Source organism: Colossoma macropomum, unplaced genomic scaffold, assembly GCF_904425465.1.
Source record: "Colossoma macropomum unplaced genomic scaffold, Colossoma_macropomum, whole genome shotgun sequence".
NCBI lineage: Eukaryota > Metazoa > Chordata > Actinopteri > Characiformes > Serrasalmidae > Colossoma > Colossoma macropomum.
Window position 1 is genome coordinate 14061567 of NW_023494795.1, and position 71154 is coordinate 14132720.

The 71154-nt window shown below is 42.5% G+C and overlaps 4 protein-coding genes across 8 annotated transcripts in view; 2 read left to right on the forward strand and 2 right to left on the reverse strand.

Moving 5' to 3' along the window:
* Positions 1-4290: 4290 nt before the first annotated feature.
* On the forward strand, positions 4291-20534 carry si:dkey-239i20.2. 2 transcript variants are annotated; one of them, XM_036581552.1, is made up of 9 exons: positions 4291-4452; positions 5706-5838; positions 6259-6447; positions 6810-6975; positions 9063-9205; positions 11448-11644; positions 14762-15117; positions 15874-15946; positions 19096-19550. In XM_036581552.1, exons 2-9 carry the CDS (start codon positions 5707-5709, stop codon positions 19523-19525), a joined length of 1686 nt encoding a protein of 561 aa, XP_036437445.1. In that variant the 5' UTR covers positions 4291-4452; position 5706; the 3' UTR covers positions 19526-19550. The 2 variants fall into 2 exon arrangements, with proteins under 2 accessions (XP_036437445.1, XP_036437444.1); XM_036581551.1 differs by lacking the exon at positions 4291-4452 and adding an exon at positions 5079-5167 and having other exon boundaries at positions 19096-20534.
* Positions 20535-21590: 1056 nt separating this feature from the next.
* prrc2c (proline-rich coiled-coil 2C) lies at positions 21591-48005 on the forward strand. 2 transcript variants are annotated; one of them, XM_036581553.1, is made up of 34 exons: positions 21594-22048; positions 25439-25609; positions 26155-26332; positions 27433-27545; positions 27770-27895; positions 28027-28310; positions 28752-28831; positions 29489-29628; positions 29738-29825; positions 30114-30297; positions 30512-31082; positions 31317-31489; positions 34308-34578; positions 34714-34927; positions 35284-37716; positions 38386-38546; positions 38686-38840; positions 39106-39493; positions 40180-40265; positions 40478-40672; positions 40860-41108; positions 41339-41431; positions 41625-41726; positions 41969-42155; positions 42292-42498; positions 42764-42885; positions 43398-43540; positions 43741-43975; positions 44167-44274; positions 44546-44749; positions 44909-45012; positions 45184-45310; positions 45446-45670; positions 45870-48005. In XM_036581553.1, exons 2-34 carry the CDS (start codon positions 25495-25497, stop codon positions 46128-46130), a joined length of 8322 nt encoding a protein of 2773 aa, XP_036437446.1. In that variant the 5' UTR covers positions 21594-22048; positions 25439-25494; the 3' UTR covers positions 46131-48005. The 2 variants fall into 2 exon arrangements, with proteins under 2 accessions (XP_036437447.1, XP_036437446.1); XM_036581554.1 differs by lacking the exon at positions 41625-41726 and having other exon boundaries at positions 21591-22048.
* Positions 48006-48109: 104 nt separating this feature from the next.
* myoc (myocilin) lies at positions 48110-54968 on the reverse strand. Its single transcript, XM_036581555.1, is given in 6 exon segments — positions 48110-48719; positions 48803-49768; positions 50582-50680; positions 50995-51060; positions 54171-54370; positions 54372-54968. Coding segments are annotated over 5 exon segments (1416 nt in total). The 5' UTR covers positions 54635-54968; the 3' UTR covers positions 48110-48719; positions 48803-48980.
* A 9814-nt stretch (positions 54969-64782) lies between these two features.
* The window catches only part of vamp4 (vesicle-associated membrane protein 4), an 18342-nt gene continuing 11970 nt past the window's right edge, over positions 64783-71154 (reverse strand). For all 3 annotated transcript variants that reach the window (XM_036581559.1, XM_036581558.1, XM_036581557.1), the window contains 3 exons: positions 68587-68666; positions 67025-67076; positions 64783-65110 (listed from right to left, as the gene is read on the reverse strand). In XM_036581559.1, coding sequence (XP_036437452.1) covers positions 65085-65110; positions 67025-67076; positions 68587-68666 — 158 coding nt within the window. In that variant the 3' untranslated portion in view covers positions 64783-65084. The remainder of the gene's footprint in view (positions 65111-67024; positions 67077-68586; positions 68667-71154) is intronic.

A 71154-nucleotide genomic window follows, 5' to 3' on the forward strand; every position in this document is an offset into this window, starting at 1 on the left:
TTAGGTAAAAAAAAAAATAATCCTACTTTGCAGTAAAATAAAGCTCTGCTGATCGTTATAACAGTTTTAACAATAAATGATTTTAAACATTGGAGTTAACGTGTAACTCCTAGCTCACCCTTTGACCCTAAGGGTTGGCGCGTTGACGACAGTTGGTCATCATAGCAACTCAGATACCAGTCTAGCCCAGAGCCGTATAAGGAGAGATTGCGTCAGCTCCGTTCACTCCAATGGACCATTTTTTTACAGCAATGGCAGATCGTGGAGCCTCTCAATAGTTCTCGGAAGTTAGCAGCAAATACTAGCAGCACGGCCGAGTTGCAGCAGAATAGACCGGTTGTGATGCATTTTAAAAGGGTAAGACAATTAAAGAATCAGTTTGTATATAATAAGCACATCTGAATCAAATTAACATGTATATTAAAGTATGTCAGTGGATTATCCCCGATTAAATTAGTAGATTTAAGGAACATTAACAGATAACAGATTAGGCTGGGGTACTGAGTAAAGTTATCAGCACATAATGTTAACCATAAACAGCCTAGTAATTGTAAAACCACTGCTCTTAATGTCATTTTAACCACTGTTGTTCAATCTTAGAAAAGGCTTCTAAACATGATTTTTCAGGGGGTGGGTGGGAGTTAAGTATTAGCTCAATATAACACTGGGGCAGAGCTTGTAGAGTGGAGGTGGTGGAGGAGATAAAATGAGAATATCGTTATCCATTTTGGAGCACGAGCTAATGTAAGTTACACAATAAAAAGAAAGAGCTGTTTTCGTGATACGTCACTATTGATGTGGATTTAGAGCGCATATTGGAGACTTTAGAGAGTAAACAAATATAAGACTTATGGATTGAGTGTTTGCAGGCTTTGTGATTCTGTTGACTGTTATCTGTACATTATGTTGCAGTTTAGTTGATTTTGGATTAATGGCAAGAACCACAGGGGGGTTCAGCTCAGCCACAGACTCCCTTCAAAAAGACAGCACCCCCACCCTGCACCCTGAGTCTCAACTCCCTGGGTTTTGCAATTCTTTACCTGTTCCTTATTTTTAATAAATAAAACATTAAGCTTCCCAGTGGTGTGGCTTTTCTTTGTGAAATGTATGCAGTCTCACGTTGTTGTTGTAATCTTTAGTGATGGTAAGTAATTCAGTAATTGCTCCTGCTGACTTGAGCCAGCAGTTTTTTCTTCTCTCTGTGTCGGTGGAGAAACCAAACATTTCACTCCTTTCTCCGAGTGACTGAAGCATCTCCATGCAGCAGAGCAAACCATGGTGGGGACTATATGCAAGGACAACATGGAGAAAAGGGCACAGACAAACTGCCGCCAGGCTATTCATGTTTGAGTTCATTATAGCTTTATTTAATGAATCCATCGCAGTAAATACGTGCATAGTAAAAAGACAAGATATATAAAATATGTGTACAAACAAATATAAATAGATGTGTTCATTATGTCCTGTCCTGTCTGGATGTGATGTGTTTTAATGTACGCTTTTTAACACAGATTTTTTAATATGCAAGCCAAACAAATTTCTTTAGCTCCTTCTCCTTCTGTCCTTTCAGAAAGTCATAGAGTTTACAGTAGTCATCAAGTCATTAAAATGATCTAGGCCTTGGGATTACTGAAACAACCATTAATTAAAGATGTATTTATGTTAATTATATTTATGTTGAAATAATCTGATCTCAATTTTGAAACATTCCTTCCCCTCCCCTCCAAGTATATCAGTAAACATTAGGATATGACTGATCTTAACTACCATACAAGTTTAAGAACATAATATCTATAATACTGAAAAGTCAATTAAAGCAATGAAACGACGAAACACACTCTGAAACCATGTTCACATTAACCTAACATGTCAAAAAGGCAGGTAACGACAGCTGTTTAATCCTCAGATAGTAGCGAATTTGACTTTAAAATATATCAGATTGTTGTAACTACACACACACACGTTGGTTTTCTATATAAATATTGTAAATCAGTGCATTTATTGACTTTAAAGTACCGAAAGACGCAGTTCTGTCGCGGAGTGTTTATGGGTTTGAATTGCCCGTAATTCAAACCCATAAACTGGAACTTGTCTGGAACTATATGAAGTCTACGTGAATCACGTGATCAAGCATTTTGAACGTCCGTTGACGCGACTTTCTCTATCACACAACGCACACGGCTCTGGTCTGGCCTGGCTGGTAGCTAACGGAACGGCAAAGAGCAAGATTTAAGACCAGCATCGATTATTCGGAGACGAATGGCCTTATTTGCTTGTATAATCACTCCAGCTTGTTTACTGATACGTTTTTTCCTGCAAAGAGAAACTGACAAACACTAAACAGACCCGAAGCTTAAGTCAGCTCCTCGTTCGCCAGCTTCTCCTTCGAATTTTCACATTCGAATTTTTGTCTGCTGCACCATTTAAGGTGGAACGGTACAACTAGAACAATAAGCTGGTGAGTAAGAGGCCGACTTCAGCCTCGTAAAAGGTCGAACGTTGGCAGACAATTTACAAGCAACTAGGTTAGTTAGCTGTTCCACTTTCGGAACAGTTTCCTGTCGGAAATGCCTGAAAAACCGGCTGTCGCTGAGCTAAAGCTTAAAGCAGAGCGAAGTGTCTAAGTCTTCGTATTTGTTTAGTTTAGGTTGCCGACCCCTGGTCCGACGACTACAGTAGGAAGCGAGTGAGCAGGCTTACAACATAAATGATTACATTTAAAAAATTTGGCTGGAGTGCCCCTTTAAGTGGTTGTGAAGGAGAGTTTTTTTGCAACAATAATAACATGTACAAATTGTAATTAGAGAATTCGTATTGGTTTTTTGTGGGGGAAGGGGCAACCTCAGAGAGAGGGGGGTTCAGTCCCGAAGTGGCATCCGGCAGCAGGAAGTGGCAGCTCCGCCGTCCGGAAATGGCACGTACTGGCATGTGCCACTTAGCGAATGGCACCTGACACCGACAACTGGTAACGAGTGGCACATGCCGCTCGTGCCACTCGGTTAGTAGCACTCGCCAGTGGCACCTGCCGCACAGAAACGGCGTGTGCCTCTCAAAACAGGCACATACCAACAGCTCCTGTGAGTAAAGCAAAGACTCTGGACAGCGGCTACTCGGCTGGGCTAACTAGCAGCACATCATAGCTCCACCATCGGCCATCAGAACCTGGGAAAAGTCATGGAGGAATGTTGACCTAAAGACTCTGTGCAGATAGTCTGTCATTTTGGGCTTTTGTTGTGGCACGGAGAGCTAAAGAAAGCAGCTCGTGTTACAGATGTACTCGAACTAATTACTGAATTCATTGTGTTATTCATGCTAAATCTAATGTATAGACTATTTATCAGCGTATTTATTAAACAGGACAGGAGGAACGCAGGCTTGTGTTCTTGGTTTTTATTTATTATTTTTTCAGGAGTGGCACTAGCCATTTACTGTTGGCCAGCATTTTGCTGGGTGGTGGGGGAGATAATTATATTTACATGTTACCAAGTGCTAAGTTTTGAAAATAGCGCCTCATGCTGTTCATAAGGGAGTCAGTAGTGGAAACTATCACAAAACGTGACAAAAAATTGATTGATTGCCCCCTTGTTCTGTTTTAGATTATGCAAATGAACAAATATATAACCTTTACCTGGGAAAAGCATATTTAAGGTACACATTTGGTTAAATTTACATTGTACATTAAAAAATGTACCAGTACAGTTCCTTTTATTTTACATTGCACGTGCTTTAAGATTACTCACATAATTCAAACTTTAAATACCCCATAAACCATCAGAACAACACTACAATACTTGCAAATGTGGCGAGGTAGCTTTGTAACTGTAAATGTTACGCACTAGCTCAGGAACTCCGAAATTAGTAACAGAAACACATTCACAAGAATTACTGAATACAGTTATTGACCAATATTGCTTACGTTTGAGATCAAACTTTCAACTGGGGCATTTACCTGTGTGATGCAGGCTAATCAAGAACTATTTTCAAACCTTGGAACTTTCTCCACTGTGTGATAAGCAGCTAGTGCTGCTACTGATTGCCACTCCTGAGCGGCACATGCCAATGGCTTTCCCCTCAGTAAAAGGCTAGTGCCACTCCTGAAAAAACCAAGAACACAAGCCTGCGCTCCTCGCCGTTTCAAAGAGGCAGGTGCCACTGGCGAGTGCCACTAACCAAATGGGACGAGCGGCTTGTGCCACTCGTTACCAGTTATCGGTGGCAGGTGCCATTCGCTAAGTGGCACATGCCAGTATGTGCCATTTCCGGACGGCGGAGTTGCCACTTCCTGCTGCCAGATGCCACTTTGGGACTGAACCCCTGCAGACCTGAGAGTCATGAGGTCTCTATACCCCCCACCCTCCTCTCTCCCCGCCCCTTCAGCGGTTAGGAACTGGGATGGTGAGAAATTCCGCTGTGAACTTCACTCTGCTTGACTGTTGCCGTCTCGACAGTAAGGTAAGTCTGTCTGCACCGACAGTTCAGTTTTGCAGCTTTGATTAACACATCGTGACGAATGAATCCGAATATCTTGATATGCGGGCAGTGAAGCAGCACCGCTTTATCTTTACGGTGACCAAACGAACTAACTCATCTACATCTGCATCCACCGCTCTGTCAACGACAAAGCTCAGACAGCGTAAAACGTAATCTCTGATATTTGGGGGGTACAGACGGTGAGTTCTGGCTCAGCGGTGTTCTGAGTGCTCTCTGTCCGACAGACAGTCCCACCACTTCGGGTAATAGAGAAAACTTCATACAACAAATCAGAGCAGACATGTTCAGATCAAAACTAATACCGTCACACCGCCCTGCCCTGCGCCTCTGTGCTGTTTTTAGCGAGCTGTTTATTTAAGACAGTGGGTGATGGTGATGGTGATGGTGATGGTGATAATGCTCCTTTGTGTATATTTTCACGTCATGCCCGAAATGCTAAATTTCTCGTTGGTTCTTTTCTCTTACTTGCAAAGATGGCATGACACAGCTGTTTACGACGTACTAATGGTCTGGGGCAAAAGCCCCGCTAATTTTTTTTTTCAAGGGCATGAAAAAGTCCAGCCCCCCACCCCCAACTCGTTATGTAACGTTACTAAGGATACTGCTGATCCGTTCATGTTCATGCAACCACTGTCTTTAAAGATATTAGTGCTGACATCACATCAAGGGTGATGAGGTATGGTATTAATCCCAAGGTAGCAAATGACGTGTGATTAGTCTTTTATGTCATTTGATGGGCTGTGTATTCATGATTTGGTTACAGGCCTTGACTTCAGTGACTGACTAAACAACACATTTGGGTTTTAAATTCAGTGGGTTGTACTGCACCACGCACTGCAGTTTTCTAGTAAATATTAAAGAAAAATTTATTTTCTATATTTATCGTTATTCATGAGCGTTGGATGACCGTTTCTTGTCATGTTTTTAAACTCTCTGTTTCATTGCTCCTGTCTGTAGGCGTGGGCGATAGGGCAACAACATAATATCACAGTTTTCATGCCACAAGATATGTATCCTGATGTTTGTTTGTCCTGTTACTTACTCTGCATCACTACATCCAGTTAAGCAAGGTCAATTATGCTTTCATGGACGTGCAACCATAGGGCGAAACTCTTTTAATGATATTTGCTGGTGGTCAGGGTTAATTAAATATTGACAATATCAGTGAAATGCTCTGAAAAGTGTTTTATCACAAAAACCTGTTAAACCCTCAGTATGGCTAAACGCGTGGCTGTGATTGGAGGGGGCAGCTCTGGACTGGCCTGCATTAAGTGCTGCTTGGACGAGGGGCTGGAGCCAGTGTGCTTTGAGAGCAGTAATGACATCGGAGGACTCTGGAGGTTTAAGGTGAGATGAAGTGAACGTGTGCCTAATTTGTACAAAGAAAAACAAGTATCTCCAAAATAGTAACTTTACAGGAGAGGGCAAAAACGTTCTTTATTTCAATGTAAGTTGATGGAAAGTGATTTTATTCTAAGCAGTTTTGGAGCATTTCTATTGGTCCAGTCTTCATGAAACTTTCATACAATGTAAAGGACAGCTGCGGAGCTCAAATGATGCAGAAAAGTAAAAATCGCAAAAAAATGGAGATACATGTTTTTCATTGGTCAGCAGTGATATGCTGCCATTCAGACGACGTCTTTTTCAGGGAAGATCTATCTACTGTTTTCAATTTAATATAGGGTTTAAATGATTTGCACATCATTGTATTCATTGTATTTCACTTATTTCTTTTTTTTCCCTCATACTCCCTCCTTACATCCCCAGGAGAATCCTGAGCCAGACAGGGCCAGCATCTACCATTCAGTGATCATCAACACCTCAAAGGAGATGATGTGTTACAGTGATTTCCCCATCCCAGGCCATTTCCCAAACTTCATGCACAACTCATACATCATGGAATACTTCCGTATGTATGCTGAGCACTTCCAGCTCACACGCTACATTCGCTTACAGGTGAGCTAACAAAATCTTTGCCAGTTGTACTGAATGGCTGCCATCATGTTAAAGTATTTGCATTGTTAAGGTAGAACTTTGGGACCGTTGTTTATGCAGACTACAGCAAGTAATGTCAATGATTAATGTTTACCAATACATGAAGCAAACTGAGTGTGATGGACTTGGGTGGGCAGGGAGTTGAGTGGGGCAGGGGTGGGTGAAGTTGCCAAGCTCTCACTGTATGTATGTGAACTCAGTGAATGCTCACATGTGCATATAATTATACATGAAAGAAAGATTGTTGGCCAAATGTATCACTTACCAATTCAATGGCACAGTTGTTATGTAAGTGCGTTCATAAGCTTTGCTTTGAATTCCAGACAAAAGTCCTTCGAGTCACTCCAAGACCAGACTTTGCTCATTCTGGTCAGTGGGACATAGAGACAGAGGACAATGAAGGGAACAGAGAGAAACATGTATTTGATGCTGTGCTGGTCTGCACTGGACACCACTGTCACCCCCACCTCCCTTTGAAAGACTTTCCAGGTACAATTGCATAACTATGTCATTCTTTTTGCTTTTTGCAAAAACAATTACATTGTTCACAACAAGAATGGCACCATCAAGTAAAATTAATTATTAATGTGTGTAACAAAAACATGCAACTCTCATAAATAAACCTACATTTGAAAGTCAATAAGCCTGCACAGTCCAAACGCAACATAAAGAAACATGACGTGATAGGCCAGCTAGTTCACACCTCTCCTGGATCTCTGCATGTTCTTTACTTTCACGATCAGTATCTCTTATGGTGTTTAAGGGTTGACTGTCTGCTCTACAGCATGATTGTACATTGACCTCCGGTGGGAGGGTATCGTAGCAGACACCCGAGTGTGAGCTTTATTTGTGTAGAAATTGGCTGCATTTAAGCAGCTACTTTAAAACAACCGCATTATTTCCTGCAGAGTAAAGTGCTTCAATAATTAAGACATGTAGATTAATAGAAGATATTGTGGTATTTTATTTATTTTATTTAGCAAACAATTTGGTGATTATTGTTTGCCAGACATTGTGTATTTGCTGGATTTAAGTTTTTTTTTTCTGGTCAAAAAAGAGTTTACCAGCTAATGCAAACTTTGACGTAAAGACTGAGCAGGCCTAAATGGGCCATGATAAGATCCCTCAAACCTGATATAAAGCTGTCTTTAAAGTAGCAGATTAGGTCTGTTTTTTTGTAAATAAAAGCTCACGTCTACTGGTACGTGTGAGATAGGATGGCTGAACATTATTACATAATGTCAATATTGGAGGAGCCGTGGCAGCAGCCCAAGAATGACCTTTGGACTGTGTTTAGTAAGTGTACAGATGCCACAGAGGCAATGCCAGAACTCTGTGTTGAAATTTCTATAAGTATAGTAGGTTTAAGGGGCAACATGTTCTCTCAAAATAGGATATCAGAGCAAGATTTTTTTAAACATCGTTGTGTGAATTAGCAAAATCCTATCTGCAGTGTCTCTAAGCATTGCTTATGCTGCAGTACTGGTCTAATTGGTTTTGAATATGATGACTGAAAAAGATTGTGTCATATTGTCGTACTTGTACTTGTCGTATCTTTTTTTAATGGAATTGGTTCTGTTTGTTTTTGTGGGTTGCCAGGGTAAAAGAGACCCAGAGAGAAAAGAACGGCAAAGTTCTGTTAGTCGTCTGTAACGGTTTCAATTCAATAACTTTATTATTTGGTGCAATGCTAAAAGTATCAGAGCAAAATAGTCCATCCCAAACAAAGTATGCCAGGTTTTTAAGGTGTTGTTTTAGTATATAGTACCAGTACTCAGGAAGCATATTGGTGCAAGCTTAAACGTCATCTGATACTGTGATAAATATGTAAAATGTTGATATATTAATTGATATTAGTGATAAAGGTTTGGTCAAATTACACGTTTTGTTGATTTTCTACAGAGAACACACGCTTGCACAAATTACTGATTATTTGCTGAATTTCACATATTGGTAAAGGAAATAAACTGTTAAATGTGGCCTGTGCAAAAGTTATGGCACATTGTACATTTTTTATACATTTACTTGTTTTATTTTTTTCTAATATGCTCAACTCGGCAAAGGAATATAATTGTGCACTGAAATTTGCAGAAAAATGTCAAATGTAAGCAGGTTCCTTGTAGAGGATGTGTTAACTTGCTTTCACTTAGAAAATTAACACAATGGGTAATTTAAACAAGGGTGTACAGCTGTATATAAGCTTATCAAAACTGACTAGCACTAGCCAGAGGTGTTTTTCTGCATTAGGACCTAAGTGACTTGCCATTATTGGTGGAAATACGTGTTCTAGTCAGCATCAGAGAGTTTTACAAATTTCCACATCAAGCTCAAGAAGAAGAAACTTGTAGTTTTTCAGTAACTTACTTAGTGTTGAGGCCTTAACCCAGTTGAGACATTGTGTCTGGATTTGCAACGAGTGGCTGCTTACAAACCAAACATGTAGGCTAGAATTGCTCAATAGCAGTTTGAGAAACTAATCAGGATGTTAGCATCTTAAGCATCTTAAATAAAAGTCGGGACAGTAGATGATCTTAAGATTAGATTTTGAAAAAAAAAAACAATTCACTTCTCTTCAGGTCTAGACACGTTTAAGGGGAAATACTTCCATAGCCGAGACTACAAGACTCCAGAGGAATGGCGTAACAAGAGAGCGGTTGTGATTGGAATAGGCAATTCAGGAGGCGACATCGCTGTGGAGCTTAGCAGGATGACCAAGCAGGTGAGTCCAACACAACTACAGCAAGACTAGTGTATTATATTATTGAGATTTTTAGTCCATCTGGATGAAAAGGTGCTGAGAAAATGTAAAATGTAGGCACCAGTCATTATAGGCTGCCTCCAGCACAAGACTTGTTGTCTTTGAGCTACTCACTACCGCCACCTGGTGGAAGAAAAGGTAAACATGCTGGGAACCCATAAAATCAGAAAGGTTCGTGTTCAGCTATTTTGGACAGCTTTTAAGAAACAATATCATATGAATTTATGATGTAACTATGTTAAATGTTATAATTTGTCAGGACTGTCCAGAGCAAGAAAAGTCAATTAATGCTAACATTTGGCATTTTTTTGACTTTTTGAAATCCTAGATCTTTCAATTGATTGTTCTTTAAAGAACGATTTTTGGAAATGAGATGTCCTTTGCATACCAAATCTGAAGTATGAAATCTGGGTGTAATTTTAGACTCTGAACATTGTTATGTCCCATGTGTAAATGCATTCCCTTAATTTTAAAACTTGATATGGCTTAAGTCAAGCCTCTACTGTCCCAGAGTGATGCAGAGAAACTTGTTCATGCATTTGTTACATGAAGAATTGATTACTGTCAAGCTCTTTTTGCTGGACTCCCTAAGAAAACAACACATCCAGTTTTATATGTTTGTACAATACATGCACAACTTGTACAAGATGCAGCAGCACAGAACCTAACAAAAACAAAAGAGAGCTCGAAGTCAATTTTAAACTTCTTTTACTTGTTTTTAAAGCTCTAAACAGCCGAGTACCTTAGTACCTTTCTGAATGTCTGTCTGTTTATGTTCTAATATGTGATCCTTAAACTGCAGATACTGGTCTTCTGCACAAGTTCCCTAAAATACAAACTGTGGAATTCATTTCCACCTATTATTAGGCAGTGAAGCTTGGTGCACACATTCATGGAGCATTTGAAAACACATTACTTTAATTTAGCCTTTAAATTATTATCTTTCTAATTAGTGATTACGCATTGCTTTTCAATTCTGACATCAGCTAACACGATTATTATCAAACGATATCTTCTTCTTTTTTTTCCTTATTTCTCTACCAGATTTCTTTCCACTAATTCATCCTGCAGTTTTCGAGATATCGACATTGTTAGTGTTCTTGTGTATAGGTTTTTGTTCAGACGCATGGTTTCTTAAAATTTTTGTTAAATGATTCATTGAATGATTTTCCCGTGGGAATGAATGGCAGAACATCCATGTGGGAAGCCGTAGCAAATGCTTAGCAACATCATAGAAACCATTTGGGATACCATAGCAACCCCTAAGCAACACAAATAACCATATGGATCAACATAGCCACCATCTAGCAACACCCCATCAACGACCTGGGGTACCATAGCAATAACCTAGCAACATTCTAGCAACCACCTAGGGTACCATAGCAACCAACTAGCAACATTCTAACAACCACCTTGCCACATCCTAGAAACCACCTGGGATACATTAGCAAGCACCTACCAGCATCCTAGTAACTACCTGCGATACCATAGCAACCTTCTTGCAAAACCCCAACAACCATCTGAAGTGCGATAGCAACCACCTAGCAACACCCTAGAAAGCACCTGATACCATAGCACATGGGATACCATAACAACCACCTAACAACCACCATGGAAACCATAGCAACCACCCAGCACTACGCTAGCAACCCCCTGATATACCATATGGCAACCATCTAACAACAACCTAGAAACACCTGGGAATTGCTTAAGCTGTGCAATCACTGCATTTTCTTCAGGAAATGCACTTTTCTAGTTTAATCTATATAAATCCTTCACATTCTCATATTGCTGATACCAAACAGTAACAATAATAAAAGAGAAGAAAATTCAACTTTAATTTCTTCCATTACTGATCATTTTTATTACCTGTCTGTGAAGCACTTTAATCTGCCACCAGTATGAAAAGTGCTCTATAAATTAAGATATTAAGAGTGAGGAATGTTCTCAGTAAATAAAATCTCTACATCGTGTAAAGGGTCTGTACCAATTAAAGGTTTTTCCGAAAATCATACATCTAAGCCAAAAATCATTCACGTTTTCAAGAGTGTTATGTCCAACATTGTGAAGCTAGAAAGAACACAATGGATTTCTAAGATAGATTATGTCTCCTACAGAACAGAGAAGGTAGGACACACTTATTACCACTTTTGGTTTTTCAGTGGGACTTTGGTCTCAAAATGAATGTATTGTGTCTCTCCAGGTTTTTCTGAGCACTAGGAGGGGTTCCTGGATTCTGAATCGTGTGGGGCCTAAGGGTGTTCCCTTAGACATGTCTTATAGCAGAGCAGCTCGAATGATACAGAGGTTTTTACCCTATAGCTTCACCAGCAGCCTGGGAGAGAAGAGGCTCAATCAGAGGTTCAACCACGCACTGTACGGGTTGCAGCCAAAACACAGGTATGGTAATTCAATACAAATCAATTTATTTAATTATTTGCATCAGAATTTTCACAGTTGACATTGAACCTAGTTTACAGACCATTTACAGAGAATCTGGTCCAGATCCTAACAGTCCAGTGTAACAGTAATGTGGATTTTAAATCAGATGAAGACCTTTCGTAAAACAGCAGTTAAACAAGGATACTTAATTTTCATTCTATACGTTGGATGTGGATAATATTTCTTTTAATAATTGTGTTCCAAAATTAGGCATATATCCCCCTGCATTTCCTTAAATTGAAGCTCAGAATGTAATGTCTGACATTTAATCTGGCAGCCAAAATGGATGGTAGCATTTATACAGTGAGAGATGTTACACGTTACATATTATTTGTAAATCTAGAACTACTTAAGATGGAGAGCAGGCTACACACTAATACGCAGAGATGGAAACTACAGAGAGACTGTACTTAAATAACTGCGGGCAGCTAATTTAGACAACAAATTTTGGGCTGAATTCCCCCACAGAAGCCAACTCCGCTTCACATGCACACACACCCACGTATAGATGCTGGATTAAGTTTGTGATTTCTGTTGTTTCTATTCCTAAGCATGTATCTTCAGACTGAAAATTCAACTTTAACATTTATTTCTAAAAAGAAACCAAAGGGTAATGTAATCTGGAAGATTCCATATGCCCGTGTGACGTGTACATCCACACATGTCGGCCCAACAGCTGTTGTTTTGAAGTTTTGTTCATTTCATAGCTCACATTAAGTCTAACTAGACAGGTCTGTGAGACTGTTATAAAAAAATGATGTGGATGGGTGGGCTAAGAGAAGTTATAAGGATGTATTTGCAAAAAACAAAATTGGGTGGCCATTTACTTATCAGTTAACCTTGTAGCTCCAGCACAATTAGCCTTGTAGCTCCAGCACTAAGCTAAAGAAGCAAAATCTGGACAACTATAACATGTCTTGGCCTAATGACTACATTTGGGGTAAATGGAAAACAACATTTTTGCCAAACACAAAAATTTAAGTGAAAGCATGGGTATTGTGTCGAAGCCTTACTCAATTAAACTCTAAAATAGGAAAAATGAAGCCATAACTATACTGGAGTACACAACTACTTACGTTTAGACATACTAAAACATATATAACAAGTAAATCTTATGTATCTGCAACCTTTTTTACTGTGTTTAACGTTCTGTTAAAATATTAAATAATACTACATTTAACATTAAACCAGATTAGCGAGTCTGCCTAGGCGTAACCCCTTTCATATGGAAAGTGTTTCTCCAGAATGTCCTGTCTTCTTCAGTGGAATCCTTAGCTCTTCCTCGTTTATATATAATGAGTGCCTTCTGCCCTCTGACAGTGCCCTATATTACTGCAGTCCAATATAGGTGGCAGGTTTCATCTAGCACCTCTGGTAAGATCTTTCTGCCATGTGAGACCCTGAAAGGGGTCAAAACTCCAGGCAGCATAGTTCTCTGCTAGCCTCACGCAAGCCTTCTCGCTTCAACAAGGCACCATACCATGAGGAGGCAGCATGCAAGCATAGTGTGATGTTGTCATAACCGTTGCATTGCACAGTATTATCCCGTCACTCTATCTCTCCGCTCCTGCTCACCTTCCCCGACAGTGCGGACCACCGGTATGTTGTTGCAACTACAAACCGAATTCCAAAAAGATTGGAACAGTGTGTGAAATGCTAATAAAAACAGAAAGCAGTGATTAGTAAATTCTGTTTGACCTGTATTACATTGGAAACAACACAAAAACATTACATTTAATGCCTTACCTTCATGAACTCTGTTGTTTCTTTGTAAATATAGGCTCATTCCAAATTTGATGCCAGCAACACGTTTCCAAAAAAGCATGTTTACTACTGTGTTACTTCACCTTTTAGCAGCCCAACACGTTAGCATAACAGAAATGTGAGAAAATGTAATAAAATTACTGAAACACATCACATTGTCCATGTAAAGACGCATCAACGTCATTATACACAGTATGAACAAGTAGAGGACAATTACCCTGTGCGCCTTTAGGACCACATTAAGGTTATTTTAGGGCCGTAAGTCGTTTCTCTGCATTAATGTTGCTTCTGACCGTCATTGCCATGGCCTTATCTAAACTCTGGTAATGTGACCTGTTATACTCCACATTACAATGAACCATTACATAAAAAGTGCTAAATTTGTAATCAAACATTATTTTAAGGGTGGTTTCTGTCAATGTTACCCCTTTTTAACATCTTATATGACATTTTAATGGATTTATGAACTCAGATTATCAACAAAGACACGCAAAATGAACATTTAATTGAAACATGTCTGTGAGACAGTTACACTTGTGAATAACTTCTCAACGGCCAATAAATATCCAAAGTATTTATAAAGTTATCATCTCGTAATGAGGGCAGTCCTATTCTTAGGTAGTGCTTTCGTAAGCGGTATCTTCACCAATCACAAGGCAGATGTGATTTGTCCCACCCACACAGCCTTAACAAAACTCTGTTCATCAAAGATCTCTTTCTCTGTTTCACTTACAATATTCTTCAGGGTTTCCAACACCCCTCTGCTTATTTCCTTTATGGTTAGGTTGACAGGTATGACGCAGTAAAAGGTTGATGTCTCTCATGCAGATTAGCTAAGCAACTGACCCCTCTCATCCTGGGCATCACTTCTTCCAGCTGCTGCCCCCTGGTATTCAGGGCCATCAAAACCAGCACAACCAAACATGCCAACAGCTTTTTCCCCAGAGCTGTAGTACTCATTAAAAAAGTTTAAACTGAAACTAACAAACCTCTTTGCTGTATTACAGTAACCCCTCTGTAACAAATGCTTATTTGCATAACTGTAGATATTTTTACAGATATTCATATTCTGTAAAACAAATGTTTTTATAGTCTACTCAGACCTGCACATGAGTAGATTTTTATCTGCATATGTACAGACATTAACACATCTCTTTAGCTCCCCTCCATGGCTTTTATTTATTGTATTTTTATTTTAATTTTCCCATAGTTAAATATTTGATACTAGTCTGTGTGCCTGTCTAGTCTATGTTACGTGTCATACATTAGGCACTCACCAAGCCAAAATGTTTCCCTGTATCTTTCCCTCAGGCTGACTAGCCAGCACCCCATGGTAAATGACGATCTGCCTAACCGCATTCTCTCGGGCACCGTCCTGGTCAAGCCCAATGTGCGCGAGTTCCGTGGCTCCAGTGTGATCTTTGAGGACGGTACTATCGAAGATAACATTGACCTGGTGGTGTTTGCCACAGGCTACACTTTCTCTTCCCTTTTCTGCCCTGATCACGTGATATCGGTAACAGGGAACAAGACGTCACTGTATAAGCACCTATTCCCTCCAAGCCTTGAGAGACCAACTCTGGCTGTGATTGGCCTCATCCAGCCTCTAGGAGCCATCATGCCCATCTCTGAGATGCAAGGTCGCTGGGCCACACGGGTCTTTAAGGGTGAGAGTTTAAAGCCATAAAATAGCCCATTTGCTGGCCCAACTTTGCTTAACCCTTGTGTGGTGTTCGCGTCTGTGAGACCCGTTTTTAGTGTTTACCAAAATGAAAAATTATGCGATTTATTATTATTTCAACCTCAAATTCCCTGACCTTTACTCGTTTTTTGTGAAGAACATATACAATAACACATTTTTCAGTAACTTTACACTGTACACCCCCTACACATTTATATTACACGTGGTGTGGAGGTGCTGTGTCCCTTCACTCTGTTCTCCTCTTACATGTCCTGCTGTTAGTGTGTGTGTGTTTGTGTGTCTGTGTGTGTATGTGTTTGTATATGTGTGTGTATGTGGTTGTATATGTGTGTGTGTGAGGGTGGACAGCATGTACAGGCTGCTGACTGGCTACAGCTGCTAAAAGAGAACCCTACGCTGGCCACTTGTGATATTTTAAACATTTAGTATTTTTACATAAATTGTTATGGCTGTATTGATTTAACAAACCAGTAATGCGGTTCACCAGACCACTGAGTAACAAACACATGAACATCACACGAGGGTCAATGTTTTTGGAAAGGTTTTAATGAGCTTTGAGATTTAGTTGAATAAATGACATCAGCTGTGACTTCTCTGTCATAAGATGGCCATTTTATATACAGTATCTTTGTGTGGCCTCTTCCATTAATAAGAGTTTTAACATGTTTCATCGAAATTACTGCATGCATATGACATAGTATTGTTTTATGTTGCTATATAGGACTCCTAAAGCTTCCATCAATGAAAACAATGCTGAAAGATATCAACGCAAAGGAGGAGGCCATGGCTAAAAGGTAATAAACATTTATTAGGAGAATATAGGGGAAATAAACCTTATTTACATTTATGGCACTGTTCTGTTCTAGTCTGGAGGGGCTGGGTCCAGCACAGGTGATTTACCTGCTCCATCACATCTAATAAATCTGGTAACTAACAGCTGAATTTAATAGGGTGCAGGGGTAGACATTGCCTGTCCCCCAGGCTTACAGCTTTTCACATTCTGGCCACAAAAACTGCAGAGTCTGTTGCCCGAGTGGCCGTTGAGTTTATTTCCCTTTTTGATTGGACACAGAACTGATTGCATCAAGTCAGATTTTGTTGTAACTTGTTAACTGTAACCACTGCCTGTGCTAAAGTTTAAATGCGCTGGCACCATAGATGACATATAATTGGCTCAAGTTTGCAAATAACACTCCATGAAATACCTTAAATAACATAAGGTGTTAAATAATCACTGCAGTTGCTAAACCTAGAATGGATGACAGCTCAGTGGGGGAACCACCATAGTCAGCACACCAGCAATGTTCTTAATACAAATTTCCTTATTCAAAGCTACACCTGACTGTTTTTTGGTACTGAAGCAAACTTGTTAGTTTATAAAGGTATATGTAACGTTTCTATTTTCCAAGATTCATTGGCTTGTGGCCTAAGAGGCCAGTTTGAATTTTTATATCTGTTGATATTTGATCAAGTGTGTCTGAGCAGGGAAATCACCAAACTGTGCTGGATTAAGACCTGGCATTTCCAGTCTGTAGCACGAATTTAAGAACAAGCTGATCTGTCTGAAGATGATTATAGTTTGCTCCACTTCAGTGATGAAGTCTAATCTAAAGTAGTGAGTATTGGTTATACTGTGACTAGCTGAACATGCATACACCATTCTCTCACTCTGAGAAGAAAAGAGTGTGGGAGCGTTGAGAAAGAGCATGTTTTTTTTTCTGGTATTTGTAGAACCCCGAAAAGTTGTTTTCAATTCATTATCCAGATTGACAAGGAGTGAGGGCGAGTTTTATTATCATTGCTGTTCAGAATCTGGGTTTCAATACTGATTAATTAAATAGTGTGGAAGAAATGGCATTTAAATTTGATGTAATTAATACCAAATTACAACATCGCTGGTGATAACTGTAACTTCTAGGGATACATCGACATAATCATCATATTCTCTATTTATGCTTTGGTTTACATTGAGCATAATCCTCATTTTCAGTGCAGCCGAGTGTCACAAAGGGAAGCAAAAAAGTGATAACGTGTTAAGACATGGACATGTACAGGGAGATTTACTCCCAAGAGGCCCTGTGTAACTGTTGTAACTCCCGTTAGGATGAAGCAATCTGAACCAAAAAAATATGGTACATACCTTGACGTATGTGTAATTGATTGGATTACATGCAATGCTGGAAGTGATCTCTATTGTCTGCCAGACACATGAAGGGGTACGGGGGTCTGCACCCGGAAGTTGCCAATGGAGGTTAAATGTAGCGATGACTGTCCGGCGCCTACTTCATCGCTCCGACGCAGGGGCATCCCGGCTTGTTCGAATCTCCATATACTGAGGAGCACATTGCACGTTGTTTAGTTCAGGTTGCTTCATCCTGGCGAGAGTTATTACAGAATAGTCGGAGCCTCTTTCGAGTGAATCTCCCTGTACAACATTAAAACCCAACGATGAACAATAAAATTAGAGAAGAAAACAATAAGACAATAAAATAATAATACAGGCCTTGAAAATAATAAGTTTAACAAAAACACTAAAATGTTAAGAAAACAATCAAAACAAGCAAAAGAAAACAATAAACTAGGATAATCAACTAAAACATTGAGAATAAAAAATAATAGTGTGTCTTGTGCTGTATTCTAGCACACTGGTGCACCATAGCTCAAAGCCAAAATAATGGTAGAGCCCATTATTCACAGTGAGCATGGATGTGATATATGGTGGCATCTAGCCAATGAGAGATGTACATTTAAAAAATAATCAATAGAGAGGGCCAGCCATCATATAGTACATAATAATGAGTACTAGGGGTTGCATAGACTATTCGACTAATTGAGGACAGTGCCTGTAATACAGTGGTGGGAAAACCTGCAGTGAACAGACAGAAGGAGAGAACAGAAATATTTTTTTTCTGCTGAACACAAAGCTCAAAATACTTTATTAGTGTGGAAATACTACCCTAAAACCAAATTCCACCAGTTCCTGAAAACTGCACAAGACTGCTGAAAAACAGGCTCATACGCCAGACCCAGTAGGTTTTGAGATGGGATAGGACCATTTGACTGACATGTTAAAATGACCAATCGCAGAACATTTGGTGCACAGAATACAAATTTGGAGTACCAGCCAGCAGATACACAAGGATATCTCCTTTACTTGCTACCTTCAGTTTCAAACACAATTCAGGAAAAAAATTCTTGAAGTGGTATGTCAGGAATGTTTCCGGTTTCTGTGACTAGTCTTATCTCTCTCTCTCAAACGCTTATTGGTGAGTAGATGCAACTGCTTGCTACTAGCGTTTAGCTTGATAAACAGTCGTTTCCCATCAGACAGCACCTGGATTAGAGCCAGTTAAAATTCTCAGTGAGGGGTTCATTTCAGAGAGCTGTAGTGATTTTAGTGTGCAGACAGACTTTGAGTGCCTGAGACTAAAACTTACTAAAATACAGCAAAAAACAACAAAATATAATGAAAACTTAATTAAAATATTTTAGACATTTATTTTAAAATTCAAGGCTGAACTAAGAGACGTCCAGAACATGCTAATTATGGTTCAATTATGCAATTATGGCTACTTTGAAAAGGGGTTGTTCTAATGACTAGTCTAATGCTTTTTTGAAGGACTGGTCGAATAGCAAAAAATAATAAGTTGTGTAACCCTTAATGAGTACAATACGAGTCTCCCTTAATGAATTGTAGAGCAGAGTGGTACACAGAATCCAGAGCCTTAAGAGTGTTAGCTGGGTTATTTCTGTAGAGAAATAAACAACAGACAATAAAACTGCCTCCACAGTTATTTTCCTGCTGTGCAGTGAAGCAAGCTTTGTTTCTATAAAAGAAGCCGTATGCAAATCCCAGTGGTTTCCTATTAGGTATATGGCACATATCTGTGTATCATGTTGACTAGACCTCTGCTGTAGTGATAACTCTGCTATCTTCACTCAGGTATGTGGCCTCCCAGAGACACACCATCCAGGTAGACTATGTCCCCTACATGGATGAGCTGGCTATGCAAGTGGGTGTACGTCCTAACCTCCTTTGGCTGTTCTTAACGGATCCTGGTCTGGGTTGGAGGGTTATGTTTGGTCCCGCCACCCCGTATCAGTACCGGCTGTACGGGCCAGGCCGCTGGGAGGGGGCTCGCCAGGCTATCTACACCCAGTGGGAGCGTGTGGCCCAGCCCATGAAGACACGTAGTGTCCCTAGGCAGGAGTCGCACCACTCTTCTCTTCCTCTCCTCCTGTCCGTGTCTGCTGCTGCTCTGCTCTCAGCTGTCTACTACACTAGGGCCAGCCTCACTGGCATCCTCCCAGATATCTCATCCCACCTGGACAGGGTAACAGCTTATCTGCCACAACTCATGTCAAGGCAGTGACCACTTAACCTGTCTCCAAACTCACCAGAGAAAGCTGATGTTCTGCTGTAGAAGCAATATGTGGAAGAAGGCTGCTAGGTAGAGTATAAGAAGGGTGCAGCTAGCTGGCAAAATGACAATGTTTTAATTAGTTTTAACATTTCCATTTCAAACCATTAAAGTTTTGTAAAGACATGTAGTTTACATAAATGTCCTGGAGTTTTGATCATCTTCTTTCCAGATATAGCTATTGGGGATTGATCCTATTGTTTATAAACAAGGTACATTAAAACATATAATTTACAGATTTAAAAGCTTAGGTTATGCATATAACCCTCTATCTGAGAATTCTAGATGTATCTCCATTCCCCGTCTCCTCTACTTTGTTCCACTGAAATTCTTTTATTGTGGTTTGAGAGTATAGTATTTGGTATATATTCATTGTTTCATTTAGACACAAGCTAAAGCCACCTGTATTGTAGCCTACTCATAAAAAATGAGCAATCTAAAGGGCTAATTCTGAATTAATCAGGCTGCTTTTTTCCTAGTATTTAAATCTGATCAATCTCATAACCACAAGAAGGACAGTAGATTTTGTTATTGAAAATTTTTAAATGGATATACCTATATATATTTTTGCAAAAGGTGTGTTAGCTTAGGACACTTCATAAAATCTTTGCCTTTTGATGCTTTGAAAATCATTTCAGTTTAATTCATATGAAAATGATTTCATTTTAATGACTGTATTACATTTTCATTTTAAAGACACTGTTTTGCGTGCAGTATAATCAATAACTTTTCACAATTTACCAAGAAGTGCCTTACTTTAACACTTAATAAAAATATAATTTACTGGCTGAAAGGTTTTTTTTTTTTTTTGGTGATAGAATTTGCAAGCAGTTTTCATGTGGTCTTAATACAACATGATTCATGTTCTTTGCAAATATTGTAGCGAGAAACTAGAAATCCTGTAACATTTCATTAAATAATACCATACTGCCTTAATTATGCATTAAATCATTTCTGGTTATTTCTGTGTTTCTAATGTATGTAGAAACTTCAAAATAAAAAAGTATTAGACCAGAGACACTGATTAGTCTTTGCTTACATTGGTCTTGACTTACATACTTGTTCAAAAGATGCAAAATCTGTGCATCTTAATCAGTGGTGCGAAGTAACAAGTGACAATTTATCCATTTTCAAGCACCCAAGAGAAATGAATGGATCTGAAGGGTAAACCTTTTTTCATGTACCTACGTATATTTGTGAGGAAATAGATTGCATTATGACTGGTGTCCTGTCCAGGGTGTATCCTGCCCATTGACTGCTGGGATAGCCTCCAGCACTCCCTCGCAACCCAGAAGGATAAGCAGCTTAGACAGTGTGTGAGAGAGAGAGAGAGAGAGAGAGAGAGAGAGAGAGAGAGAGAGAGAGATTTTCATTCATTCATATTTAATTCTAATTTTTTTGGGCTCTAATCATTCTGTTCTGTTGGGCTGCTGTGATGTTGCTCACGCCTCTCACTTTGGAGCTTTAGCATTTTATTTTAGACAAAAAAGCACCTCAAAATACAGAAGAACAGCTACTAACAAACTTCATTTTCTGCACTGATAAATGCCGGCTGTACTTGAGGACTTTTTACTTTCTTTCTTAAACCTGAAGTTGGCTTTTTGGCTGCTACTTCTACTTGTGCTTTAGTAGTTACTGAATTCAGATAACAATGCATGATTTTAGGCTTGTCTGCTTTACCCAGTTGAGATTGTGGGAGTGTGGTTTTATTCTTCCAGCTCTGATTTTAGCTTGTTTTTTTAGATCAGCTACCACAGCTAACTAGTTATCACTGTCCTTACTTCAGTGAAATGACGACTGTGGTAAAAGTAAGCGCTGCTTCTGACTGAATCATTTTCACACTGTAATAAGAGTCCCGTCTCATCAGTTTGGTCCTGGACTCATAAATAATAAAATAAAATAATAATAAAAAAAGAACAGAAAAGGTCTTTCGCCCTGTAGCTCGTGCTGCCCCCTTCAGGCACGGCGCCGCTCGCGCTGCTTCTCAAATAACGTCTCGGGCGCGGTGACGTCACGGCCGTGTGTTGGCGGTGTGCCATCTTTGAGCGAGCGTCAGGCCGCGGGCCTCTGACTGCAGGAGACCGGCGAGTCTCACACGAGACAACGGGGCAAGAGGACGGAGAAAACACACCGCCGAACGACCGGGAGCAGCTCGCCACACCGGGCCCGCCGCTCTTCACCTCTCACAGGTCACGGTTAAAAGAAGAGCAGCGAGAGAAGGGCCGCCGCAGGAGCGCGGGACGGCGGCATCGGCCTCGCGTGTAGAAGAGGCTGAGTGGGACTGCTGGCTGGAGCTAAGCTAAGCTAACATAGCATAGCATAGCTTTTGTAATCCACCGCCGGCCACACACACACACACAGGTACACGCACAGACACACGCAGGCTCGAGGCGAAGCGGGCCGGGAGACCCGCACAGAGCGGCCTTTCTGAACGAACGAGAGAGAGAGAGAGAGAGACGGGACCGGCGGAGACAGGTGAGTCCGAGCACGAAGCGTCTTCCACGTTTCGCTTTAAAGCGGTCGTTTGGAGGGCGGCGGGGAGCTCGAACATCACCGAGGCGAACCAGGCAGCATGTGAGGGCGCTAGGTGTAACTAGCACTGCTGGAGAAGCTAGCTAACGAGCCGCTAACGCTAACGGAGCCACACCGCCGGGAGAACAGAGGAGCCCGGCTAACGCCAGCGCCCTGCGGGGGTTTGATCGGGCCACGGCGCAGAAACGAAACCGCTAGACTTCGTTAGTCCCGTTTTGTCACATCAGTCGTTTACGGCGCTGGGCGCTCGTGTGTGGTGCTGTATGCGAGTTTTGGCTTCCTTTAGGCCGAGGCGAGCAGGGGAGCAGGCTGAGGGGAAACTTGTTAAAATGGGGCTCAGAGCTGGAGGCCACCTCACCGGGCCGCCGTGACCCACCCTTACTGAACATTATAGCATACGGTTTCTCCTCGGCATAGCTGTGTCCGCCTGGAAACAACTAAAACCGTATCCAAAAGCAAGCGAAAATGTATTTGCAGTGTCATTTAAAGCGGAGACCCTTTCGCCCCCCGTTCGCACCCTGATCTCAGCTGTGTTGCTAATAATGCTGCGGTAGCTGGGAAGGTAACTAACCGCTTTTCTAAATAAAGCGAGCATGAAACAGAATCACTTGATGATTTCAGTTCTTTCTCAGCGCTTAAACGTGTTTGCTCCAGGTAGCCAGACGCAGGCGACCTGACCATGTTTGCTTTCCACAGTGTATAGGCAGGTTGCCTGTTCTTGCAGATTTCTGCCCTGTTTGTTGGAGCCACTTCTTGGCTCTGAATTACGGCGATGCAGTAATTAGAGGTTCAACTGCAAACTCCATGTACAGTATATACAGTAAGGCTCTGTCTGCGCTCTGGTGGAGCCATAATGAGGGGCATTCCAGGCTCAGTCACCACCAGAAGCAGGAACAGATGAGACGTGATTCATCTTCCCCTTTGCTGTAATAGGAACAGGGGCAAAGCAGGGAAGACCTCGATGAGCAGACGAGCGTTCACCTTATTACTTCCTTGTCTGAGTAAAAACTTATTCAAAGTAGGCAAAGTAACCGAGGCAGTGATGATGTTGAGGAAGTAAGCAAAACACATTTGACAGAGCTCCAATACCTTGGGGTTTGTTTCACTTTAAACATCTAGTCTCATTGGACTGAGGGATGCCTGTATTACAGAGTAACTGTAGTTGTCGTAGGACCCCTGGCAATCTAGTGTAGAGATATTGACTTCTGCCTGTCCCCCAGGGGCACTAGCTCAATACTGCTGATTGCTCAGGGGTGTGTAGGCACTGATTGGTGCGTTCATTCAGGAGACAGATGTTACCAGGTGGATAGAAACCAATGGAATTTTTTAAAAAAAGGTAGAATTAAGGATGAGAAAAATAATAGATAACCTCATTTGCCCTTTTGTTGCTTGAATAATTGAATTCAATTGAATGAAGGTTGAGGATGAAGCCTTTCAGCTCACTTGAAGATAATGTCCTGCTCATTGAGACGAATCCTGGTTTGACTTCATGTTAATATTAAGTGAAATGCTTCTGAAACAAATTTTCCATTTCAAGTAACCTTTATTCCGTACTAATTTAGTACCAGTACAGCCAGCCCTCTGTGTGTTCTCACACCAAGAAGTAAATTCTTTCTAGTGCCCACAAACTGCCTGATCTGGCAGCACCTCCTTAGATTGAAGTGGCTTCATTAATGTTTTTTTGTCCCTTGAGAGCATCTGTGATGTCTGTGTATTCATGCTGAGTGGTGAATAAACTGCATCGTGATTCTTTGAGGTGAAGCTGATGTGTTTATTGCTGATTATGTTGAACACTGGTGATTGGGGTCCGCATCATTTCGGAGCAAGATGCCGCCAGTCTAGGATCAATTGGGCTGTTACTAATGCAGTTATATCATGGATGCATGTGAAAGCATAACCCTGTTCAAACCGACGCAGTGGACTCTCCCCTGTCCGGTGAAGTGATGAAAGCTTTGAAGGACACCCTAGTCCCTCTGGCCGCAGTGCAGTAGCAACGCTTTAGCAGCCAGTGTACTTGCCTGACTCCTGGCCTCTAAGGCCATTACAGTCTGTCTGGCTGAGTTTGGTTGGTTCTGTGCTGTAGTGGTCTGTTCAGACTCAGGATCTGCCTCTTATCTCCCCAATTTCCCTTCCAACCTTTGACTAAACACTGTTTTGTTCTCTGAAGGAGAAGCCTTACATTTATTAAAAAAAAAGAGAGCAAGAGTCAAGGGCTGTGTTGAAATGATAATTATAGCAATATTAATCTAAAATACGTTTCTTGCAAGATATGTCTGCATGATTTTGTTTTAGGGTTTTCTGTTAACCAGTGATAAAATCTCTAGTCTGAAGTCCTGGCTGTATGAACATGAAAGCTTTCACTTTCGTTTATCACCCAGGAAGTGTATGTGATTTGTCATTTGTTGAAAAACTAAACTTAGAACAGCTTAGAAACGCAGTCTCAGTCACCTGATCAATTTATTTGTGACCAAGTTCATCATAAGACCCTGGCCCTGATGACTGATTGTTCTCTTTTTAAAGAAATGTGCAAAAAAATTTTTTTTTTTTTTAAATTTAATTTTTTCAAGTGATGCTTGAGCTATACAGTACAAAACTTGGAAACTTGGAAAACTTAGGCAGTGTGTCAGCTGTGTGTGTCTCTGTATTTGAGTGAAGTGTTGGAGTAAATCCAGCATGTGGGTGAGTTAATAACTAGGCATGACTTATTTGTTGAGGTGACCCTGATCCCCATGATTTGCTGTCACTTGGCTTTGGCCCCTCTCTGTGTTTGACACCACATCAATTATGAATGGAGCTCCATGTGGCTCTCGGACGCTCCGACCCCCACCTTCGTCAGTCCACCTGTAGGCATGGCAACATGACATGCTTCATTGATTAATGTCAGTGTTATGAAGCTGCACATATCTTTAGCTGTATTTCAGATGGCAAAACATATCTTAGCACATTGTTGCTATATTTTTCCCAAAGAAAGGAAATTTGGGAGGATGTGGTCATTTGGGTACAATTGAGGAAAGCAGAGTATTAAAGAAAATGAAGGAATAGAAGGAAACTTTGGATAGTATGAAATGGTTTGAAAGCCAACGCATCAGCTTGTTCTTTAAAAACTCACTATTGAGACATTTTAGCGAAACTCTCTATCCTTTCAGTCAGCCTGGGTTAATGGAAACTCACCTTTACTGTGTTTCTTTTTCGCTCACTTTTGCACATTATGTTGTTCCTGTGTCCGACAGGAAGCAGTCTGAGGCACTCCTGACCTGCTGACTCACCTTTAAGCCATACTGTCACAACAGAAATATCAGGCTCACACTGTTCTCTCCCTCTATCTCCCTGCAGGCGGCTGGTTCTGAGGGGTGAGGCCAGAGGACCAGACTCAATGAGTTTCCAGCGAAATGTCAGAGAAGTCAGGGCAGAGCACCAAGGCAAAGGATGGCAAGACCAAGTATGCAACCCTTAGCCTCTTCAACACTTACAAGGGCAAGTCACTGGAGACCCAGAAAACTGCAGGTAAGGGATTTTGCAGACAATTCAACATGTAAAAATCACTAAATGATGGGCAGTTGAAAAAATGCACAGAAAACTGCCATTTTGGTCTGTGCAGTGTGATTTGTTGCACAGTTATAGAGGTTCATCTGCATAAAGGTTAAGACTAGCAAAACTGCGAGCTGCTTATGTTAATCTCAAGATGGTTTGCTTAAGAAGCCACACATTGTTATAGTAAGCATTGCTCATCTGGGAAGAATGTGAAGTACTGGATGGGAGTCTTTTTCCCCTGGTTCATTTACCCCCAGCTTTCCTCCAGAGCATCGTCCGCTCAAATAAGCGGCCTTTTGTCCTATCGAGTCACCACCATGCATTCCTATGAGCCTTAGGAGAGCAGGCAATAGTGTATGTGTTTTTGTGAGCAATTCTGTGTTCATCATGAAGGTGTATTGCATCTTCTGGGTTGCCAAAGCACTCTGTGTAAATCTGCATTTTCATATCTTATCAGTTTTTAACTTCATGCCTTGGGTGGGCTTGAAAGTAATCCTTTCTCACATATTTCCTTTCAGTTGCCGCCAGACATGGGCTCCAGAGTTTGGGGAAAGTCGCAGTCAGTCGGCGTATGCCCCCTCCTGCCAACCTGCCCAGCCTAAAGGCAGAAAACAAAGGCAACGACCCCAACGTCAGCATCGTCCCAAAGGACGGCAGTGGTTGGGCTTCCAAACAGGACCAGGCTGGGGAAGAACGGTACAGCATACAAGACAAACAGGAAAAAGCTGTGGTTGCACAGTTGTTGCTGATAAGTCACATGAATCACCTCAAGTATGCTAGGTCAACTGTGTAAAAATTCAAATAAAAAATGATATGAATAAACCAGAGCAGGTAAAATGTCTGCTTTGAGAAAATGATGAATGACATTACAGGGGAAAGCAGAATACCGGACATGGTGCAGGTTGTCATTTTATTTTATGTGATTTTTCAGTAATGACGATGTCAGCTGCAGTGACTGTTGATGTTTAGTTTTCCCTCATAGGTGCAAAATAGAAAGAAAACTAAAGGTGAATAAACTCTGAATCTGACTTTTGGATGGTAACTAGTGGCTAGCTACTGTTTAGGTTGAAAAGATATATAATTTCAAATAGAGATGTAACTATGCAAATTCCACAATACGATGCATATTTCATGTTTGAATCGCGATGCAATACGTTTTCAGTACAGAATCCTTTATTAGTTACTTGTTTCACTCATTGAGATTCAGTGTCTGCTTGATTCCTGTGGGTAGAAATAGATGCTGAGACTTGTTTTCTCCATGGGGCCGAAATTGGCTTCTTATTTGTCAGCTTCTCTTTAAACTTGTTTGTTCCACCTTAAATGGAGCAGCAGTAACATGTAGGGGTATTGTGGACTGTGTTAGAGCTATAGCAACCATTTCCAGTATCAAGCCTTTTACAGCAAAATACACAGATCCTGATATATAAAAATTGATTATTCAACACAACGTTGATTATACTCAATGCCAATTCTTAGTTTAATGCATGGTACAGAAGGAGATAGAAGGGGTGAGAAGCATTGTTGGCAGGTCTGTTTCAAAGTGTAACGTGATCGTCTTTCTCCAGTTGGGCAAATACTGTTTCCTATGTTTTTCTCTTATGCTGTCCTCCCTTTTTCCAATCATCTTCCTTAATTAGATCCTTTCTTGCTTCCTCCTCAGCTGTCTCTAAAAATAAACCCAAAACATCCATTCAGTATCTGTATCTCTCTTTGTTTACAGTTTTGATAATTACCAGTGTCACATTTGCATAAAGGTTTTTGTCTGATGGTTTTCTTCTCTCTTTTATTGTTTATAGGCAGCAGGAGACCCCTCCCCCACAGCCAAAGCCCGCTGTTCCTCAGGCGGCTGACACTTCTCTGGGCGTTAGCCGCTCTTGGGCCAACAACAAGCAGTCTGGAACACTCGATGGTTAGTCATAGCATGCACACACATGTATCTAGAGAATGCTTAAAAATTCAGATCTTGTCCTTTGAAGTGTAGCTGACAGAAAATTGGCCTTTTGGAGAGTCTAGTGAATTGTCATTTGGCATTACACATGAATGTAAACTTTAATTTGCCCTCTTATATGCTGTGCTGACTGTCAGGACAGATGAAGGTTCTGTGAATTAATTACAAACGTCCTGCCTAAATAGGAGGTCCACGAATAAGCAGCCAGTTCCACCAGGAGTTCCCCAGCCTGCAGGCAGCAGGTGAGGCAGAGAAATCGGCCGAGCAGGAGGAAGAGCCCTATGGACCAGGCCCCAGCCTCAGACCTCAGAGTACGTTCTGCAACTCTCTCAGACTGTGATGTCAACATTGTTGTACAAAAAACAAACCCTCAAGAAATGAAATGTCACTAAGGAAAACCCGCTATTTATTTTCTCTCTGCTTCATTCTCCTCTCTCCGTAGATGTGGGCAGCTGGCGGGAGGGTGGGGGTAGAAATCTGAATGTAGCTCCCAGCCCCTCGGAGATGGACAGCAAGGCTTCTGAGGAGGCGGGGGTGGGTCGAGGCACTCCCTCCCCCACAGGGGACTCAGATGAGCAAGGGAAACACAGCACTGGGGAAAAGAGAGATGCCAGAGACAGGCTTTCTGCTCCTGCCTCCCAGCACAAAGTCAATGGTGGACAGCAGCCACCTGGAGGTGTAACATCTCAGTTCCATGCCCAGTTTAGGAACATGATGCCACCTTATGTAAGTGATGAGTTGATTCTCTACTGTCATATTGTGAATATTTAGAGAAGTTGTGAAGAGAACGTATTATGAGCTGTTTTAGTTGGTAACTCGCTGGTTTCACAACCCTCCCGGCTGGCAGCTCTCTGCTTGTTTTCCTTTTGGCGTCAAATGCGGAGCATTATAGGCACGTTTCTGGGCTGTGTCTTGGCTGCTGAATTGGCACCATACTAAATGAAACATTTAACAGTTGAAGATGATTATCAAGCCATGTTGTTAAATCAGCATTTCTGTGCTTACTTTACATTAGGTTAATGTTGAACTATATAAACATGCTTAATTTTTTTTCTTTTAATTTTGTTAAATTATTCAGTCCCCTTTTAATTCCCCTGCAGTTCTGTTTGAAAGTGTGTTGTCATTATAATATAGTTTTTGAAATTAACGTCATACTTTTTTCCGTAGATGTTCCCTCCATATTCTCGTATGCCATATCCAGCTGTGCAAGGAAACTTTAGATTCTCTGGCCAACAAGATGGATCAAAGTAAGTAGTCCAAACTATCTTAAGTGGCGTGTGATACGTGTTAATGTCAGAACAACAGTTCATGTTGCAGTAAACAAATTACCAGTTAATCATTTTTGGTTAAACTGATTTGTGTTCTCACCAGACTGAGCGTGTTAGTTTTCTGCAAAGATCCTTGGTTGCCTTAAACCCTAACATTTTAAGTCAAACAGTATGCCACTGGGCCTCCCGAGTGGGGCAGCCGTCTAAGCGTTGGCCCTATCATCAGGAGATCACAAGTTCGATCCCTGGTGATGCTATAGCCATCCATGGCCGGGAGTCCAAGAGAACACAATTGACTTCGCACTCAACGCAATGCAGGCGCCTGTTAGCTGATGTAACAGAACCGGTGGTTGGCGCTTTCCTCCGAGTGCGTTCAGCTGTCAGCGGCAGTTCGAAAAGATGCAGTAGCTGGCTTCACAGGTCTTGGAGGAAGCCTGTGTTAGCCTTCACCCTCCTAGCGTTGGTAGTATCGTGTGAATGGGGGAGGCCTAACTAGTGGGTGGAATTCACTTTTGAAAAGAATATAATGAGTTATGAGTGTGTAACTGCTCCTTTTGTAAAACGTCCTCTCAACTCTGTCAACCCTCTTCAACCTCAAGGTCAATTTATATCCTTTCTTCTTCCTTCTTCCTTCAGAGGTTCACGGGGGAGTGGAAGGCCTTCCCAGCCTCCTCCTCAGTCCTGGCTGCAGGATCCAGACCGACCCTCTATTGTTAGTGCTTCAGAGCTGAAGGAGCTTGACAATCTGGACACAGATGCTGATGAGGGTTGGGCTGGTGAGTCAGTTCTCTTTGGTCTTTACTTTGAGACCAGTATAGAGATTGTTTATGACCTAATGTAATGTACTGCTGTCTGTTAGGTTTTACCTTTTTCATTTGTCCACAGGAGCCCAAATGGAAGTTGACTACACAGAGAAGCTGAACTTCAGTGATGATGAGGAGAATCATACAGCTAAGGAGAAAGGAGACAACTGGTGAGTACTTGTCTTTATGGAGGTAAATAATCAGTATAATTGTGACATTTGTTTAGTTCCTTTGAATAAGGGCTGGGGTAGGGGGGTCAGTTTAATTAACCAATGGCAATCTTAAATGCTTTGCTTTTCTTTTTATGACCTTGGACAACTGTTTAAGCTGTCTCAAAACTTTTTCCTGCAAAAGCAGTTGTGACTTCAGCATATTGTGGTTCTAGTCATGGCCATTAATGAATTGTGAAAGGACTGAATTATAAATGTGGGAGGTAACATCCCTGTTTTTACATTCAGGGAATGGATGAGTAAGGTGGACCGCATGCGATCACGCAACACCGATGCTCAGGAAGGCTGGAAAGAGGGAGGGGAGGAGAAAAGTGAGAGCAAAGGCGCATGGGCAGACAGTGTGGACCCTAGAGTTCCCTCTCCAGGCAGTATGACTCAGTACAACAAAACAGGACCATCCCCAGACTACCAGGTAAAGAACACAATTCTTGTTTCATTGAAAATCTGGATCAAAAATGTTTTGTCATTGCAAGAAGTTTTTGCTGCAATGTATGTTAACATTCAACCACTGTGATCTGTGTATGAGAATTTAAACGTTACACTGGACGAGATTGGTTTTACCAATAGTCAAGTTGTCTGAAGCTGATCAAGAAGTTTATGGCAGTTTTATATAATCATCTTCACAGGGTCAGGCAGCAGGGCGCTCTCTAGGAAGTGGTGCTGCTCGTGCAGCAAAGCCATCCACCACAGCCTCCGCTGAGGATGACTCGGAGGCCTGGCGGCAAAGACGGAAGAAGCAGTCTGAACTTTCTGAGGCTGTGGAACGTGCTCGGAGACGGCGTGAGGAAGAAGAGAGGCATATGGAGGAGCAAAGATTGGCCGCCTGTGCTGAGAAACTCAGACGCCTCAATGAGAAACTTCGACCTGCTGCTACGACAGAGACTACAAAAGCAACTACACCAGCTCACAGTGTTGAGCCAGAAGAGACTGAAATCGTGCCTAACCTGCCCAGTGAAACCCCAACTTCTCAGGCTGGTCCTTTGCAGCATCCCCACCCATCTGTGCCCTTGCCTTCTCATGATAGGCCAGAGCCAAGTGTGGAGGAGGAGCCACAGTTTGCACCTAGGCAACCCAGCCCTCCTGCCCACAGGACTGTTCAGGAATCCCAAGTGACTGAGGTAGATGTTGCTGTAACTGAGGAGGTGCAGGTGGAGAGACAACCAATGAGAGACTACTTTACCACGGAAGAGTGCAGAGGTAAGGGAATGGAAAGTTTCCAGTCTTATAGGCTAGACTGTCATCTGTCACCATCCGTCACTCTTGTTATCTGGACATAACATGCGGTTTTTAAATAATAGAAACAACAATAATAAATATGCACCTGTAGAGCACCTTTCAAACAAAAGAGGCTTTGCAACCTCTGAATTGCCCTAAGCCACACAATGGAAATTTGAATTAAAGTTTCATAGTAACTTGTGTATTCTTTTGCAGTGGAAGAGCCTCAATTGTCTCTTCCTCGGCTGGATCACTCTGGCAATGAGGACGCTCCCCATCAGCAGCTGGAAAATGAGGCTGAGGCAGGGACCACTGTCCGTCCCTCACTCACCTCTGGATACTCCAAACAGTTTCAGAAATCTCTGCCACCTCGCTTCCTCCGACAGCAGGTATATTCCTCATGTTAGACGTGGTCTGTTTGTTCTGTTTCACCGTTATTTCTCTTGAAGTCGTATGTGTAAAACAAGGCAATGTCTTTTTTTCAAGCATACACCAACTGGCCACTTCATTAAGTGCATCTCCTGTCTGCAGTCATTGTCCATTTTATCTGGTCCACATACCTTATAGAAGCACTTTGTAGTCGTTCTTCAATGGCCAGGACCACCACAGAGCAGGTATTGTTTGGATGGTGGATCATTCTCAGATGTTGTGGTGGCATGTTGGCGTGTGTTGAGTGGATCAGACACAGCAGTGCTGCTGGACGGAGTTTAACAACCAAAAATATCCAGCCAGTAGCGTCCCATAGGCAATGTCATGTGACTGCTTGTGGAGGACTAGAGGATGACCAACACAAACTGTGCAGTAACAGATGAGCTACTGTCTCTGACTGTAGATCTACTAGGTGGACCAACAAGGTGGGTGTGTCTAATAGAGTGGACAGTGTTTAAAGACTGCAGCAAGCACTGCTGTGTCTTATCCACCAGCATATCAGTGTCACTGCAGTGCTGAGAATGATCCACCACCCAAATAATACCTGCTCTGTGATGGTCCTGCGGGGGTCCTGACCATTGAAGAACAAAGTAAGAGTGCTAACAAAGTATGCAGAAGAACAGATGGACTGATCTGCAATTGTAGAACTACAAAATGCACTAGTATTGTGTTAAGAGCTGATAAAATGGACAAAGATAAAGTGCAGATTCAAGGAATTGTCTGGTCGGCATATGCTCAGTGGGTTGTAGACCAACGTTTTTTCTGTAATCAGGGTTCAACATTAATTTTTTCCCCTCCAACAAAGTTCACTGTCCTAAACACATTTTTGCTTAATTTTTTTTTTTTTTTGAGCTGTAAATGGGGTACACATATAAAAATCTCATTAGGGCCATTAATTTAATCTCAGAATAAAAGCAATTACATATGTATGAGCTCTTTCTCCAGTGCAAAAATTTTTTAGTACTGTATGTGAATGTGAGGGTGGGAGGACAAGAGTGTCTTCTGTACTATTAGAATTACACTGATGTGCCAAAAGTCATGTGATAGCAGTATGTAAATTGATTATGAAGTGGCTTTATTTCGGGCGACTGATTGGGAACGTCCACACCTGTATATGTTGTAAGGTTGAACCCTGACCACCGTGCTCATGGTAAGGCGGCATGAATTATCGGAGTTAGAGCAAGTCATAGCTGGTGTGAGACGGATAGGACATTCCATTTCCGAAGTTGTGCGAGCATTTAACATTCCTCAATCCATAGTGTCACGCGTACCGGGAATACATCATAGAAGCCATTACCAGCCACAGTGGACAGTGCAGTGGCCGCCCATGGGTGCTTAATGATCATCACTGGCGGCGTATGGCTAGAATTGTCCTTGCGAGCAGACAAGCGACTCACATCTGCATTCAATGCAGGAGGCCCCACACGCATATCCTGCAAGTCAATTCAGCGTTCTTAAGCGTTCATGGGATCTGGGAGCAGAAGACCCAGCAGAGTGTCTGTTTACACTAAGACACTGGACACTGGACCCTCATCTGGGCTTGTGAGGTTGCTAACTGAACCTCAGAGTACAGACAACATGTGGTGTTTTCCAGTGAGTCACGGTGCCAGTTGTTTCAGGCTGATGGTAGTATTTGCGTGTGGCGCAGACCACATGAAGCTGTGGACCACAGTTGTCAACAAGGCACCTTGCAAGCTTCTGGTTGTTCCATACTGGTGTGCAGTGTGTTCTCATGGCATGGGTTGAGTCCCCTGGTCCACCTAAGCACGTCATTGACCAATGACCACTACGTTTCACTGCTTGGTGACCATTTACAGCCCTTTATGGACTTCATGTACACCCTAAAATGATGGGATATTTTAGCAGGATAATGCACAGGGCCATCGGTGCAGAAGTTGCAGAAGTGGTTTGAAGAGCATTCTGCAGAGTTCCGACAAATGGTGTGGCCTGCATGTTCGCCCGACACGAGCCCGATCAAGCATTTATGGGATGTGGTGGAGAGGTCTGTTCACACCCAAGATCCTGCACCTACAAATACCACGAAGCTGTGGATGGCTCAACATCCCTCCCGACGTCCTCCGTCCACTTGTGGAATCGATGCCACGTCGAGTTGCTGCACTTCGCTGGGCTAGGGGGGTCTGTCCCATTACTTTTGGCGCATCAGTGTTTTGTTTTTTTTTTGTTTGTTTTTTGTTTGTTTTGTCCAGAGGTCCTGATAAGCTAGCAGCGTTGTTCTATCTTGCCCACAAGCTGATTGGGGGATTTAACTTGACACTCAACTGGATAAGACCGTTTTCTTTTTGTAGCAACATAAATTTAGCATGTTCACTGAAAAAAATGTTCCTGGAAAAAGTCAATGTCAAGTTTTTCAGTGCTGCTGTTCTAACTTAGTCTTTTACTTGCCACAAGTAATCAGGCTAATCAGGTAATCAGTGTTGATGTTATGGAACGGCTTTTCACCTTAGGCTCATGTAGGGCTGCTCCAGATCATCCAATTCTATTGGCAGTGCTCGACTGTGGAGATTTATACAAGCTGTGTGTGCAGTCAACCACCTCTGTCAGCAATGGATACACTTTAAAGTAGCTGCGTTTACTAATTAGAAGAGATGTCTCTTTACTTTTGAACATTTTAGGGGCTTATTAACAACCAGTGTGTAGAGAGACTCCAGGGGGCATTTGACCTGTGAAAGTCAAAGTTAGTGGGCATAATTGGGAAACGTATAGGTCGCACACAGGAAAACTCACTGCTTTTTGACAGACCTTGTGTTCTTTTCCTAGGAGCAGTTAAAACAACAACAGTGGCAACAGCAGCAGCAGCAACAACAACAACAGCAGCAGCAGCAACAACAACAGAGTGGCGGAGGCTCAGTGTCCCCCTCAGGAGCATCAGTTCCTCCCCAGCATCGATCTCTCTATCAGCCGCTGGGTCCTCACCACCAACACCTGGCCTCCATGGGCTTTGATCCACGCTGGCTGATGATGCAGTCATATATGGATCCACGCATGATGTCTGGACGCCCTCCTATGGATATGCCACCCATGCATCCAGGTAGATTGTCATTATTTTCATAATGGCAACAGAATTGCTCTCAAACCTGAAAAAAATAAAGTTTCTATTTACCTATGTGTTGGAGTATTTCTGGTGTTACATTTATTTTAAGGTGGTTTTGTCTTTTTTCAAAAGCAGGCAGAATGCCTCCGAAGCAGCTGGTCCGGAGAGAGCCCACAGATAACAGCAGCTCTGGTTCTGACTCCTTTGACCATCTGACCCGACCAGTCAGAGAGCATGGAATGCCTAGTGATCCACGGATGGTGTGGGGTTCTGATCCTTATCCCTCAGCTGAGCCCTTACCCTCTGCCACGCCCCCTAAATGTCGGGAGGACTGCAAGGAGCCCAGGTTGGGAAACTGGATGTAACTGTAAACGTTTAATTGATTACACTAGTTGGTTTTAACATCTTAATTTTTCACATGAATGAATTGTAGTTTCTAGTGATGTACAATATTGCAACATGGTTAAAACCATTATTGTAACAATAACGGGTCCCATATTAAATTGCAACCAATAATTACAACTGATAATTTAATGTCTAAGTTTTAGCTGGCATCTGCATCAATATATAACCATTGAAACCTTCCAGACTTTTGATCCATCCTTGTTGGTCCAGATTTTAATGAATGGAGCAAGGTTTATCATGTAAAACTTTAAATTAGAGCTTCTAATCTCATGTGCACTCCTCTGTTTTTATGGTCAGACTTGATGCTGGTTTGGAGCTGGAAAGAGGACTGTCAGCTGTTTATCCCCAGGAACACAGCTCCCTGGAGCCTAGGAGCAAGAGTGACTTTTTCAGGGACTCCTCTGAGCCTCTCTCGACATTCAGCCGTGTCTCAGAAGAGGTGCCAGGTCTCCTGCAGACAGACAGGACCCCAGGTATCTCTTCCTTTGAGCCCGAGACAGCCACACTCTCGGGTGGAGAGGAGGTGGAGTCCATAGGGCAGGCTGTTCTTAAGAGGACCATCTCGCAAGGTTCCAGCCACTCACTCAAAGTGGAAGAGCCCAGGTTTGAAGGAGTTTCCAAAGCTCAAAAGGCCCTGGATCTCCCCAGTGCTACAGAACGGTTAGAGGATAGTTGTAGAAAAGAGCCTTTCGGCCCGGGACCTGCACTTAACAGCCGGGCAACTCCACCCACTGCTGTTGAAAGCATGCACAAAGCAGAAAAGCTACCACTGGCAGCATCCAACAAGCAGAAGGCTGAGTTGCGCTGGGGCTCTCGTGGCTCAGGTGCAGGGAGGAGAGATGGAGCAGGAGGGGAGCGGCCAGTTAGGAGGTCTGGGCCGATAAAGAAACCTGTCCTGCGGGACATGAAGGAAGAGCGCGAACAAAGGAGAGAGAAAGAGGAGCGTCATGAGCGAGGGGAGCGACCAAAAAAGGAAGGGTCAACCTTCAAAGCCCCTTTATCTGCTGCAGCCACGGTGTCTGATGGACAAAAGCTCTCTAGCGAGAATCAGAAGGAGAGTGTGGCCGAACCAGAAGAGGGAGCGCCTGCAGGTGCCAGCAAAGCGAGAGAGTCACAGTCAGCAGGTACCGCCAACACTCAAGAGGAAAAACCAAGCAAGCCTCCTCCCAGTGAGAAACGCTCCGAACCCAAACTACCATCACGTAAAGAGTCCAACCTGCCACCTAGAGCCTACCGCAGAGAGGAGAGGGAGAGAGAAAGAGACCGTGAGCGGGACAGAGAGGCTGATAGGGACATTGACTGGCCTTCCGATGCAAACTTCAAAGGCCGCGGTCGAGGGGAATACTACTCGCGTGGTCGCAGTTACAGGGGCAGCTACAGTGGTAGAGGGAGGGGTAGTCGTGGGCGAAGTCGAGGCGACTTCCCATATAGAGAGCCACGTTCTCGCTCAGACTTGCTAACAGCTGCCGGAGGTACAGGGTTCCGCTGTCGTGAGGAGAGCGAGACTCGCAGTGAAAGCTCAGACTTCGAAGTGCTGCCCAAGCGCAGACGCAGGAGAGGCTCAGACACAGACTCGGAAAGCGAAGGCAGAGAGTCTGCCAGCGACACTGGCCCTTCTGACCGTGAGCCCAGTGCTAAGCCCAGCAGACCCCTGCGCCGTGAGTTACCAGAATCTCGCCCCTCTGTCAAAGCTGCCTCAGGCTTTGGGCCTGGGCATCTACCAGACAAGTCTGGCTCTCGGGTTGAAGAGGAGGGCCGGCCTAAACCTGGATTTCTGCCAAAGGGTGAACCATCACGACGTGGTAGAGGGGGACTGTACAGCCGAAGAGGAGGAGGCAGAGAACGGGGAGCACCCAGATCAGCTCCGCTGCGTCGGGCTGGAGCACGGGAGAGCCTGCCAGGGCCTTCCAAACCCATGGAGACCTTCCGACCAGAAGAAGCAGAGACATCTCGTTTGGACAGCATGGCGGCTGAACAGCGCTTGCCTAAATATGAAGGTAAGAAATTGAGAGAAGGGGGCCAAAGCGCAAGGGAGAGACCTCGGAGACCCAGGCCTGCCAGACCTCCCAGGCAGGACAAACCCCCACGCTTCAGACGCCTTAAGGAACGAGAAGCAGCAGTCATAGCAGGTGAAGCAGCTGCCCCAGCAGCTGCAGAAGCACTGGTTGACCCAGGACCTGCATCTGTTTCCCCAACACTGTCCAAAGCTCCTGGAACACCAGTCACTCTACCTGAAAGTGCCGCTGTTGCCACCCCAGCACCTGTCGCTGCTGCCCCCAGTCCTCCTGAACTTCCTGTCACAGAGACGGTTCTCCCTGAAACGGGAACCACTAGAGTGGTTGCTGCTGGCAGCAAATCACCTGACCTGTCAAATCAGAACTCTTCAGACCAGGCCAACGAAGAATGGGAAACAGCTTCTGAAAGCAGTGACTTCAATGAGCGAAGGGAACGAGAAGAAAGGAAGGGTGCGCTGGAAGCAGCTGTTGCTGCAACAGCATCCTCTTCTTCTGCACCTCCTCAACCTACAAGAGCCCAGAACAAGTCCCCCACTGAGGGAGGAGTGACTCCAAAGCGTGAGGCAATTCCCTCAGCCAAGAGGAGCTTCTCCAGCCAGAGGCCCGTGGACAGACAGAACCGCAGAGGCAATAGTGGGGCCAAATCAGGCCGAGGATACCCAGGAGGCAAGGGCGAGCGCAGGGGAGGGTCAGGAGCCAAATCTGGACGCAGAGGGTGAGTGCTTTATTTGCTGTCATTTGAAGGAAAAAGACATTTCTGATGTTTCTGTTGATTTGTTATTCAGGGCCTAATAGGTTCCTTCAGGGTCTAATGAGCTGCAGTCACCAATATTTTAACCAAAAAAATGTATTTTATTTATTGATTGATTTTTGTCTGAGTAATGTTGAAATTTTTTATTATTTTTTTTATTTATTTATTTTTTTGGGGGTTATAGACTCCCAGGTTATACTTATTTATTTCTGTAGTGCCTTGTAAGTGCAATGCTGGGGATGCAGCTTTGAGAGTCAGTCTTTTAATAGACCTTCATTTGATCCAGATTTGTGGGTGATATGTCCTGTGCTAATTGCAGATGGTTTTCTTAATATAGGTGCCTAAATATAGACAGATTTTTTTTAGACTGCCATGCATCTCGTGCATTTTCTTAATAAGAACACCCTCTTAATCAGAGTAGTGCTGCTTCCCTGCCGCCTTGCTGAAGTCCCTTGCTGAAGCATTTTGTTCTTTAACAAATTTTAATGTAAATGCATTGCAGGGGTCCTTATTACTTACATTAGCTCTGCTGTTCCCCTCTCCCAATTTTGACATTTGAATTCTGAGTGAGTTTTCCATGCATTTCTCTCACTGACTCTTCATATTGAGCCTTTTGTTGTTTTGTCTCTGTAGTGCTGCAGCTCAGAGTGCGGAGGGCACCCAGGTGGGAGCAAGTCAGAAGGCCAGTAAAGAGCCAGCAACTAGCCGTCGCAAAGAGGAGGCCAAGCAAGCTGTGAAGAAACCAAAGGAGAAGGAGAATGCTCTGTCTCAGTTTGACCTTAATAACTATGCTAGTGAGTGATTAATCTTCTATAATGCCAGCTCTGTTTTTAAGTCAGTTAAATGTTGCATTTCGGTGCACTGTCAGCCTTTTGAGCTTTAAGATGATTTAAAGCACAGTGGTTCACTCTGCTTTGTTTTTCATGATTTCAGGTGTGGTAATCATTGATGACCATCCAGAGGTGACAACGCTGGAGGACCCACAGTCCAACACTAATGATGACGGCTTCACAGAGGTTGTGTCTCGGAAACAGCAGAAACGTCTGCAGGACGAAGAGAGGAGGAAGAAAGAGGAACAGACCGTACAGGTCAGCGAAGAAATACTTGTTTGGTAGTCATTTATGGTGACAGTTTGCAGTTGAGTCACAACTGAGTAAAGAATGACTTAACATGCTTAATACAATCTGTGCCTGTGTAAAACCTATGAAATGCACCATTCTGTGGGAGGGCTTGGACTTGGAACATTTACTTACTTATACTGTATTAGAATAAAGCTTGTAATTCCCAGATATGAAGATTTGTCTCTCTTTCAATCCAGATGCAAGTCTATAATCCTGTGCATTTTATTTTTAGAACTGGAATAAAAAGAGTTCAGGGGAGAAAGGTCGAAGTGGAGGCGGCTCCAAATTGCCTCCACGGTTTGCCAAAAAGCAGCAACAGCAAGCATCAGCAGTGTCTCAGCAGCAGGCTGCAACACCAGCCCATCAGACCCAGACTGCTCCCTCTCAACCTCCTCAGCAGCCTCAGTCTCAGCCACAGCCAGCTGTCTCTGTGTCCCAGCACAGCCTTCCTGCTCAGGCCCAGAGCACCAGCTCTTCCCAGCCTTTAGAGGGTACTGTGGCCCCTTTGCCTGCTGCAACTGTTGAATTTTCTACCAAGACCCAGACGCACAGCACACTGGGTACAGAACTGTGGGAGAATAAGGTTGCTGGCTCCACAGTGCTCCCGGATGTCAAGAAACGTAAGCATTTTAAAAATTTTTATCGCTTTTGGGGAGTTTTGTGGTTACTGTGCTTTTTAATAGGATTTTTGGGGTTTTTCCTAAATTTATTGCCTCAGTTAGTGTTTGACTGTGGTGAAGAGCTAACACCTCATCTGACACATTTATCCAAAGTCTTCCCTAGGTTTTCAGTTTTGTTGATCTGATCACTGAACAGTTTTATCTGCAAAGGGTCGGTGTGGCTGCAGGTTTTCACTCCAAAGCATCTGGAGCACACCTGACTCTACTTGTTTAATCAGTTGGTCTCAGTCTTTAAACGTTTCATCAGATGACCTCCTGCTTTGTTGGAGTGAAAACCTGCAGCCACACCGGCCCTTTGCAGAAAAGATTGGACACTCCTGGTTAACATCATTTTCATACTCCTCAAACTTTTCAGTTATCTATCGTCCCCAGTGGATTGGGGCATTGTCGTCCTGAAAGAGACTGTTCCCATCAGGATAGAAATGTTTCATTATAGAATAAGGGGGTGATCAGTTAGGAAAAAAAATGTATTGATTTGCAATGTCCCTTTTGTTTTTGATAGATGAAATGAAAAAGGCTTTAAACATCACTTGTCAAAACATTACTGAGCAGGTTCCAATCATTTTAGTTATTGATTGTGTCATAATGTCATTTTAACTTTATTAATGGTCAATCTTTATTTCCAGTTGGACCCATCAGCCCTCCTCAGCCACCCTCAGTCAGTGCGTGGAATAAACCCCTGACCTCCTTCACTGGGAACGTGGCTTCTGAAGTGAGTGCAGTGCAGTCTGTGTTGTGTAATTCACACTAATTACATGTTTATGTGTGCTCCATAGTTTAACCTGTGTTTTGCCCGGTTGGACCAATACAGGATTTCAGCTGTAATATGTTGCAGTTTTAGGGTTCCACAAAACATACTAAACTAAGATGTGCACCCCTGCATCTTAATACTGATCCTTAAGTCATTCTGTGTGTGTGTAATAGGGTGTGAAGTCTGGAACAGAGGGTGGTGTGGAACTTGGCATGGAGAGTATACAGTTTGGAGCTCCCTCATCTGCGGGTAGCACAGACAGTGATGGAGTACCAGCGTTACTAGAAAAAACATCTGATAATAAACTACCTGAACCAAAAGAGCAGAGACAAAAACAACCTCGTGCTGGGCCCATCAAACCACAAAAAGTAAGACATTCGCACATGCGCATTGTCATAATTGGGTATACAGGGACACACACAACCGTAGAAAGGCCGTCAAGTGCTCTGCTACATGCTAACATACCTAAATGCACAACAGAATATATGTGTGTTGTACTGTGAAACACAGTATTTATGACCCTAAGCTATATCCCTGACCATATTTGTCCACCAGCTGCCTGATATTGCTGCTCCAGAGCAGAAGGAGTACAAGCCAGGCCCTATTGGTAAGGAGCGCTCATTGAAGAACCGGAAGGCCAAAGATGGCCGCCAGTCAGATGGAGAAGGTTTGGAGAAGGGTGGCCCTGGAGGCAGCCGGGATAGAGACTCTAACTCCCCTGCTAAAGACAAAGTTCCTGAACTTGGAGGAGATATTGAGGGCATGATCACAGTCCCCTCAGCTGAGTACTCAAGCAGCTCCAAGGTATGGAACTGGCAGAACCTCTATAACTGAATTTACAAAGCTTTTATTTTATGTTTGAGTAAAGACAGCCATATTCACAATCTTTATGTAAGAGTATTTTTTTAATTTAAAATATTTATCCCATTTAATTTATTTGATGGATAGTTTTGAATGTAGAAACAAACCTTCCTTATTAGGTCATTTTGGTATATTGTTCTGTATGTGAGTGACATTGGTGTTCTTTTTTGCAGGAGTCTGTTACTGACTACACTACTCCGTCCTCCTCACTGGCTGATACTGTGCCCACCGGAGGGAGCAAAATGGAGGAGAGCCTGGTTGCTAATGTGAGCCATAGTACAACTGCATTTAAAATTTTATTTATTTTTTTTTTCTTCTTCTGTTTTCACTCAATGATTCTTCTCTTTTCTATTGCTTGCTTTTGCTCTTCTTTCTCTCTGCCCATTGCCATAACTGTGATTCCAAGTCAGTTTTGCACATTGTGAAGTCTCTTTCCCCTCCTTGTGTGTATTGTTCCAGGTGGCGCTGCCTCATTCTCTGCCTCTGCCCCGTAGAGAAGCCCTACAGCAGAGCTCCAGCCTCAGCACTGTCTCTCCTGCTACAGTGGACCTCACACTGAAGGTGAAGCGGTTGTGCACCCTCTATCTTGACTTTTCTGCACAATAAGCAACTGCGCTCAGATAGGAGTGCAGTCCTATAATGCTTGGCCAGAGAAATCTCAGAAAGCTCCTCTTTAAAGCTGTGCAATGTCTGTCAACTGCTTACTTTTCAAGCCCTGTCAAGTGCAGCACTATATATGTTGATCTTGTTGACATCTGTCAGAAGCACGCATAACCTTTCGCTCATTTCTGCCATTTCCACAGATGGAGTCAGCTCGTAAGGCATGGGAGAACTCTCCCAGTCTGGGAGAGAAGAGCTCTCCTGTCACCTCCTCTGCATCCCCCATCACCAGTGGAGGAGGAGCAGGCAGTGCCTCTTTCAGCTCATTCTCCAGCGCCTCTGTGCCTCAGATACCTGTGGCCTCAGTTACACCTAGCACATCACTGTCAGGTAAGCCTCCAAGCTGAAAGCACAGAATCTGATGTGTATCAGTCTATGTAATTGTATGTTAAGTTGCTTAATACTGCCTTTGACTGGTCAGCTAATCAGGATGTAGATGATAATGATGAGCCTTCTACTTCTGCAGGTTCGGCCACCTATACCACGTCATCTTTGAGCACCAAGACCACATCTGCGTCTGACCCTCCCAACATCTGCAAAGTGAAGCCCCAGCAGCTGCAGAGTTCTGGGATGTCCAACAACTTTTCCCAGCTGGGCTGTGTGCCCTCCTTGTTACCCCAACAGCAGCAGCAGCAGCAAACCCCACAAGTCTTTGTTTCCCAGTCTGCAGCAGGTACAGGATTCGCATGATGCTCTCAAACAAATGCATAAATGCGCATAAAAAAAGTTCAAATGTCTCTGTATCAACATATGTCTGCACAAAATTACATATTCTCTTGTATGCAGTAACAATACCTGGCTTATCACTCTGGTGATTTATTTCATGGAAGATTTATTTCCCTAATTTTAACCGTGCTGTACTTAAGTAATCAGCTCCCTCATTCTTTAATTTTTTTCAAATTTTGTTGTCGGTGTACTTTGTATTTGCTTGTGTGTAGGTTCTGCAGCCCAAATCTCAGCGTTCTACATGGACACCAGTCACCTGTTCAGCACACCACACCCTCGCTTGGCTCCTCCCTCCATTGCCCAGCAGCAGGGCTTTCAGCCTGGTCTCTCACAGGTGCCTCCAGCCTACTTTCAGTATTAATACTCTGTTGTTGGTCATGTAGCTGCGTGTTTGGGGAGGTTCCTGTGTGTCTGTAAAGCTGATGCTTTGCCAAGGATTTCTCACCTGTATTTTCTTACAAAACTTGTATTACTATAATTTTGTTCTGATTAGGGTAATCTTATGCTAGGGCTGTTCAGTTCTGGTCCTGGAGGGCTGGTGTCCAGCACAGCTTGATGACTTCACTGCTTAAACACACCTCATTCAACTCATCTGTTAATTGCCACTTTTGAGTGTTTGAGCAGAGAAATCACCAAACTTTCCTGAACCCCAGCCCTCCAGGACCTGACTTGAATTCTCCTCATCTATCTTTGTTTTTTAAGACAGAATGATATATGTTTATATTGTTCTTATGCTTTGATGTTCTGATCTTTTGTCTGTATATTACACTGTGTGTGAACTGCAAGTCTGTGTAGTCTGTACATTACATTTGTTTTTGACAACAGCTTGTGTTTGTGCTCATGTAGCCTACAGCAGTGCAGCAGATTCCAATCCCCATCTACGCCCCCCTGCAGGGTCAGCCCCAGCACCAAGCCCAGCTTGGCCTCAGCACTGGCCCACCAGTCTCTCAGCCACAAGACCTTTTCAGTTCCTCCATACAGCCCTACAGGTACATTTAATGTCACTACTGACAAATCACTCATAGATAATGAACATGAAGAGCTCTACAGGTCTTTTGCTTTCTCTTTTCCTGAAACATCCTGTATGTTTTGTAGTCACTGTATTTGGTAATGCATCCCAAACATGTCCTTTGTTTTCGCTGTCTTTATTAAGCACCTAATGAGGCCTACTGATATCTGTTTTCTCCAGGTCTCAGCAGGCATTCATGCAGAATAGCCTGTCTCAGCCGTCACCTATGATGCTCTCAGGAACCGCCCTACATAGCTACCCGGGCGTGCAGCCCCCAGACCTGGCCAAGCCCCAGTCAAGCCTGGCCTTTCAGCAGACTTCCAACACACAGCACATCCCCATCTTATTCGAACCTCAGCTCAACCAGCCCTCTGGAATAGGCGGCTCCCAGCTCATAGATACACACATACTGCAGGTTAGCGTTACAGCCTTCAGTTGTTTAAATCTGGAAGTTAAACATTTAATTTGCACAGCTCAGAGTTTAGAAAAAAAAGTGTTGTCTTTTGGCAGTTTTTGTGCACAACAACTCCTAAACCAATGTTTTAAAGAAGACAGGACCCTTTTCTTTGTGGCCCATTTCTAATGGACACTACTGTTGTATTACAGCGCCAAGGAATGAGTCAACATTCAAACCTTTACTCTGGACAAGTGCAGCAGCACACACAGAATAGCTACTACAGCTCAACACAGAGTCCCAGCTCTGCATTGCAACAGGTAAAGGCACCTCCAGAAGGGCTTCTGTATTAGAGTATAGTTATGTGCTGATAGCGGGCATACATCCTCTGGACGTAAATGCAGTAGGTATTAATCCCTAGTATCCTAACATGACTTTCTGTCTCTCTCCATCATAAAACAACAGTGCTGTTTTAAAATATCATGTTTAAGTAATCCATTTGGGACATTCAGCTGAAGCCCGTATGCAGAGGGACTTTTTATTTATTTTATGATAAATGGTAATAAACAATTTATGCTCATCTTTCTGCAGGTTACGGTCCCCATGCCTGGCTCGCAGTTGTCGTTGCCAAGCTTTGGTTCTGGTGCGGGGCAGCCTCTGTTGGCCTTGCCCCAGTCTTTGCCACCGACCCCTCCACAGGCCCAGCCACCCAACCTGAATCGCCAACCCCCGAACAGCCAGTCCTACCGCGGCCTCATCGGCCAGAACACACACAGCATGATGCCTTCCAACAAGGTAAACAGTGACACAGTTTTATGTTCGTGTCTTTGTAAATGTGCTTCTGCTTTCATGCAGAGTAAAATTTACTTTCATAGCAAGCATTGTATAGTGTTAAATCACATGGTCAAAAAACGTGCAGCAGTTTCACTGAAACTGAGATGCTGTTTGTGATAGATGTGCGAAATGGACATAAAGCTGTTTGGCAGTGGGATGGATGTGAAACCTGGTACTCCTCCAGTCAGTGCAAGAAGCACTACCCCCACATCAAGTCCTTACAGGTATTGTCAACAGTTTTAGTTACACACATTTATTTGTCTGTCTGTCTGTACACACACGTTGCTGGCCTTGTAGTAGTAGTAGGAGACCCCTCTTTCATATGTAATGCATAATCTACAGCCTGTTTTGACACTGAGCTCATCTTGCAACATCAATCTCCTCCCTCTGCTTAGGGCAAGCTCCACAAGCCCTAGTAGTCAGTCAAGTAAGATGAACAGCATGCTGTATCCTAAACAGTTCCAGTCTGGATCACAAGGCATGCGCATCCCTCAACATTTCCCTGGACAGTTCAACCCACAGGTAATCCACTGAAAACATTCATACTTAACTCGCTGTTTTGTCTCTATGTGCTTAACTAAAAAAAGATGTGAAGTATGACCTTGTAAAGATTTTCTTGTGAATTTCCCCCCCCTTCCCTCTCCCTGTACCAAACAGATGTTGTCCCAGCCTAACATAGTGTCTCCACTGGTACGTCCCCCCCACGCCAACTCCTTTCCTGGAGGAGTACAGCGTACCCCAATGGGTCCCCCTATGTCTCCCAGTTTGAGCGGGGGACTGATGCCTCACCCCAGACCTCAGCACCCACCCCGTGGTCCCTCTGGGCCTCCTCTTGCACCCCGTGGCACACAAGCAGCTCTCAAGGCTGAACAGGACCTTAAGGTAGCAAACATGTGCTTCTGTGAAATGTTGTTCATACAGTACATTGTTAATTTAACCAGTATCATTAGATATTCCTAGCGGTTATTTTGGTTCTAAGGATTACAGTATAGTAAATAAACAAAAGGCCAGATAAAGGCCTATAATTTAAGAACTGTAGGCAGCATCTTCTCTCACCGTAATTTTAATTTCCCTCTTCTAGGCAAAGCAAAGAGCAGAGGTACTACAGTCCACTCACAAGTTCTTCTCTGAGCAGCAGCAACAGCAGCAGCAGCTTAAAGCTCCAGTCAAGGCCACTCGTATGGAGGGAGCAGGCAAACCCATTGACAACATCGCTCCAAACCACCAGGGGGCTCCATCTGACCATGCTGAACCTGACAAACCCACACCGCTCACTACAACCAAGCCTATCCGGACCGGCCCTATCAAGCCCCAGGCCATCAAACCTGAGGAGGGCAAGTAAACGTATCCACCTTCAGCGTGACAGACAGACAGATGAGCAGATGGTTGAATAGTGGGACTTGACAGAGATCTGCTAGAGCACATACAGCCCTGTTGGAGAGTAGAAAGGTTGGGTTTTGGAGAGAAGGATGGGGATACAGGATGAACAGTAGCATACTGATTGAAAGGTACTGTGTGTTCATCGCATTTACCATGCCCTCATCCTGCTACACTCCTTTCCAGACCCCTTTATCCTCTTCTCTATAGGGTAGAGGGGTGGTTGTTAGGTTGTTGGCGCCTCTAGCGTGGGTGTTTTTTGTGCCCCCCCCCCTTTTGTTTTTTTTGTTTTTTTGTTTTTTTGGTTTTGTTTTTTTTAATAAACACAGATAAAACGCAGTAAAACAGTTATTGTTCATGGCTAGTGTACAGCTAAGATATAAAGCAACAAGAAAAGTTAATTTGCTGCTGAGTGCACAAATTCATTTTTATTATGGGTATAAATCTATAATTTTTTTCACATCACACCCTCCTGCAAGCAAAATGATGTGATAAGCAGGCAGTTATTTGTGCAGTGGAATTCTGCTCTCCCCTTTTGTGTTTTGGATTTCAAGGAACAAATCTTTGTTTAAAATTTTTGTGTTCTGGCACAAGCCTTGCTGTTAAGGTCTCGGAGTAAGAGACATGAAGATATCCACACCCACTATTTTGTGAGCACACACACGTGCATGGCCACTGCTCACTTTCTCCTTCCCAATATAATGACATGATTTCTCCTAAACAAAGTGGTATGCCAAAAACAACATGAAACCATTGCTAAATCACAAATGCTTCTTGTCTTTGCGCTTTTGATTTCCATAAGAGAAATGTGCTGTTAGAGCCACTGATTTGATTGATTTATTGATGGATTTGACGATTGATTCATTGATTGCAGTCTCCACTGTGAGCCTTGCCTCCTGCCTTCTTCTCTGTAGTTCTATTGACAGAGAGTTGTTGAAAAAGTGGGAGCATGTATGTGTACGACACCTCTCCTTGAATCTTTAGCCAAAGGTTAGGCTTTATAAGGACGCCACTTCAATCTACAGTTTGACCGATGATTACTCATACAGTTCTACTTGGTCCACAGGTAGTATTTTTTTTTTTTTCTTTTCCTTCTTGTTTTTTTCTTTTAAAAAATAGTTTACTCCAGAGCAGTCATATGACTGATGTCTATTAGCTCAAGAATTTCCCCTTCACTGATTTCTGAATACAAGTGAAGGAGTTTCAAATGCTTCACTTTCTCTCCCAACCAACTCAGACTTATTTAGTCTTTCACTCTCTTTGCCACAACTCACCCAGCCATGCTGCTGACAGTGCCGTAGGGCAGGACCCTGACCTCTCTAACAGCCAGTCTCAGCACAGGGAGGTCAGGTAGGGTCTGGGTTGGGTTTGAGCAGCAGTGCTTGATTTTAATACTTCAGAAAATAGCTGCAAGATAAAGTAAAGATGAAAATTCATAATGCGAGTCGGCCTCTAGAGATGAACATGAAAGGATGGGAAAAAAGATGAGGTAAAAAAAAAAAAAGATTGAACTGTAGTTCAGAAGCATAAAGGACTTATTTTCTGTTGTGATGACCACAGGCCTCAATCAGCTGGGCCTTTAACCTCTCCAGTCCATTCCTCTCAGGTTGCTATGGCAAAAGGGGGACTATAGATATACAGGTGTTTTCAGTGTGGACCTCCAAAACGAGAAACAAACAGGAGAGGAATGAGTGGAGAGAGGGATGATTGATTTTCCTCTTTTGTTTTTTGTTTTACTTGTACAGGGGTTAAATCGCTGTAATAAAATATGTAAGGTCTTATTTACATTCTCTTGGTTTGGTTACAGAAACTAATAAAATAATATGCTGTTAAAAAATGAGAACTATGCATTATTGTCTTTTTTTAAACCTTTAAAATGAAAGTGATCAACCCAAAGTGCCTTCTGTTGTTTACTGGTGAAAAACTTACAAAAAAGGCATATCACATTGTTCAGTATAATCTTTATTTAGTGTTAATGAATTTAAATTTGTACAGATTTTTTCTATGTATAACCATACCAGTACAATGCTGTATTAGCTGAGCAGAGTATTGACAGGTTCTGAAAAGCTGGGAGAATTATTTGAGAGCGGGAGAATTAAAGGTGTTGTGTGGGGTTTTTTTTTAATGTTGGTATGCTGGATGTCCCCTCTCTGACATATTTTCAGTGCTATACACAAAAACACACACAGCAGATAAGCAAAGGTAGAAAAATAATCTCTATTAACACATTAAGTGGGCCATGCCACTGCAATGAAAAAGAATACATAAAATCTCGCTTAAAAAAAAGCCTTTTGGCAGTGATGCCGCATGAACAATGTTAAACACAAAACAAACAGGCAAATTGTCCATAATGGAATATTTATAGCTGACTTAAAAGTAGAAATTCGACCACAGTAAAAGTTGATCAGAAAGCTATGAGCAGCCTCAGACTAGGGGAGACCAGAGCAGCTTGATAAGACTGATTACCTGTAAATCTATAGGTACACTTTTGGCTTAGTAATAAAAGGAACCAAACTAGAAATCTGGCATCTGCTTCTCAAAGCCTGATTGCTTAGCTGTAAGGAGTAAAGTGTGCCTAGGATTTCCCTGAGGCTTATTCCATTCTAGAGTTTACCTTTGTGATAAATGGGGAAAGCGACTATGATCTTGCTGGCACTTGTATGTATTATGTTTACAACATTCAATGGAAATGCTATGAAATTCTTATCATGATAGTTTATGAACAATCACAAAGCCAATATAACTTGTTTTTGCAGTCTATGATCGGTTAATCCCTTCCATAATGACTTTATAACCACCCTCCCTGCAAAGTGCTTCACTGTTGCTTGCCCAGTCGCACGTCGTACGACACAATGTGGTAGTTATCCCAGGCAAAGAGCTTCCTCTGAATAGGGTTGTAGTCTATCATACTGTTGTAGCGGTGCTGGTTCTTGAATGGCACGGAGATGGCTTTACTCTGGCTGGTGGCTGTGTCGAAGCTGTAGTTGACAGTGGTGTTGGGTGAGGTGTAGCTGGCCACTGTGTACAGCTTCCCACAGATCATGAAGGCATTGGCCACGGTGGTCTTGCGAATGTTGGTCTCCCAGCTCCTCTTCACCTCTAGACTGTGGGGGTCCAGCTGAGAGATCACAATGGCACCCTTGGCTTTGTTGGTGCTGTAGATGACCCACAGCCCCTCCTCGTCTACGGCAAAGTCGATGTCTGTGTAGCCGCCCCAGGAGTAGGGGAACTGTCCATGGAAGCCGGCGTGGGGCAGGTCTCTGCGGGCAGCCACACTCTCTGAGGCCAGGTCGTAACGTATAAGGGTACGGCTGCGGCGCCGCTGGTAGTAGAGTGATCCGCGGTACATCGTGGCCCCTGTGCTCTCCACAGCCTCGGGCAAGAGCAGAACTTTGGTGGGGAAGCCTCGGGACAGCTGCGCCATGTCTTCATAGCCGAAGAGCTGCCGGACCTCAGAGCCTATGGTGTCAATTCGCCACACCATACCTGGGCCATATGGTGCCACAGGCTCTGGATCCTGCATCCACACGCCATACTTACCGGCGATGGTATCAGCCTTGCGGTGGGTCACTGGCTCTCCCACAGACAGAAGCTCACCGCAGCCTGAGAGATCAGAAAGATGGACCAAGGAAGGAGAAAGTTGAAGAGAATGAGGGAGGATCGGGTTCGATCAATTGTCAAATGATTTACAGAAACTTTCAGAACTAGTTGCTGTGAGGGAAACCTAAGGCAATCTAGAGGCATACGACAAAACTGACCTAGACGCTGCTTTAGTACTGTGGAGTTAAGTATGGAATTTAAAGTACTAAATAGTAAAGTAACTTGTACATAGTGTATGAATGTAGGCATTGAGAGACGAGACAGAATTGAGGGTACAAAAGTGCAGTTAAAGGAACCATGTTCCTTTAGAGATCTCAGGTCATCCTGGCATTCTTGCTAATGCAAGTGTATGTTGACCCCTTCCAAAAATATTCTGAAACCGAGAAGACTGGCAGCTATGGGTGGAAGCTCATAACCGAGATGTTTGGCAGGATTTACAAGGACTTGAGGGGGAAACCCCAAAGTTTGTTTTGCAACATGGTCTTATCAAATGATGCTTGATATTACCATTTTTAGTGCCTTACTAAAGATACCCAAGTCCTTTTACAAGCTGGGCTGTATAGGGTCTACGTTTTCTAGTAAAAATAGCTGTATTTGTTTTTGTGCTTTCAGCAGAGAGAGACTGATGTGTGCCATCTTAGTTTCTGGGACAAGTAAGAAAGACTTGGAGAAGGGGTGTCAGGGTTTTAGCCAGCCTGACTTGAATCTTGCTGGAGAATACTGAAGGTATTGCTACGTTCTAGCTCAAATGCATTTACTCCAGTGTGGCTCACAAGGTGTGTGTGTAAAGAGCGCACTCAGGCTGGCTGCATTTACCTGTGTAATCTTCAGTGTCTTCTGGCCTTGGGGCAGGAACCTCAGCCACTTCAGCCTTCAGCTCCTGGTATCCTGGACTGCCATACTGCCAAGATGGATCTAGGAGAGGGCAAGAAGGAAATGAGCATGCAGCAAGAAATGAGAGGACAGGTGGAGGCCAGATGCAATGGTTTCTTCCAGATTCAGACTTATGTGCATGTGAAGAGACTGAGCTCTGACTTCCTCTGTGTTGAATGCCTGTGTTTTTCTTATGAGGCTAGAGTTACTGCTAAACAACTTTGTCTTAGGTGGAAATTTGTGAAAGCTCAAAACTTACTAATTATCTATGAAATCTCCTCTCATTCTATTTGTTAACTAACATTACTAACGTAGTGTGCTTGGCTTGATAACTGTGTACATGCTCTGGAATTCACCTCTCAGGCTGCTTGTGTCTCCTTGTGTCCTGCCTGGTCTGGACACCAGATGTGAGAGGGCAGGGCCTAGATGCCAGAAAGAACTTAAATTTATATATGAGCAGAAGTTACAGTAGATACCAACTGATCTTTCCTCATCAATCAGGCACAGCTGGCAACCGAAACTCCAGAACATTCCAGACAGCAAAGCTGCAGTACTGCTCCCCATACTTAAGGTCACTGAAACCCAGAGATGGGCTGCCTCTGACGATATTGATCCTCTGATCCCTTAGAGTGTCCGTTAAGGATGTCTAAAGGGGTTGAGTGGCGTTTACTGACATGCAAGAATGTGACGGAAGGAAATAAAGAATTCTGAGTGGATTACTAGCTGTGATGGAGTCGGCTTCCTTACATTTACGCATCCTCAAACAAGGCAAGGCGTCATTCGACTTCAACAACAAGCACGACAAACACGTCTTCCAGCCCTGTCCCCGTCTTCGTAAATCAGACTGTTCCATGTTTACAACCTTAAGGCTGAGTGTCCACTCTGGCCCATTGTAAATAGGGCTGTTTCTGAACAGGGAGCCTGAAGCTCCATTACAATATTGGTGGACATGCTTGGAGGAGAATGCCAACCGCCAATTCTGCTACACCTGCATTATGCGGAGAGAGGAATGACCATCCTGTCCACCCAGAAAGAGTGAGGCTAATTATGCTCTCTTGGACTCATTTGGACAGATTGCTGACCTTGTGGCCATATAGTGGTTTACAAAATTATATAAAAACTTTTAAACTTGTGGGACCCCTTGACTGTTTATGCTGCTTATCACAAGAAATGACCCTGATAACAAACTTGAGTGCGACACAGTGTTTACAAGCATCCCTAATAGGTTATAATTACACAGTCATTAACACCTGGAAGCTGTTTGATTGGTCTGTTCAAAGCAGCGAGAAAGAGGTACAATAGAGCTGCGATAGAAGCAGCTCTTAGTATCTACTATGAAACTGGATTCACTTTATCAAGTTCACTTTGGTTTTATCTGAAGGTGCCTGTAAGTTCAGTTGAAAAAGATGCAACCGTGAGCTCAGCTAAGTGTGACCGTAAATTAGACCAGCTAGTTTACTAACGCATTCCAGAGGCAGATAGAGACTCAACTATCTTTAAAGGTTCAAACAAATATACACTGTTTTTGAGGTTTCTTTGTGTCTGTCTGAGCCACATGTTGCTTGATGGATATCGGGGCAATACAGGCAGAACTTCAAGAACTTTCCAGGGCAAGTAGAGTTCAGACCAATTTTATACAAACAGAACTGTTTACACCTGATTAATTCTCTGCTCGTTACGTCTGCGGTGATGACTTCTTGGAGCCTTTGTTCTCCTGCTTAACTGCATTGGCTCCTACTGGCAGCTTTAATGAGTGTAAACGGGTCAAACTCTGAACTTTTATGAGTGCAAACAAGTCAGTTCTTCCCAGGAGATTAAAATGTTGTGGCATTGACCAACATCTTTATGCCTGTTATATCATTCATTTAGAGGCCTGTCTAGACTGCAGATGGTTAAGATTTTATATACATGCAACGTAGATAGCGTGAAGGCATATTCCAGGTTTTTGCCTATGGGGAAGTTCTTGTTTTCTCAGCACACAAGACTCTGTTATTTTCACCCTGCTGGATGTCTTGGTGCTGTCACGCTTTTCTCAATTGGAAAAAAAGAGAGAGGGGTCTGTTTGTGTTGCTTTTGCTCAAAGTGGGCTCTGAAAGAGAAGAGTGTCTCTGCCTCCTGTGAAGAGGATCTCCACAGTTCGGTGCGTCTCTCCTCCCTCTGGTTTCACTCCATTCGCATTTTAGATCCGTTTTTATCTATTCTCCACATGTCCGTGCATGTGTGGACGCCGGACACTGCAGGCCACGGCACAGGTGTCAACATGAGGAGCGGAACAGATGCTGAAGACGGACAAGAGGAGCACAGTAAATTGAGAGAGGCTGGGGAGAAAGATCTGAACTCCTAAATGGGAGCAGAGCGGGATTTAGTGCAGGGGGCTGCTGGCTGGTTTCCCCCTCTGTCCAAAAATTGATAGCCTCATATTTTACTGCCCTGGGTGCAGGCCAGGATGTGCCTACATAAGGACAGAGAGTGTGTCTTGTGTAAACTTTACAGACCCGTTTGAATGAGCATATGTTAACATTCCAATGCCAGATCAAGGCAAGCATTCAGCATAAGAGCTTTCAGCAACAGGAGAGATCCAAAGCCAGCTGGTCCAAGCACCTATAGTACTGTCTTAGAGAGTACAGAGTCTAAGATTCATGATTTAGTGGCCCTAAAGCTCTCACACAGGCATTCCATGTCCCATACTATCAGTGATTGGCCATAACTACTAAACCAAGTGCATCTCCCTCTTTCTTACTCTGTCAAACTATTACAGACAGATATATGGTTAACGGACTGAGTTTCCTCCTTGAAACTCTATCCCCTCTATCCATGCTGTTCTCCATTGGTTTTAAGGGGGACCCCCTCTATGTGTGATTAATGCTACCAGTCAGGTATGACTGTGCGAGCAGCAGTAAATTACTCATCATTACCAGCAATTCAAAGTGGGCAAAGTGGAACGTTCTACCTCTGGGTTGTAATAAATATGAATTTGTTTACCAGACAGGTTTACCAGTCATGTTTCCTGCTTTCCAGGTTGTTTTGTACGTCATGTAAATTTTCACAAATTTGCTACTTCTTCAGCCAGTTAATTTCTAGGTAAGGTAATAAAAAAAATCTCTGAAAGTGTGTCTGTACTGGCTCATAGGTTGTAGCCTGGGTTTTTTTAACTTACCACTTCAAGTTCTGAATTTAAACCAGACCTACAACTACCAGCCCACAACACATGCAGCTGTAAACAATGCCCTGCAAGTACTGATGCAGATATTTTTTTTCTGCTCAAGCAGTTTTAGTTGCAGTTTTAGTACCTTGCAAGTACAGCTTGTTTCTCAGTCTCCACATTTTTACTCTGTTTGAGCTCCAAACATACCTGATCCAAGCCTTCAAAGACCTGAATACCTCGTACATGTGTACTGGGAGCTAGTCTTGAGCAAAAATGATAGATCAGGTGTGTTGGGGCAAAGAATACTTTAAAATGTGCAGGGCAGTGGTTTGCCAGGACGAGGATGTGGGAACTACTGCACAAGTACCACATATAGAAGGTACTCACCAGCTCCAGGCCGGAGACCACTGTCGTGCTGCGGCACAGTTGGAGGAGGCAGCTGTTGGCAGGGTGTGCTCCTCAGCTTCTCGGCCTCCTTCTGAAGCTCAGCCACTCTCTGCTGGAGCTCATCTACCTGCTGGGCTAGTCTGTTCTTCTCCCTCTGCAGCTGAGCCTTCTCCCCCATGGCCTGGGTGTAAGCTTCCTGGAGCCCTGTCCCAGCCGTAGCCCTTGGTGCCTCCCCCCACAGCCAGACGGGCTACCATCACCTCCAGCAGCCCCAGTCGAGATTTCAGGGCTTCCATCTCCGGTCCGGATCCCACAGACGGGCAGCTGGCCTCTGTTGGGCTGGCCACAGTGAAGCTGTACTGGCAGCGGCCACTGCGGTCATTCCCTCTCCACATGCTGGCACTGCCTTGAGCCTGGGTGCTCACAAGCAGGCTGGAGATCCAAACTATGGCCAGAGACCACATATTGAACCAGACTACAGGTTTTCCTATTTTTCTTTGCTTCTGTTACCCAAAGATGCTCACTGTTTTCTTCACTGTTTCTCCCTTCTGATCTTGTCCTGTGCAGCACCGTCACTAATCTGTTCCTTCCTCTACCCCTCCCAGACGAAATTGGAGACAGACTAATGAAAGACTAACTTCTCGCCAGTGACCCTTAGTCTCTGCTTAGTCTCCTTTATCTCTCTCACTGGTTCTGTCTTGCCCTTGCTTTTCCCAGTTGTGTCCGTAAGCAGGTGTCAGGTCGGTGCAGAGTCTGAGTTTTCTGGTGATTGATGCTTGTTTGGGATCCCAGGTCAGTGAGCTCTCAGATCTAGAGGCAGTTTCTCTGAGCCTGGGGACCCTAGGCATGGGTTATTTATACAGTCTGAAAGGGAAACAGAAGGTAGGGAGGTGGGAGGGAAAGAGCAAAAAGAGGGAGGGAGGGACTCAAACAGCAAGAATATTCCATCACTTCTCTGCGCACGTGTGCATAGGCATGTTGTGCGGTGCTGAAAGTGACAGAGATGAAAAATTATTCACTGGTGCTCCTGACGCACAGTAGTTTATCAGATAAATGTTATTAGTAGTAGATGTTATTGTCTTTAAATGATCACTCAGTCACCCCAGAAGGTATGTGGACAGTTGTGTTATACTAAAGACACTAACAAGTTCTCAAATAGTGGCATTTATTTTTAACAGAACAAATCAAATTTCATTATTTCAGGCCTTGTTACTGCTATCTGCGCTATCACTGGCTTATGTTTCATGCGCCCCATAAAATGTATACATGGTGTGTGTCTGAGTACACAAGTGTTTTTAAGGGGGACATCCAAAGAGAATGTGCACACATTACTCCCCACCGGGTTCTAATTCTGGAGCAGTGGGTTTTCGTGCCCCTATCGGTTTGCCACTGATGCCCCAGCACGGGAGGGGGACCACGCAGTCAGACATATTAGACACAAGCTGCTGAAAGGGTGCAAAGATAGACAAAGTTATAAAACCTGCCATGGGAAAAAGTGCGGCAGGCGTGGCATTTAGGGACAAGTTGGAGGCTACCTGCTAATCAATAACTCTTGAGGTTGTTCGTTTGCGAGGTTAGGTACTGTTTGAGCCCTTTGTATCCTGCATATTTGCTCTATGGTAGATCTTGTATGTGTACATGTGATTGATGTATCACTATGTCACTATGCTGCTGATGTGTAGGTATGCCACTGTCCATGTTACTGCTTAATTAGCACCAGTTCTGTGCCTCGTATGTGTGGACGTTTGTGTTTCCTCTCAACAGATGTTATTCCGTTTAGCCGTAAGGTCAGTTTCTTGCTTTTTATAACATAACATGAGCTCAAACCTGCTATGCTCATCCCTCTCCATCTCTCTTTACTGCTTTCATTCTCTCTACCTTTCAGGCCTTTCGTAAGCTTTTCATGACTTGTGTGTGTTTATGTCTAACTGTACAGCTTGTTTTTAAAACAACGTTGGGAGCTTTCAGAGAGACCAGGGGTGTCCAGTCTTATCAGATAACCCATGTGGCTCTCATTCTCTCTACCTTTCTGTCCTCCCATTAGCTTTTGATGACTTATGGGTGTGTTTATGTTTCATTCCAATCAAGCTGGAGCACACTCACATCTGCTCATTAAGTCCGTTGGTCTCAGTCTTCAAACAATTGAGGATGTGTACTCTCTGCTGGGTTCTAATTCTGGAGCAGTGGGTCTTCGTGCCCCTATCAGCTTGCCACTGATGCCCCAGGCACGGGAGGGGGACCACACAGTTGGACATATTAGACACGAGCTGCTGAGAGAGTGCAAAGATAGATAGAGTTACTCTGTCCAAAAACCTGCCACGGGAAGAAGTGGCGCAGGCATGGCATTTAGGGCCAGGGTGGAGGCTAAATGCTGATCAATAACCTTTGAGGCTGTTCATTTGTGAGGTTAAGTACTGAGTGAGCCATTTGTATCCTCCATATTCGCTCTAGGGTAGTTTGTATTTGTACATGCTGATGATTCATCATTATGTCACCATCTCACTATGCTGATGATGTGTAGGTATGTCACCGTCCACGTTACTATTTATTTAGCACCAGTTCTGTGACTTGTATGTGTGGACGTTTGTGTTTCTTCTCAACAGATGTTATTCCGTTTAGCCGTAAGGTCAGTTTCTTGCTTTTTATAACATAACATGAGCTCAAACCTGCTATACTCACCCCTCTCCATCTCTCTTTCTGTGTCACTCTCATTCTCTCTACCTCTCTGTCCTCTCATAACCTTTGACGACTTGTGTGTGTTTATGTTTAACTGTACAGGTTTAGAACTAAGTTAGGGGCATTCTGACAGACCAGCCGTGTCCAATCTTATCCGATAGCCAACGTGGCTGCAGGTTTTCATTCCAGTCAAGCTGTAGCACCCCTAAATCTGTTGGTCTCAGTCTTCAAATAATTGAGGATGTGTACTTCTGCTTTGTTGAAATGAAAACCTGCAGCCACCCTTTGTGGATAAGTTTGGACACCCCTGATATAAACACTACACTTCCACAGTCTACACTCCAGCCACTGGGGAGGGCTTTGTTCCCTGAGATTTATATATAGGGAAAGGGACTTTTAGAAGATGGCCTCTGAATTTAACCCTGGAATGGGAGCAGGAGGACAGCATAGTTATAGTAAATGTGGTGGAGCTGAGGAACACTCAGATACCTTTTCACAGAGGGGAACTGTCCGGTCCTTCGGAGAAGGCCTAATGATTCTAGGAGCTGAGAAACGCATGTCTGTAATTCTTTTGTTCATTGTTTTTCAATAGAATCATTTTTGTATTTAAACTCTGCAAGTATTACAAACACTACCCTTCTTTCATTGTTAAGTTTAGGATGGAAACAAAAGGGTTAAACCCTACCTTTCAGTCCTCTCGTAAGCTTTTCATGACTTGTGTGTGTTTATGTCTAACTGTACAGCCTGGTTTTAAAACAAAGTTGGGAGCTTTCAGAAAGACCAGGGGTGTCCAGTCTAATCAGATAACACATCTTGGCTGTAAATATGTCTAAGTATGTGCTACTGTACTAGTATAGACTAAAATATAAACGAAAACACAGACTTACTTTGCTCTGCTTAAGTTTTAGCTCAGCTATAGCCGCTTTTCTTGCATCTCCAGCAGGAAACTTTTCCACAAAAAATAGAATAGTTCGATCTGTTACGAGGCTGAAGCTTCTTGTTCGCCAACTTTGTTTGAATTTTCCCGTTTCACCTTAAATGATGCCTCAAGTGCCAGAATGTAACTGCTGCACCACTTAAGGTGGAATGGAAAAATTGTAATGCAAATTTATAGTATTTGACAGTTTCTCATTACAGATTAAACATATCAGGAAACCAGTTGGAGTGTTTAGAGATGCACACAAGTCCATTCGTCTAAAATGATCGATGCTCCTCTTAAATCTGTCTCTTTGTCTTTTCGTAGCTACTAGCTAGGCGAGATTCTTATCTATGTTGCTATGTGACCAGCAGTCTGTATGCCGATTCTTCAGGGTTGAAGGTTGGTGAATTATACATTGTTTGTTAAAACTGTGTCAGAACGATCAGCAGAGCTTTATTTTACGGGAACGGAGGATTATTTTATGTTTACCTAAAAATCTGATTCTGCTGTGGAGCCGCAACAGGACAGTAAAAGAGCCATATGTTGCCGACCCCTAGCCTAACCCGATCAGCATACTTACAAAGTGACAGAACAATCAACAGGAGAAAAACATCACTCTCAGTATTTTTGCAGATGTATGTACATGCATTACTGACTGTGCATACAAGCTGCAGGCTAATCAATGGATTGTTAGAAATGGAAAACAGTGGCAGCAGCTCTATACCAGACTTCTGTACTGAGTCACTGTGAAATGGCTACAAGGCAAAATATATGCTAGTATGTCTGTCACAAGATTCAAGTAAAACATAGAACATCTTTGGTGTTTAATCTAGAATGGTGAAAAAATGTTCGTGCAAAACGCTGTTAGCTTAGTGCTAAGAAACTACTAGAACCCAACAGGGATGCTGATGGAATTTTACATTATCATAGAGGTGGGTTTTTTTGATCACGTTTTTAACCGAGTTTACGTTCACAGCCTGAATTTAAAGCCTACCCCTAAAGCCTAGTCATCGTTCGTCCGCTGATTGATTTACCTTACTGTTTCAACGTCTTCAACTCTCTGTCTGGCTACAGAGTCAGTAATTGGGTGTGCCAGGGTCCTTCAGGTGAGATTGATGGACCCCCTTTAGCTTACAGTCTCATATCTTAGCCTCAAACACCTCACTTCCACACTGGGTAACTGCAACATGTAGCCATTAAGAAGGACCCTAGCTAACCACCCTCTGAACTTCCCTAGACAGTTCCCTGGACAGACACGACATCATGTATGTGACTCAATTACATTCATAGATCTGGATGGAGTACCTGAGACATGCAAACAGCTAAATGGACAACATTTATTGATGCACCCAGTTCTAAAGAAGCTCAGACATTTCAACACAATTTCCAGATTTTCAGCAAATTTCAGCATCCCAAACACCTTCAACCCTGACCTTTGACCTTACTGCTAAGAACCAGGTTTCCCAACTACTACTAAAAATTTGAACTCCAGATCCATTTCCCAGGAAAGGAGAGAAGTAGGGGTCGAATGGAGAGCACCAGTCCTGACTCTCCTACATCTGTCCTGTTTACTCACGAATGTGCTCATCCATGTCCAGGACTCATTGTTTCAAATGCTCATTCCTTTCCATTATGTGTTCCCAGATGTTCTAGTGATAATGACCAGATGCTGAAATCAGTCAGTGCCAACACAAACATGCTGACAAACCAATGCTAAACAGGCTTCTTACACTTTTTTAAATTGCAAATCATTTTGCATCATCGGACTCTGATGATGCTCTGCAAAGCCCGAAAGGTGGTCATTTGTAGATTCCTGTTTGTTTTGGGGGGGTTTTGTCTTCAGTCTTGTCTTTAATAAGCTAAACGCATTATCGTTGAGTTTTAGGTTGGGTGATTTATTGATCATTCAGCTGCATTCCATTTTTTTGGCTCTTGAAACTTCACAATTACTTTGTAGTGCGCTACAAGTCCAAAGGTATCCAGACAGCTCTTTTAGCTAGTGAATTTAACTGCTTTGAGGTGCACTCATAGCTGATACAGGTGTTCCATTGCACACACATAGCTTGCATAATTTCTATACAAAGACATTTTCAAAAATACAAGACATCCTGGAGCACCCGCATAAGCCTAGAATCACACCCAATAAGCACTGGCTAGAAGAAACCTTGGATGAGCAGGTGTCCAAAAACTTTTGAACAGAGTGTATATGTCCCTTACTTTTTAAGGAGCCTTCCACCTTAAAACTAGCATTTAATGTTGTTATTTTATGTAATATTCCATAGAGCAGTATTGCTTCCCTCTGCCTCATCAGCTTGACAGAATCCACTATTGTGTTCATCTGTTTACATTCATCAATGTTCTTTCACTACAATACCCAGCATGCAGTATGCAAAAACATCATACAACCACTGAGAATCCCCCCACTTTGATTGCAATAATGAAGTTCTGACTGTTGGCGCTGCCACTGATGTAGTGGGTAAGCCAGCTAGCGCATAACAGCCCATCCTCAAGTAGTCTTCCCATTCACCTTCAAAATGCATCATCAGAAGTGGGTTTCTTAGTCTTAAAACTAGAAAATCTTGCTTTAGAGACTACAGCACTGCTGTAAGAGCTGAGCACAGCAGATGCTGTGATGGTTAGATTTTTTTTTATTGTGGCCAAAGTGCCCCTTTAAAACAAAGCTGACATGCCCACACAGGCATTTGCAAAGTTGGAAGACACAACAAAAAAAGAATATTTTTTTTGGTCACATTTTTAAACACTCATGAGAACGTTTGTTTTGCACTAGCACATGCTCACACATGCAGCAGGTGACATGAGCCTCTTTCCCAGCAGTCATGCCAATAGTTTTCCTTATTCTTCCAGAAGTGGGTGGATGTGGGTGGATATGTGTGTGTCCAATGACCAAACCCAGTCAAGGGCAGAACACAAGTGAGAGAGGGGTGAAAATATGAGATACACACAAACAGAGCTCTTTTGTTTCCTCTTCGAGTGTCAGGGTGTTGGGTAATGTTTTCCCCTCATTTTACTCTGTTCAGTACAGAGCACTAGTTCTATTTATTCATCAATCACATCTTGAAGAACCATCAGGATTAAAACCTGATGGTCTTACTTTCTAATATGACACCTCTAGTTTCCTGTAGGACATGTTTAGATCCCATTAGGAAACCATCAAATGCATCTGGAATCAGTCCTAGAACAGCAGTTGAACTATTAGAATCCTTTACACTGTGATATCAACCCATCAGGAAAACACAATACTTATAGACTACTGGACACCACCAGGAACACAGTTTTTAATGGTTTCTGTTTTTTGAGAGGGGTAGTTAGGTAAAATTGTGGATTTGTACATCTCTTATTTTCAAATACTTTTACTTCTAAAAAGATGGATCTTCAAGCGTTCTTTAGTAAAGACACTGGTTCTACATAGAACCAGGAACACTCCTTGAACCATTTCCATGCTTAAATCGTTGTTTGCATGGTTAAATTGTGTATATGGTTCTATATAGCACCAAAAAGGTTCTTCTATTGTTAGAATATCAAGTTTGTACAGGGTGATTCAAAAAGATTCATCCAATTTCAAAGCACCATAGATGCCTAGGAACCAATCACATACCAATTAAGAGGGGGTCATAGAGTTTCTGACTGTCAGTATGGCAGTGAACCTCCAACAGCTCAGAGCGTTCATCGTTGGTACCAACAGTTCCAAGAAAAAGGTCAGCAGCATCACCAGATCTCACACTGTGTTACTTTTTTGTGGGGGCACGTTAAGGATTCTGTTTATGTGCCACTTCCAACAACGATCTCCGAAATCGCACTGAAAGAGCCGTCAGTACAGTGACACCCGACATGCTCAATCCAGTATGGGATGAATTTGACTATGGTGTTGACGTTTGTACGGCTGGAGGAGGTTCATATTGAGCGCTTGTAAATTACATATTAAACTTTATGCTCATTTAAACCATTTACAATTTACTGCATTGTTCTGTAATGATTTACAAGTGAAGTAAATCATTTAGAAATTGGATGAATCTTTTTTAAATAACCCCTACATTTGGGGACACAGTGCATTCTTTTGAAATGTACGTTTTCATTAAGTAAGAAAAAAATGCATGCAAAGGTTTTGTATATGTAGAATAGTTATTAATACTTAACTATTTTTGCATTACACTAGTCAACTTAAATAAAACCTAATGATTTAGGACTTTTCTTGTTCAAACTATTGATAAAAGCACATTCAGTAAATCTTCTGCTCTAATAGTAGTTTCCCCTAAAAGGTGAATGCTAACATTTAAAGGGTACACAATTCATGGAGTAGGTCATTTTTATGTCATAGTAAGTTAGCACCGTCAAATATTGCCATAAATCAGGGGTGTCCAACCTTACACGCAAAGGGCCGGTGTGGCTGCAGGTTTTCACTCCAACAAAGCAGAGATCACATGATGAAATGTTTGAAGACCAACTAATTAAACAAGTAGAATCAGGTGAGCTCCACCTGCAGCCACACCGGCCCTTTGCAGATAAGATTGGACACCCCTGCCATAAATGTGTGTGATTTCATCAAAGACAGTCTTTAATATGTGAAGTTATTGCAAACCAACAAAGAAAATATGCTCATTGTACCTCAAAGAGCTCTGAGAGAACCTCTGAGCACTGGGCCCTCAACAAAGAACCTGAAGGATCACATCCTGGAGGATATCCATTATCCATTCATGGGGTGATATATGGCACAACTGGGATTCAAACCTAAATCTCAACAGTACGGCTCATCTCTGCACTGCTAAGCTGCTCCTTTTAAGCAGGTCCAGACGAGCCACACAGAGGCCCATTGCGTGTCAGAGTGATGAAGCTCACTAAACCTGATGGGCAGCAGAGAAACGGAAAAATAAAATACAACATTAAGCATGACAGCGCATGAGTGAAACTGAACACTACTACAACGGGAAAAATGTATCACTATAAATAGCTTTGCTTATTGCTCCAGTATCTGATGTGCCTTTATGTTGGATGTCATGGTGTGGACCTGGAGAAAGCAGCTCACCAAACCACACATCAGCAATGAGAAGAGCAGAGAGCAGGGGCATAAAAACACAGAGGGTCTAAAGAAAAAAAAAAAAGGTATAAAACAAGAGGGACAGATAAAAAGAGAAAGGAAATAATGACTGGAACGACAAAGAGACAGAGTTCAAAGTGGAGCAGTTTTAGTAGTGACCTGAGACTCCGTATTATGTACTATAGCCAGGCGAAAGGGCTTTAAATGGAGCCAATAAAAGACTGAATAATGAAACTTGGAGCAGGACTAACAGAGCTGAAAGAGAGAGATTAGGTGAAGGACGGGAGACGTCTATGCTCGTGTGCGTGTAGGTTAGGGTGGCAGACAGCTCTGTCTCTGCCCCCTTTCCTGTTATTTGTCTGGTTTTGAAAAGCTTCCACCCAGACACACTTTAAAATCACTTTATTTCAAAACAAAAAAGTAGTTCACAGTCTGCCAATGTCACTTTTCACCTCTTTAAGGAATGGTTATTTACATATAAATTAAATACAAAATAATAATAGTCAGTAAAGCAGTACATCTTAATACAAATTTACAGAATGTGTCCCTGTTGCCCACCAATGTCTTAATTACCTCAATCATACCATCAAGAACATCTCTCACCTCAGCCATACAAAGTTGCACTACCTGTTTAATGCAGTTATCTTCCCCCAAAAAAACAAAAAAGGTAATTACATGAACCATTTTATACTACATATGTACATCGCTATTGTCAAAACAAAACCAAAATGGTAACTTCCTACAGGAGAAGGAAAAAAACTTACTTTGCTTTTAATGTAAGTCAATGAAACCAGAATCTTTTCCAAATAATTTTGGGCTGTTTGTTTTGGTCTATTCTTCATGAAATTTACACATAATGTAAAGGCCCACAGGCATCTTCAAATTATGTCAAAAACTGAAAAATGACAACAATGGAGATTTTCTTCCGACAGCAGTGATATATAGCCGCTCTGTCTTCCTAACAGATCCTAATAATGCAGGAGTTCACTCATGTGTGCGAGTAACAAGCAGTCACTATGTGACCTCCAAGAAATACTTCAGCTGATATCTCCAAGACTTTACTGGAAATATTCAAAGCAAGCCAGTTCAGTCTGTTTTCTACTTTCTGTGGAGAACCTAATAAAAGGCCTGTATAACAATAACCCAGCTGAAATATTTTTACAGGCTACCAGTCCCACTTTCCCGCTCATTTTATCACCTCAGTGTTGTAACGATAAAAAGCATTAGACGAGTACTGAACTTTGAAAGGCCTCACACCTAAACTGAGCTCGTAAAACCAGTGAGCCCCACAAAATGAGCTTGCAAAATTACAGCGCTTCATAAGAACACAGCTAGTCAATCTTTTCACGTAAACCTCTATAAGAAGGGCTGTACCAATCCCTTAAAAGCAAAACGATACAACTCACCACAATTGACTGTGATCATTTAACAGTATGTACACTTGCCAAGTAACCAAAAAAGTAGTTTCCTTTTAGAGAAAATGGTAATAGCAGCAAACATTTAAAAGCATCATGTTTTTTTTCTCTTCTTCAAAGAAACCTGGATTAAGTCTAATTTCATGTTTAAAAATCCAATGAGATTATTCTGAATGAGGAGATCACAGCAACAGTACAGAATGAAATCTTCATTTCCTGTATGGTGATTCCTAACCTAGAGGTTTCCAATGGGCTGTTCCACTGACGAAAGAGCAATATAAATATTTTAGTAATATGTTTTGTGTGTGTGTGTGTGTGTGTGTGTGTGTGTGTGTGTGCACGCGCTCCAATACTTTTGGTAAGTATAAGCAGAATGGTTTAAGCCGAAAGAAATAAAAATTGATTATAAAGTACAAATCTGACCTTCTTAACTTAAAAACAGGTAATCTTGGTAGTAAGTGTGTATAGAAAATGAAGACTGGGTGAAGTTCTTAAGTGAAGAGACTACAGTCCAGTTCAACTGTGTATGTGTATGTGGACAGTTGGTTGTAAATAAATAAATTAATAAATAAAAGAAGACTTCAGCATCGGCCTCCTCTTTGCCAAATGATATGTTCAGTCATCACCTTGACTGCATGATATGTTGTCATATTCCAGGATGGCTGCACATGATGTACGCACAAACATACACACACACATTCTTGACTGCCCCTGTGTGACGATGGTCCCCCTGAAGCTGTAGCGGGTCGATACACTGGGCCTGCAGTGCCCTCTTCTGGTGTGGAGGAATGACAAGGGGAGGAGGAGGCGGGAGGAAGAGCAGATCAAGCCTCCAACCTCCCCGTTAGAAACTAGCGATACTTTAGTATGATCGGGACTAGAAACAGAGACAGAGAGAGAAAGAACAAAAACAGGGTGTTAAAGGGTCATTGTGTATGTCGCTGCTGTTAGAACAAAACCTCTTTTCTCCATTTTTGTTGATTTTCAGTTTTTGACATAATTTGAAAATGCCTGTTTGCCTTTACATTGTATGTAAATTGTAATTTGGCCCAAAATGACTTGGATTAAAAGTAAAATGTGTTTTTTTCTTCTCCTGTAAAGTTACCATTTTGGAGATATGAGGTTTTGTTCCAACAACATTATGTCCAGCTACAGTATAGCTGCCCAATCCAGCTTTTGGAGACAGAGCAACCTGCAGAGTTATGGCTTTGCTTCAGACTTAAGGAAAACGAAACTTCTTCAAAAACTTATTTTGATGTACACAATTTTTCACTCACCCTAGTCAAACAGCCACAACCAAAATTTGCTTCTTTATTTTAGAGCTGTTTGGTAAATATATGCCGCTAAAACCACATTCAGGTCTTCATTTAGGTCATGCAGTCTTGTCAGTGTTCTTTAGGACACCGTATGGCTTACTGTGAGCTATAAAAATACACAAAACTTTGCACGAAACAAAACCATGTAGCAGAACACTGCAGGCAGCCAGGGGTGTTGTTCGGAGTTCCGCCTCACCTTTGAGCGCATGCACATCATGCAGGCATTTTATATTATTACATTCACAATTCCTGCTTTTTTTTATAAATAACTGTTGATCTAAAATCTTAAATTTTCAAATTAAAAATGTTAAAACAACAAATCTTGAACGTAACCTTAAGCATCCATATGCCTGTGATGTGCGCACACAGAGGAGTCAAATTCAGAGCATGGGGCTAATTTTTAGTGTCATGCACAGGAACAGGGGGGTAACCCGCATAGTGCAGCCAGGAGCAGGTCACCATTAGTGTAGAGAAATCCAATCACGTGAACAACACACGAAGTGCACTCTTGTAGGCTACAGAAACAGCAGAGCCTTTAGACAGTCAGATAGACAGAGCTGTGGAAAGTAAAGGCAAATATATGACAATTAAGCCAATTAAAGGCCAGTCTGATATGTGGCAGTCATTTCAATTTGCGACTTATGCAGACGGAAACTGGCTATTTGAGAGAGCTGGAGCGGGGGAGCAGGACAAAACATTTAGGTTGTGGGCTGTGAAGATTTTCTGTGCAAGTAGGATGAAATCTTGCAGTCAGAAGCTGGGTAAAAATGGGCCAAGCGGACCTATACAACAAAATATTGCCTAAAACGGCTACACAGAGTTCAGTTTAGTTCATTTTTATAGTGCACAGACAGTAAGCCATACTGTGCAGTAAACTATATCCACAAATCTTAACGAAGACCTGGATGTGGTTTGAACAGGTTAAGTGTTGGTGATGTGTTTAAGGAAAAAAATTTGGGTAACTTGACTTTTAGTGTTTATTAGCAACATAGCTCCCAGTTTAGCTCCAGCGCAATCAGTGCTGATTGACTACATCTGGGGTAAGCTGAAAATGGTCAGTTCCTTTAAGAACAATTCTACAAAGTGCTTATCTTGGAAAAAAATTCTTAAATATTTCTTTAAAATTACAATAACTTCACACGTATCTTAAACTAAAAAGACTTGACAAGTGAGGCCTCTGCTGAGGATCTATGTTTTTGAGAACTTTAGTTTTTTGCTTTTATTGAACTGCAGAACACACATTTACATGTAAGAACTTTCTTATGAACTCTTAACATCCTTCAAAATTGTTTTTCCCTTTGAAAATCTTCTGTGAAACTTGCTTCTTATCCAATTTCTTAGAAACATCTGAATTATATAGTTAGGTGTGGAGGAATTAAACTCTGCAGGGCAGTAGATCTCCAGTTAAAATGGGCTAAATACAAGACAATAACAATGTTATATGTGTCTGTGTATGTGAGGTTCATCATACGTACTGATTATAATGAGCAGCAGTATGACGACCACCAACGCCACAATCATCTTCATCTGAGGACAGAAAAGGGTGGAATTCAATACACGCCAGAAGACCAAACCTTATTAACACTAGTTCTGGTGAACAAGACTGGGCTATTTCATACAAAACTACTTCTCATACTTCTCAATACATCATTAAATACTATTAAACAGGGATGCACCGATTTCATTTTTCCCCCTTGTATTCCAATATTTGAAGATACACTTCAAGAGTATAGATCACTGTGTGGAACTACCTGGTATCACTGTGTGTGTAAGGTATATGCATGACAAAGCAGACTATGGACAATGTACTGTTAAAATTTACATCTACTGCAACTAAGAGGTGGAGATGGCACCAGGTATCCGTATGAAGTTGATCAGCAGAAAATGCTGGATCAGATATCAGTAGGAAAAAAGAATGAATCTGAATCAGCTCTTTAACAAATCTATCCAAAAACCACACATTCACATGTGGTGGTGTTGTTAGTGGTGTGTTTCTTGTTGTGGGGTAGTAGAGTTTGAGTAGTTTGAGCACAATAACCTACTTTTACCAGTGCTTTGACCAAAACTTTAATCATGTAATAAGGTCAGTATCTGTTCTGATACCCTGATCTGATATGCTGGATTGGTATCTCTAATTAAGTATAGCAATATAACAGAAATCCTTAGGTTTAGACACTACTAGGGTAAAGAAAGAGGGAGTGTACAAGAATCCCACTACTGTGCTTAGGCCCTAGTTTGAGTAATTGCATGTTGACTTTTTACCACGATGTGAAAGGAGACCGTCACTTAAATGTTATGCTGGCGAGTTCTAGTGATGCACTGCAATGAAAATTTCTGGCCAAAATCAAAACTTCAAGACACACTTTGCCAAAAAGTGAAACCAAAAGAAAGTTTTGTTTTAAAAATTTGCTGTTTTATTCATGGTTTTGAATAAATATGCTACTCATGAAAACTACAAGGTAATAAAGAAAACATACTTTCATTATTGATAAAATCTGGCTACAGAACACTTCCAATGTCGTTTTTTATATAATTTCAAAAGCTGAGGCTACAGATGGCATTGGCAAGCTAGCTGGGATTTTCTTTTCTGCTTCTGTTGTTTGGTGCATTCTACATATTGGGTGGGATAATGTGTTTCAAGTGTTATCATTTTTTTACTTCATTGTAGCCCTATTTACTTTTTTCACCACAATTTTCGGCCAAAAACTGAATGAGTAATTTTTGACCATTTCTGGCTTAAAGGTTTGATGGCCAAAATTTTGGAGCATCCCTAGTGAGTGTGGAAATTTGATTTATTTCTCAGAGAAACTTGCATTTACTTCATATACTAAAGTACAATTGTTTGAGAAGAACTTTTACTAGTCCAGTTGTCGGCTGTAAATGACCCCAGCAGGCATGAGAAAACATTACAGTTGTGACGCAGGTGTTACTCTTATTAGTTAAGTAAATAATAGAGCAAGAGCTTTAATCATTTTGTTTGTTCTTTTGTGCACAAAGTGCGTAACCCAGGGTACTGCAGGGATACTGGAGGACTCACCTTCATGTCTCTCCACCACATCCTCCTGTGCAGCTGCTTGGCTCGACTGCTGAATGCAGATGCATTGTCCGATAGGCTCTCTGGAAGTCACATGTCAGAAACAAGGAAAGACATGTCAACCATCAAGAATTTCACTAATCCAAATTTGCTTCTTCTTTTTCCTGCTTGCATGCTGAAAATGACAACACATCATTATACAATACGCACCCAATGCCTTTTAAAAAACACGGTTCTGAACTGGGCTGGGTTAATTCTCCTCCAGGATGAGGTCACGGCCATCACATTTTAGCTGTTCAAAGCATTCTCTAATAGTATCACGTGAACAAGATTTACAGCAAGACCAAAGGAAAATACCCCCCACCACCAGTTCTTAGAGTCAAACTTTATCTTCATCTGTCAACACAAACATCTGCCCATCCACCCTGGGTGAGCTGTGGAACATCAATCAAGCAGTTTAAAGATCTATGTGGAAAGAATGGAGGGAGCGGGCTCTTTTTCCTTCATGCCCCTCTGCGTGGTGGTTATGTAAGAGCCCTTCTGAGATCACTCTATTACAGGCTCTGTTTGTCTCCACGAGAGGCTTGTTGACATTCACTGGGCCTGCTGGGATGGCAGAGACCTCCAGCCTGCAGGCTTGGCTTTGTCTCTCTGTCTGGAACTCTCATCAACCCTTGTTAGCTCAGGGAACCAGGGCCAATTGGAATAATGAAGATACACTTTAATTACAAGCAAACATCAAATCAAATGGTCCATAAATAAGGTGGAGCTGAACAACATGGTGCAGACAGAGGGCATGAGAAAAAGGGATAAACTGTCATTTTATTTGTATACCACTGATTACAAGAGATGTTGTTAGAAAGTGTGGCACAAATCCAGACAATTCCAAAAGGTTTCTGGTAAACAGCTGCGGACACATTGGCTAATTGCTACATTTGTTCTTTTGAAGGTGATGCAAGTCTAAAATAATAATGTCCATATTAAACCTATTCCTACAGCTTGAAACTACACATACACGCAAGTACTTACTTGAAATGTAACAATACAACGTATTAAGTACTAGAGATGTACAGAAAATTTGTTCACTAAAATGTTTGACTGGGAAAAAAACAAAGATGAAATATGTAAACAACAAAGTGTCAAAATTAAAAATGCTGTTTGTTTCCTTCACTGTTCTGAGCCGGTCAGTGCAAACACATTCAAACAGTCACAGCAGCAGATAAACAGTAAAAATGTCAGCTGTGTGGAACTATGTTGAGATTTCCATGAGGGACATTAGACAAGTGATTTATAATCTCTGTTTACACACAGTATCAAGAGCTACAACAAAACGTTTAATGGAATTCACTGCCTTGGATGACCAGCTGTTCTCTCATTTAAGTAAGTTTGTTTTATGTAAAGCATTTTTATGCACAGTTTTTTCAACCCAGTGTTTCCTGAATTTCAGTTCGGCCTTGAATTTTCATTTGGTGCAATATAATGTATCGTATTGCACTGACTCGTATTATGGCTCATCGTTTTAAGGTACTCCTTATTTTTATCAAAAAATGAACTGAAACACCACTGTATCATAAAGAATCATGAAATTTGTGAATTGCTATGCCTTTACACTCAAAAGTAGCCTGTAGCATACATTCAACCCTGAACAAGCACTGTTGACATGTGGCAAACATTGCACCTCACCAGTGACTATTCCAGATGTTGCACAATGTCTTTATTGTGTGACATTTTTACCATGAATGGAGAACCTAGTTACACAACCATTGAACACGACTCGGTACGATGCTGAGAACTTGCAGAGAGAGTGAGACAGAAAATGCAGCACCTCACTACTCCTTCAAAACAGCCCTTTACAACAAGATCTGCTCAGATACTCAACCCTCCTTAACGCTTTGGCTCCTGTTTCCTCCAATACAACGGCTCCTTTGACTGGGGCACCTGACAAAGCTCATAAACTTCTACTGAACTATAAACCAAGGGAACTATTACGAGACTCCTACTCGATTCACACCAAGAGAAACATACAGCTGTCTCACGTATCCGAGATACTGATCTGAGAGCAGGTTCAATTACCTGAATACTGACCTATACCATTGTTTGGAAACTCCTGCACTGCTTTCAAGAAGACACTGAAAGAGAACAACCTTTTACACACAGAAGGTTATTGTTTCTGGCCCTGAAGCAGCAAACTGAGCAGTGAAGAAACTGACCAAAACCTATCCTGCTCACACTGCTATGGCCATTCCCAAACAGGATCTATCAGTGACAGGACACCCACAAGAAGAAGTCCAGTTGAAATTAAATAAGAAATAAGCAGTGATGTCAAACTAAAAGGTGTTGTTACAGGTAAATTACCCCAATTTAAAGTTCAACTGAACAATTAATTTATACACCAAATGTAGCTGATCAGCCAAGACAGGTTTGATGCCTGCTACTGCAGTCTTGCAATAATAGATGCATATACTTTACCAATCTGAACAAACTACATGCCTAAATTATTTCACACTTGCTGCATCAAATCACACCAAGCTGTTAAATAACCTCAGTGTAACACTGCTGGAAAAAAATCTT

Coding starts and splice junctions, on each gene's coding strand:
- si:dkey-239i20.2 (XM_036581551.1), top strand. Junction 6,448..6,809: donor CACGCTACATTCGCTTACAG/GTGAGCTAACAA, acceptor TTTGAATTCCAG/ACAAAAGTCCTTCGAGTCAC. Junction 11,645..14,761: donor GGGTTGCAGCCAAAACACAG/GTATGGTAATTC, acceptor TCTTTCCCTCAG/GCTGACTAGCCAGCACCCCA.
- prrc2c (XM_036581553.1), top strand. CDS start 25,495: ATGTCAGAGAAGTCAGGGCAGAGCACCAAGGCAAAGGATGGCAAGACC. Junction 29,826..30,113: donor AAGGAGAAAGGAGACAACTG/GTGAGTACTTGT, acceptor TTTTACATTCAG/GGAATGGATGAGTAAGGTGG. Junction 34,579..34,713: donor TATGCCACCCATGCATCCAG/GTAGATTGTCAT, acceptor TTTTTTCAAAAG/CAGGCAGAATGCCTCCGAAG.